The sequence below is a fragment of the Cherax quadricarinatus genome, chromosome 15, assembly GCF_038502225.1.
Source record: "Cherax quadricarinatus isolate ZL_2023a chromosome 15, ASM3850222v1, whole genome shotgun sequence".
Classification (NCBI taxonomy): Eukaryota; Metazoa; Arthropoda; class Malacostraca; order Decapoda; family Parastacidae; genus Cherax; species Cherax quadricarinatus.
In genome coordinates, this window is record NC_091306.1 from 32,622,547 (window position 1) to 32,694,635 (window position 72,089).

At 45.0% G+C, this 72,089-nt stretch overlaps 1 pseudogene; it reads right to left on the reverse strand.

The window, feature by feature from the left end:
• Positions 1-29,160: 29,160 nt before the first annotated feature.
• Positions 29,161-29,811, reverse strand: LOC138852743 (uncharacterized; annotated as a pseudogene).
• Positions 29,812-72,089: the final 42,278 nt, after the last annotated feature.

Genomic DNA, 72,089 nt, shown 5'->3' on the forward strand with positions numbered 1-72,089 from the left:
TGAACCAGTACCTAAACAATCTCACTTACACACGCGTTACTATGTATGACAAGTGCTACCAAGCACACCAAGTGTACACTTTATCACTTAGAATACACTTTTGTTGATGTAAATATAGGTGAGAGTGGTACACCGCTGGTCGTAATAAACACACTGAACTTCTCAAGGTCACACACTAGGCCCAGCTTCTGGAGAGGTACCAGCGTTTTAATGTGTTTATTATGTGTCAGTGCGTGTCTGCAGTCATTAAATTGGTGTATCAGAAGTTAAACACTACAATCCAGTTGATCAAATAGTCTAAAACAATTTACACAATGTATAACTAGAAGTATAATGATTGCAAATTGTTACTATTACAATTTTAACTAGGCGCTAAACCCACTAGATGAGATGGCAAGGAACATAGATGTTAACAGGCTGACTCTTGCTTAACACAGTTTAAAGATAACCGAATTACTCAAGAGAGAAAGTATTCATGAAACTGAACATTATGCAGGAGTAAGCTTGTTCACAGTAAAAATACAAAGCATAAGTTACACCCTCACACCACAGATGAACACTGCAATTTGAAATATTACTGGGAATTTAGCAGTAAAGTTTCAGTCTGAATGAGAAAATGTATTAGAAAACACAACACTGACACTAGGACAAGCAACTTAATTATGTAACCGTATTTAATAGTTCAGTTACACTGAGCAGAGCATGTATTACACTGATTTATCAAATGTAAGGAGTCACTACACTGAAGTACACTCTGAGCCTTTTAAAGTCTTAATACAGGCTTACAAATGACAATTAACTGTTGGGGAAAGCAGCACTTAACACTTCTAGCACACGTATGACAGATGAATGTTCACAGTGTACAAGCCAATCACCACAAACTTACTATGTTTATAAGTGAACCTCTGGCATGTCCCACTCAAAATGTCAGCACTGCAATGCTCGTCAAATTGTTCTCAAGCCACTACAGGAAACACTGGTATGCCAGCAGCACTGCAGAACATAATACACAGACATGCTGGGCCCTAGGACAGCTATAACTGCAGGCTGCCTTAGCTTGTTCTGGCTAGCTTTTAGTGCTGCCCTCAAGCTTGCTTGACTGTGCTCGCCAAGCCCGCGCCAACCACCCGGACACCTGCTTGCAGCAGGCAGGCAGGCACACAGGAGACACTCGCAAGATGAGCGGAGTGCGGCACAGAGGACACGGGCACTCAAGCACCCATGTGGTCTGGCAAAAAAAAAAAAAAAAAAAAAAAACGCCTCAAGACCACAAGCAAATAGAGGCGAACGGCTGAGTTCCAAATCGAGGAAGGAGAAGGGACAAGGAAGGGATATTCACCTCGCTAGACACAGGCAATATGGGTGTAGTGGCCTGCAGGTCGCAGTGCAATTTTCAAGGTCATTCACTGGGCCCACAGTCGTCTCGAGAGTTACCAACCCTGTACTACTTGTTAACTCCAAACCCGCAGCACTTAACACATCTAGCACACGTGTCTTGGAATGACACAAATTTTCACTACATAAGAACTAGTTCTCACAACACCGAAGGTATGGCCAGAACACTGTAGAACGTTCACAAAGGCATTCTGGGATTCAGAACAGATGTAGCCTTGGCCTTCACTGGCTGGCTTGGAGCGCTGTTTGGCCTGGATCAGCTAAACTCGCCCTTATCCCATATGTAGATAATGGCGACAAGTTAAGGGATACCGGTGAATAGGAAAGTCGAGGAAGGGACATTCACCTCACTAGACACACGCAGTATGGGTGTAAGTGGCATGCGGGTCTTAGAGTCCCATTTTCAAGGTCACCCAGCAGGCCAGACATTCCTCACTCATTTTAAGCCTACGTAGGTACTGATGGTAGCACAATGTCCTAAGTCAGCGTAATCCACTCATGCAAATAGTTACAACAAATCTGCAGCACTTGCAGAACTCACATATTCGAGTACCAGCGGGGCAGCAAAATACACCTCTACACTGCACGTCGTTGATAGAGGCGAACGGCTGAGTTTAAAGGCGGACTGTTGTAGATACAGGAGAACAGCAGGGGTAACTGAGCACGCACATTCGCCTTTATTCACATAGTCAATATGGGCGAAAGTCTCAGGCAGATGATGCAGTGCCTTGCTCAAGGTCACAGGCTGAGGCAGACTTCTCAAGAGTTACCAAACACTGCAATATTTGTACAGATTGTTACTCACTCCAACTTGCAAAAATTCTAGCGCACCTGTCTTAGAGTGAAAGACGAATTTTCATTGTGTGGACACCTGGGTTACCAACTCACGTAGGACTGCACACTCGTCGTTATTCCTCAGGTTGGTAAAGCGATGAGTTGTGAGCATTTTGAGAGGCACGAGTAGCAGTGAACTAGCAAAATTCGCCTCTACACTGTATGTTGATAGAGGCGAAAGGCTGAGGTCAAATGAAAGGCAGAGGGGAAGCAGAGGCCTGTGAGGGCCTTTGCAAAAAGGAAGACTATTTCCAGTGTTTCACTAGGTATATCCTTAGTCACAGCTCGCACATAAGAGTTCTCACAACACTGAAGCTGTCTTCCAACAGTAGGAGTTTTAATGATGACTTATCAGTCGGGAGAAATGGGTAGGCCTGCGAATTAGTAGGTCCAGATCCCCAGCACACGTCTACTCCCCTCAACCACTCAGCCGAGACTGCAATGTGTGACAGTAGTCCATCTGGCAAAGTTTACACTTCGTTTGGTCTACATCTGATGGTGGTGATTTAACCTGCCAAAGATACTTGTAACCCAGCCAGAGCCGGGCAGTAGTGACATCCAAGAGTCTGCTTATCTTGTTGGATGCACCATAGACATGTGGCTCCTCCTGCATGATGGAATGATGATAGATGGACTGACTTGTGTCAATCTCTCTAAGTCTTAAGTCAATAAAGTTCATTTGAAGTTCTTTTCGTATTATTGTTCTCAAACTGCTAACTGACAACCCAAGATTGTAATCTACCCCCTCTTTGAAAGCATACAGCTTAGCCAATTTATCAGTTCTATCATGCATCTGAAGACCAATGTGAGATGGAATCCACAGCATGTGCACTCTGACTCCACTGTCCACAATCTTACCATATCTATGTCTGGCTTCTGACACAAGCATGCCACAATTTATACTTAATGAGTTGAGAGCATTTATGGATGACAGAGAATCAGTTACAATTAAAGTGTCAACCTTAGATACATGGACACATTTGAGTGCAAGGAGTATGGCAAACAGTTCTGTTTGAAGGGTAGAGGCACAGTTATTGATGCGTGCTCCAATTTCTTTATGAGAGCCATCACTCTGTGTGACAACAGCAGCACTACCAGCTGCACCAGTGGACTGGTGAACAGAACCATCGACGTAAATAATTTGTGAAAGAGTGTTCTGTGTGACTAAGTTATCAATACAGCTTAAGGCATCATGTTTGGCTTCAAGACGAAGCTTTGGTTGTGATTTAAGAAGAGTTTTGGGGGGAAATGGAGGAATGGTAGTTTGGAATGGGGTAATATCCCATGGAGCAGGGAAATGTCTCTGTTGTCTAACTTGATATAGATCATGTAGCTGGTTCATGCGGTGGTCGGTTCCAGTTTTTTCGATCCATCTGGAAGGATGTTCACCAGTGCTGAGGAAAGTTTGGAGGGCTTCTGTGCAGGGGTTTGAATGGGCTAGCCTAAGCATATTGACCCCAATAAGGATATTTCTTTCAGTAACACGATCTCTAATGCTTGGAATATTAAGTTCTTTCCGCATATTTAAAATTTTGGCAGTACGAGGGCATCCTAGGATGATCCTCATTGCTTCGTTTTGCAGTTTTTCCAGCCCTCTAAGCTTCCAGTCAGACACGAGTGCAAGTAGTGGCGCTGCATAATCAACCAATGATCTAATATAAGCAAGATACATCATTTTCACAATTTTAACATTAGCACCATACCTGGGATGAAAACCTGCCACAACTCTAAGTGCTCTCAGCCTTTCTTTGTATTGGCGACAAAGTCTCGTTACAACAGGTCCAAGTAGTGGAACCTCAAAGCCTAGATACCTGTATCTGCTTACATATTCTAGAAGAGACCCATCATGCAACTGGATCTGACGAACTGTGCCTCTCTGCCGAGGAGGACGCCTGTTGAGTATCTTTGTTTTATCCCCTGAGATTATTAACCCCAGGTCCTGACACGAGGCTAGTACATGATTAAGAATGTTTTGGGTGTTGGAGAATCCGGTAGTGTGAATCATTGTCATCAGCAAAACTAACCATATAATGATGGGGCTGGCTAGGCATGGCATTAAGTAAGGCATTAATCAAAATGTTGAAAAGGGTGGGACTAAGCACACCTCCCTGTGGGGTTCCTAATTCAAAATCTTTAGTTACACTTCTATGTCCCTGGAACAACACAGACGACTTTCTGTTGGACAGGTAACCTTTAATCCAGCGAAGCCATCCTCCAACATCCATTCTGGCAAGTTCACTAATGATTACATGTCTGTTGGCTACATCAAAAGCGGATTTAAGGTCAAGGAACGTAGTGTATGAGCTGTCAGTGTGCAGAGTGAGAAAGGTGGTAATGCAATGATGCACACTCCTTCCATGCATGAAGTCATGCAACCGGGGTGACAAGAATTCCTTAATTCTGTGCATAAGACGATTAAGAATCATCCTTTCGAATGTTTTACACAAGCAGCTAGTAAGGGATATTGGGCGAAATGAGTTTTGTTGATTGGGCTTTGGAATGGGAATTTCCTCAAATTCCCACTGTTTTTTAATGAGCAGTGCAACTCCTCCTCCCCCTCTCCTCCCTCTATCTTTCCAGAGGATTTGATATCTGAGTGAAAAGATTGCATCTGTTATCATTCTGGTGAGTTTTGTTTCTATGAGTGCTATTATATCTGGGGATGTCTCCTTCATTCTTTCATACTACTCCTCAAACTTACTTGTTATTCTGTCTGCACTTGTATACCAAACTTTCAACTTCTTTTCTAAAACTGTGGTGTGGGGGGAAACTGGGGTTGGGGGATCGGGAGGCCTGATGAGGAACTGTGGGTGGTTGCTGGGTAGTTGGAGTTTGTAATGAGATGGGTGGGGGCATTGGGTATGACATGTGTGTTCTGGGTTACAATGTTTGGTTGCATTGGGATTATGTGTGTGTGTGTGTGTATGTACTCATCTAATTGTAGTTGCAGGGGTCGAGACTCAGCTCCTGGCCCCACCTCTTCACTGAACGCTACTAGGTCCTCTCTCTCCCTGCTCCATGAGCTTTATTATTTATATGTGTGTGTGTACTCACTCACCTAATTCACCTAATTGTGGTTGCAGGGGTCGAGACTCAGCTAATGGTCCCGCCTCTTCACTGATCGCTACTAGGTCCTCTCTCTCTCTGCTTTCTGAGCTTTGTCATACCTCTTCTTAAAACTATGTATGGTTCCTGCCTCCACTACTTCACTTGCTAGGCTGTTCCACTTCCTGATGACTCTGTGACTGAAGAAATACTTCCTAACGTCCCTGTGACTCGTCTGAGTCTTCAGCTTCCAGTTGTGACCCCTTGTTTCTGTGTCCCCTCTCTGGAACATCCTATCTCTGTCCACCTTGTCTATTCCCCACACTATCTTGTATGTCGTTATCATGTCTCCCCTGACCCTTCTGTCCTCCAGTGTCGTCAGTCCGATTTCCCTCAACCTTTCCTCGTACGACATTCCCTTGAGCTCTGGGACTAGCCTTGTTGCAAACCTTTGTACTTTCTCTAACTTCTTGACGTGCTTGACCAGGTGTGGGTTCCAGACTGGTACTGCATACTCCAGTATGGGCCTAACATACACAGTGTACAGTGTCTTGAACGATTCCTTATTAAGGTATCGGAACGCTATTCTCAGGTTTGCCAGGCGCCCGTATGCTGAAGCAGTTATTTGGTTGATGTGTGCCTCCGGTGACTTGCTCGGTGTTATGGTCACCCCAATGTCTTTCTCCCTGAGTGAGGTCTGTAGTCTTTGTCCACCTAGCCTATACTCTGTCTGCGGTCTTCTTTGCCCCTCCCCAATCTTCATACTTTGCATTTGGCAGAGTTGAATTCGAGAAGCCAGTTTCTGGGCCACATGTCCAGCCTGTCCAGGTCTCTTTGCAGTCCTGCCTCATCCTCATCCGATTTAATTTTTCTCATCAGCTTCACATCATCTGCGAATAGGGACACTTCAGAGTCTATTCCTTCCATCATGTCGTTTTCATATATCAAAAATAGCACTGGTTCTAGACCTGACCCCTGTGGGACCCCGCTCGTCACAGGCGCCCACTGTGATACCTCTTCACGTACCATGACTCGTTGTTGCCTCCCTGTCAGGTATTCCCTGATCCATTGCAGTGCCCTCCCTGTTATATGCGCCTGATTCTCCAGCTTCTGCACTAATCTCTTGTGAGGAACTGTGTCAAAGGCCTTCCTGCAGTTCAGAAAAATGCAATCAACCCACCCCACTCTCTCGTGTCTTACTTCTGTTACCTTGTCATAAAACTCCAGAAGGTTTGTGACACAGGATTTTCCTTCCATGAACCCATGCTGGTTTTCATTTATAATCTTGTTCCGTTCCAGGTGTTCCACCACTCTCCTCCTGATAATCTTCTCCATGACTTTGCACACAATACATGTCAGAGACACAGGTCTGTAGTTTAGTGCCTCATTTCTGTTTCCTTTCTTAAATATGGGGACTACATTTGCTGTCTTCCATTTCTCAGGTAGTTGCCCAGTTTCAAGGGATGTGTTGAAGATTGTGGTTAGGGGCACACACAGCATCTCTGCTCCTTCTCTAAGGACCCACGGGGAGATGTTGTCCAGTCCCATAGCCTTTGAGGTATCAAGGTCCCTTAGCAGCTTCTGCACCTCCTCCTCGGTTGTTCGTATGTCATCCAACACTTGTTGGTATATTCCCTCTTGATGTTCCCTTCTGTGCTGTCTTCCCAAAGCCCTTCCTGTTTCTACTGTAAAAACTTCCTTAAATCTCCTGTTTAGCTCCTCACATACCTCCTGATCATTTCTTGTGAGTTCTCCACCTTCTGTCCTCAGTCTGATCACCTGGTCTTTGACTGTTGTCTTCCTCCTGATGTGCCTATACAACAGTTTCGGGTCAGTCTTGACTTTCGATGCTGTGTCATTTTCATACTGTCGCTGGGCCTCCCTCCTTACCTGTGCATACTCGTTCCTGGCTCTGCGATTAATCTCCCTATTTTCATGTGTTCTCTACCTTCTGTACTTTTTCCATTCTCTATTGCACTTTGTTTTTGCCTCCTTACACCGTCGGGTAAACCAGGGGCTCGTTCTGGTCTTCCCATTGTTTCTGTTGCCCTTGGGAATAAACCTTTCCACTGCCTACTTGCATTTTGTTGTTACATATTCCATCATTTCATTTACTGGCTTTCCTGCTAGTTCTCTGTCCCACGGAACCTCCTGCAGGAAGTTCCTCAACCCTATGTAGTCCCCTCTTTTATAGTCTGGCTTTTTCCATTAAACTCCTGTTACTCTCTCCACTTGCAACTCTACTATGTATTCAAAGCACAGAACCACGTGGTCACTAGCTCCTAGGGGACTCTCATATGTGATGTCTTCAATGTCTGAACTGCCTAGCGTGAACACAAGGTCCAATCTTACTGGTTCATCCTCCCCTCTAACTCTGGTAGTGTCTTTAACATGTTAGTGCATGAGGTTTTCCAGCACCACATCCAACATCTTGGCTCTCCATGTTTCGGGACCCCCATGTGGCTCCAGGTTTTCCCAGTCAATCTCCCTGTGGTTGAAATCCCCCTTAACCAGCAACTTTGCTCTGCTGGAGTGAGCTCTTCTTGCCACCTCAGCAAGTGTGTCCACCATTGCTCTGTTGCTCTCTTTATATTCCTCTCTTGGCCTCCTGCAGTTCTGTGGTGGATTATACATCACTGCAATGACCTCCTTGTGCTCCTCAGACTGAAGTGTACCTACTATGTAGTCCCTTTCTCCTGTCTCGTCTATGCCTCCCATTTTCTCGAATTTCCATTGTTTTTTTACGAGCAGAGCAACCCCTCCTCCCCCTCTGCCCCTTCTATCTTTCCTCATGATCTGGTATCCTGGTGTGAAGATTGCATCTGTTATTGTCTCCATGAGTTTTGTTTCTGTAACTGCTATGATGTCTGGGGACTTCTCATTGATTCTTTTTTGCCATCTCATTGATTCTTTCTTGCCATTCCTCATATTCGTTAATCCATCTGCATTTGTGTACCAAACCTTCAACTTCTGTTCTAATACTGTAACTGTGGTCCTGGGGGAATACTGGGGTTGGGAGAGCTGGAGCCCTGGTGGGGGCCTGTGGCGGGTTGCAGTGGAGGTGGAGTAAGAGCTCCCTTAGGGGGTTGCTGTAGGGGTAGGATTCGTGTTGCGGGGGGTGGGAACAGAGGAATCGGTGTGTGATGGTTGGTTTGGATTGTTCAGTTGCCTTGGGGGTGTCGTGGCTGGAGTCCTTCTGCAGGTGTTTCTGGGGGGTGTGCTTGTCCTTCCACCTGTTCCTGGGTTATTCTGCTCTCCTTTTTCATTTCCTCCCATTCCTCCTTTCATTTTTGCGCTCTCTCTTTCAGTATAATCCTTTCCTCCTGTGTTCTGTCTCGATCGAGGTACACACTCATGAACTCCTGTTTGCCTCTCAGCCATGCTTTCTCCTGCAGGATCATGGTTCGAGTTGATTCTGCCTTGAAAATTACTTTGAGAGGCCAATTCTTTTTCTTTGTGAACCACCCAATTCTCTGAAAATTTGCCACCTGGGTCATGTCTCCCTCGCCTATCACCTTCATGATACCTTCAATCACTTTTTTCTCCTCCTGCTGTCTTTCATCATAAGTTCCCCCTTCAGCTTCGTCTAGTCCATAGACAAAAACTGATCTCTCCCTTTCCACCTCCCACTGTGACTCCCATTGCATCCTCTGAGGTGTTTTAGTTCCTTCCCGTGGAGTGTTCCTTCCTTCAGTCCCTTCCCTAGCTGTGGCCCCTATGCTCATTTGTTTGTCCTTCCTGCTCACCTGTTCCTGGCCCCCACAAGTGTCTGGTAAGGTCCCTGCACATGTTCTAGTTCCATCAATGTCTTCCAACCTCTCATTCTGTCCTAGTGTGCTCCCTGTGTGTGTGTGTGTGTGTGTGTGTGTGTGTGTGTGTGTGGAGGTGTTTATTGGAGAGAGGGAGAGGGAGATGGGGAGATGGATAGAGAGTGGGAGGGGGAGACAGTGGCAGAAGGGGAGATGAGGGAAAGGATAGGTGTGAAAATTTGTCTGGACTGCCTCCATATGAGTTGTCTACCTTAGCAAGCTCTGTTGACACCGAGCTCTGAGGTCGGTACCACAGCCTCACAAGTGGCTTATAGGACAGATTTCAATAAATGACTGATGTTGCAAGAAAATCTCGCCTGCATTCACGAATAAAGGACTAACTTACTTGGTGTTAGAGAATATATCCCGATCTTCAACCTCCCTAAGCTTTAGCCCCTCTGGACTTTCCCTCAGAACCACGTGCAACAGGGAGCCTTAATTCCTGCAATATTCAGTTGGTATTAGCGACCTGCCTGCACCTCGGAAATTCCTGTTTCCAAGCGGGTGTGTATACCCTAGTATAACTATGCAGAAATAGGCACTAGCTTCTAAGCCTGACGGAGTGATGGCGGTACATACTGGTCATCGGCCGCCCGTCTGCACAAAGGCCCACAGCTCAACTCACTCGCAAATTCCCCCCAGAAACTGGCCAGAAAACTGAGAAGGAAAGGGAGGTCTTGTCTTACTGTGTGGGCCTGACAGAGGAGAACATCTATGGTACGTCGAGGTGCCTCCACCAGATTTCCCCAGGGCCTAGTATGTGTAGACACGTGGGGTACCGCCCTGATGTTAACGGCACTTGTTACTCGGTTGGTGTCTGATCTTAGGAGGCACTGCGGTCTCAAAACCCCATGCCCCAGAATTCAAACTTGGGCTGCCAGTTCTCCCTGGCTAATATAACCTATGGTTTGCCTACATTATCGGCCTATTACTACCTACGTTATGGTCTTAGGTCTACATTATTATTATCTACAGTTGCCTCAATAGTCCTAATATTAGTTCACTAACAGTATAAACTACCTACCTCTTCCTTGAAGGGTAAATCTATCAATTAAGAAGTACCTTCCAACCACCTTCACCAACCCGGGTGTGTGTGTGTGTTTTGGGTGGGTGTAAGGGCCACCCAACCCAGCCGTTCCATCCATGACCTGATTGGATCTTTGTACGACGTATCTGCCCTGTGGAACTTTAGGACCAAATAAATTTCTACAATAGGGGAGAGAGGGTGGAAGGAAGAGAGGGAAAGACAAAGGGGGGACAAAGAAAAAGGGAAAAATAGGGGGAAGGAGGGGGGGAAGGACGAGGAGGAGGAGGAAGAGGAAGAAGAAGAGGAAGAGGGAGAGGGAGATGAGAGAGAGAGAGAGAGAGAGAGAGAGAGAGAGAGAGAGAGAGAGAGAGAGAGAGAGAGAGAGAGAGAGAGAGAGAGAGAGAGAGAGAGAGAGAGAGAGAGAGAGACAGACAGACAGACAGACAGACAGAGGCAGAGACAGAGACAGTGAGATAGTAATAGAGTAGGAGAGTGAGAGTGAGAATGTGTGAGAGAGAATGTGAGAGCGAGTCTGTGTGTGGGTCTGTGCGTGTAATATATGGGTGTTCGTGTGTGTGTGTATGTACGCACCTAGTTGCACTCACCTAATTGTGGTTGCAGAGGTTGAGTCATAGCTCCTGACCCCTCCTCTTCACTGGCTGCTACTGGGTCACTCCCTGCACCATGAGCTGTATCATACCTCTGCTTAAAACTATGAATGGATCCTGCCTCCATTACATCGCTTCCCAAAATATTCCACTTCCTGACTGCTCTGTGGCTGAAGAAATACTTCCTAACATCTCTGTGATTCATCTGAGTCTTCAACTTCCAACTGTGTCCCCTTTTTGCTGTGTCCCATCTCTGGAGCATTCTGTCTCTGTCCACCTTTACAATTCCTCTCAGTATTTTATATGTCGTTATCATGTCCCCCCTATCTCTCCTGTCCTCCAGTGTCGTCAGATTTCCTATCCTCTTAGGACAGACCCCTTAGCTCTGGGAGTAGTCTTGTTGCAAACCTTTGCACTTTCTCTAGTTTCTTTACGTGCTTGGCTAGGTGTGGGTTCCAAATTGGTGCCGCACACTCCAATATGGGCCTAACGTACACAGTGTACAGGGTCTTGAACGATTCCTTATTAAGATGTCGGAATGCTGTTCTTAGGTTTGCTAGGCACCCATATGCTGCAGCAGTTACTTGGTTGATGTGCACCTCAGGAGATGTGCCTGGTGTTATACTTACTCCAAGATCTTTTTCCTTGAGTGAGGTTTGTAGTCTCTGGCCACCCTAGACTGTACTCCGTCTGCGGTCTTCTTTGCCCTTCCCCAATCTTCATGACTTTGCACTTGGTGGGGTTGAACTCCAGGAGCCAATTGATGGACCAGGTCTGCAGCCTGTAAAGATGATACCTTTGTAGTTCTGCCTGATCCTCGTCAAACTGAATTCTTCTCATCAACTTCACATCATCTACAAACAGGGACACCTCGGAGTCCATTCCTTCCGTCATGTCGTTCACAAATACCAGAAACAGCACTGGTCCTAGGACTGACCCTTGTGGAACCCCACTCATCACAGGCGCCCACTCTGACACCTCGCCACGTACCATGACTCGCTGCTGTCTTCCTGACAATTATTCCCTGATCCATTGTAGTGCCTTCCCTGTTATCCCTGCTTGGTCCTCCAGTTTTTACACTAATCTCTTGTGTGGAACTGTGTCAAATGCCTTCTTACAGTCCAAGAAAATACAATCTATCCACCCCTCTCTCTCCTGTCTTACTGCTGTCACCATGTCATAGAACTCCAGTAGGTTTGTGACACAGGATTTCCCATCCCCGAAACTGTGTTGGCTGTTGTTGATGAGCTCATTCCTTTCTAGGTGTTCCACCACTCTTCTGATAATCTTCTCCATGACTTTGTATACTGTATATGTCAGTGACACTGGCCTGTAGTTTAGTGCTTCATGTCTGTCTCTTTTTTTAAAAATTGGGACTACATTTGCTGTATGTGTGTGTGTACTCACCTAGTTGTACTCACCTAATTGTGGTTGCAGGGGTCGAGACTCAGCTCCTGGCCCAGCCTCTTCACCGAGTGCTACTAGGTCCTCTCTCTCCCTGCTCCATGAGCTTTATCATACCTCATCTTAAAGCTATGTATGGTTTCTGCCTCCACTACCTCAATTGCTAGACTCTTCCACTCCCTGGCTACTCTATGACTGAAGAAATACTTCCTAACATCCCTTTGGCTCATCTGGGTCTTCAACTTCCAATTTTGACTCCTTGTTTCTGTGTCCCCTCTTTGAAACATCTTGTCTCTGTTCACCTTGTCTATTCCATGCAATATTTTGTATGTCGTTATCATGTCTTCCCTAACCTTCCTGTTCTCCAGTGTCGTCAGTCCAATTTCCCTTAACCTTTCTTCATAGGACATTCCCCTTAGCTCTGGAACTAACCCTGTGGCAAACTTTTGCACTTTCTCTAATTTCTTGATGTGCTTGATCAACTGTGGGTTCCAAATAGGTGCTGCATGTATGGGCCTAACGTACACGGTGTACAGTGTCTTGAACGATTCCTTACTAAGGTATCGGAATGCTGTTCTCAGGTTTGCCAGGCGCCCATATGCTGCAGCAGTTATCTGGTTGATGTGTTCTTCCGGAGACGTGCTCGGTGTTATACTCAGCCCAAGATCTTTCTCCCTGAGCGAGGTTTGCAGTCTTTGGTCACCTACCCAATACTCCGTCCGCTTTCTTCTGTGCCCTTCCCCGATCTTCATGACTTTGCATTTGGCAGGGTTAAATTCGAGAAGCCAGTTGCTGGACCAGGTATCCAGTCTGTCCAGGTCTCTTTAAAGTCCTGCCTGATCCTCATCTGATTTAATTCACCTCATTAACTTCACATCATCTTCAAACAGGGACACTTCTGAGTCTAACCCTTCCATCATGTCATTCACATATACCAAAAATAGCACTGGTCCTAGGACCGACCCCTGTGGGACCTAGCTCGTCACAAGTGCCCATTGAGATATCTCATCACGTACCAGGACTTGTTGTTGCCTCCCTCTCAGTTATTCTCTGATCTGTTGCAGTGCTCTTCCTGTTATATGTGCCTGATCCACTAGCTTCTGCACTAATCTCTTGTGAGGAACTGTGTCAAAGGCCATCTTGCAATTCAAGAAGATGCAATCAACCCACCCCCCTCTCTCGTGTCTTTCTTCTGTTACTTTATCATGAAACTCCAGAAGGTGTGTGACACAGGATTTGTCTTCCACAAATCCGTGCTGGTTGGCGTTTATACTCTTGTTCCGTTCCAGGTGCTCCACCACTCTCCTCCTGATAATCTCCAAGACTTTGCATACTATACACGTCAGTGACACTGGTCTATAGTTTAGTGCCTCTACTGTCTCTTTTTTTAAAAATGGGAACTACATTTGCCGTCTTCCATACCTCAGGTAGTTGCCCAGTTTCAAGGGATGTGTTGAAGATTATGATTACTGGCACACACAGCATATCCGCTCCCTCTCTAAGGACCCACGGGGAGATGTCCAGTCCCATTGCGTTTGAGGTATCAGTGTCTCTTAGCAGCTCTGTCCTCCCAGAGGCCTTCCTGTCTCCATTGTAAATACTTCCTAAAATCTCATGTTGAGCTCCTCACATACCTCTTGATCGTTTCTTGCGAGTTCTGCATCTTTTTTCCTCGACCTGATCACTTGGTCTTTGACTGTTCTCTTCCTCCTAATGTGGCTATACAGCAGTTTCGGGTCAGACTTGACTTTAGATGCTATGTCGTTTTCGTACTGCTGCTGGGCCCCCCTCCTTACCTGTGCATACTCGTTTCTGGCTCTTCGACTAATCTCCCTATTTTCTTGGGTCCTTTGCCTCCTGTACCTTTTCCATTATCTGGTGCACTTAGTTTTTGCCTCCCTACACCTTCGGGTAAACCAAGTACTCGCTTTGGTCTTCCCATTATTTCTATTGCCCTTGGGAACAACCCTTTCCTCTGCCTCCTTGCATTTTGTTGTTACATATTCCATCAATTCTTTTACTGACTTTCCTACCAGTTCTCTGTCCCACTGAACCTCCTGCAGGAAGTTCATCATACCTTTGTTGTCCTCCCTTTTATAGTTTGGCTTTTCCCATTCAATTCCTGTTACCCTCTCCACTTGTAACTCTACTATATATTCAAAACTCAGAACCACGTGATCGCTAGCTCCAAAGGGCCTCTCGTAAGTGATGTCCTCAATGTCTGAACTGCTCAGGGTGAACACAAGATCCAGTCTTGCTGGTTAATCCTACCCTCTCTCTCTGGTAGTGTCCCTGACATATTGATGCATGAGGTTTTCCAATGCCACATCCATCATCTTGGCTCTCCATGTGGCTCCAGGTTTTCACAGTCGATCTCCCTGTGGTTGAAATCTCCCATAACTAGTAACTTTGCTCTGCTCGAGTGAGCTCTTCTTGCCACCTCAGCCAGTGTGTTCACCATCGCTCTGTTGTTTTCTTCATACTTCTCTCCTGGCCTCCTGTGTGTGTGTGTGTGTGTGTGTGTGTGTGTGTGTGTGTGTGTGTGTGTGTGTGTGTGTGTGTGTGTGTGTGTGTGTGTGTGTACTCACCTAATTGTACTCACCTAATTGTGGTTGCAGGGGTCGAGACTCAGCTCCTGGCCCTGCCTCTTCACTGATCGCTACTAGGTCCTCTCTCTCTCTCTGCTTCCTGAGCTGTATCATACCTCTTCTTAAAACTATGTATGGTTGCTGCCTCCACTACTTCACTTGCTAGGCTATTCCACTTCCTGACAACTCTATGACTGAAGAAATACTTCCTAACGTCCCTGTGACTCGTCTGAGTCTTCAGCTTCCAGTTGTGACCCCTTGTCCCTGTGTCCCCTCTCTGGAACATCCTATCTCTGTCCACCTTGTCTATTCCCCGCAGTATCTTGTATGTCGTTAACATGTCTCCCCTGACCCTTCTGTCCTCCAGTGTCGTCAGTCCGATTTCCCTTAACCTTTCCTCGTACGACATTCCCTTGAGCTCTGGGACTAGCCTTGTTGCAAACCTTTGTACTTTCTCTAACTTCTTGACGTGCTTGACCAGGTGTGGGTTCCAGACTGGTTCTGCATACTCCAGTATGGGCCTAACATACACAGTGTACAGTGTCTTGAACGATTCCTTATTAAGGTATCGGAATGCTATTCTCAGGTTTGCCAGGCGCCCGTATGCTGCAGCAGTTATTTGGTTGATGTGTGCCTCCGGTGATGTGCTCGGTGTTATGGTCACCCCAAGGTCTTTCTCCGTGAGTGAGGTCTGTAGTCTTTGTCCACCTAGCTTATACTCTGTCTGCGGTCTTCTTTGCCCCTCCCCAATCTTCATGACTTTGCATTTGGCTGTGTTGAATTCGAGAAGCCAGTTACTGGACCACATGTTCAGCCTGTCCAGGTCTCTTTGCAGTCCTGCCTCATCCTCGTCCGATTTAATTCTTCTCATCAACTTCACATCATCTGCGAACAGGGACACTTCAGAGTCTATTCCTTCCATCATGTCGTTCACATATATCAAAAATAGCACTGGTCTTAGAACTGACCCCTGTGGGACCCCGCTCGTAACAGGCGCCCACTGTGATACCTCTTCACGTACCATGACTCGTTGCTGCCTCCCTGTCAGGTATTCCCTGATCCATTGCAGTGCCCTCCCTTTAACATGCGCCTGATCCTCCAGCTTCTGCACTAATCTCTTGTGGGGAACTGTGTCAAAGGCCTTCCTGTAGTCTAGGAAAACGCAATCTACCCACCTTTCTCTCTCGTGTCTTACTTCTGTTACCTTGTCATAAAACTCCAGAAGGTTTGTGATACAAGATTTGCCTTCCATAAACCCATGCTGGTTTTCATTTATAATCTTGTTCCTTTCCAGGTGTTCGACCACTCTCCTCCTGATAATCTTCTCCATGACTTTGCACACAATACATGTCAGAGACACAGGTCTGTAGTTTAGCGCCTCATTTCTGTTTCCTTTCTTAAATATGGGGACTACATTAGCTGTCTTCCTTTTCTCAGGTAGTTGCCCAGTTTCAAGGGATGTGTTGAAGATTGTGGTTAGAGGCACTCACAGCATCTCTGCTCCTTCTCTAAGGACCCATGGGGAGATATTGTCCGGTCCCATCGCCTTTGAGGTGTCAAGGTCACTTAGGAGCTTCTTCACCTCTTCCTCAGTTGTTCATATGTCATCCAACTTTTGTTGGTATATTCCCTCTTGATGTTCCCTTCTGTGCTGTCTTCCCACAGCCCTTCCTGTCTCTACTGTAAAAACTTCCTTAAATCTCCTGTTCAGCTCCTCACATACCTCCTGATCATTTCTTGTGAGTTCTCCACCTTCTGTCCTTAATCTGATCACCTGGTCTTTGACTGTTGTCTTCCTCCTGATATGGCTATACAACAGTTTCGGGTCAGTCTTGATTCTCGATGCTATGTCATTTTCATACTGTCGCTGGGCCTCCCTCCTTACCTGTGCATACTCATTCCTGGCTCTGCGACTGATCTCCCTATTTTCGTGTGTTCTCTGCCTTCTGTACTTTTTCCATTCTCTATTGCACTTTGTTTTTGCCTCCTTACACCGTCGGGTAAACCAAGGGCTCGTTCTGGTCTTCCCGTTGTTACTGTTGTCCTTGGGAATAAACCTTTCCACTGCCTCCTTGCATTTTGTTGTTACATATTCCATCATTTCATTTACTGGCTTTCCTGCCAGTTCTCTGTCCCACTGGACCTGCCGCAGGAAGTTCTTCAACCCTATGTAGTTCCCTCTTTTATAGTCAGGCTTTTCCCATTCAACTCCTGTTATTCTCTCCACTTGCAGCTCTACTATGTATTCAAAGCACAGAACCACGTGGTCGCTAGCTCCTAGGGGACTCTCATACTTGATGTCCTCAATGTCTGAGCTGCCCAGGGTGAACACAAGGTCCAATCTTGCTGGTTCATCCTCCCCTCACTCTGGTAGTGTCCTTAACATGTTGGTGCATGAAGTTTTCCAGCACCACGTCCAACATCCTGGCTCTCCATGTTTCGGGACCCCCATGTGGCTCCTGGTTTTCCCAGTCAATCTCCCTGTGGTTGAAATCCCCCATAACCAGCAACTTTGCTCTGCTTGAGTGAGCTCTTCTTGCCACCTCAGCAAGTGTGTCCACCATTGCTCTGTTGCTCTCTTCATATTCCTCTCTTGGCATCCTGCAGTTCTGTGGTGGATTATACATCACTGCAATGACCACTTTGTGTTCCCCAGACTGAAGTGTACCTGCTATGTAGTCTCTTTCTCCTGTCTCATCTATGCCTTCCATTTTCTCGAATTTCCATCTGTTTTTTTACGAGCAGAGCAACCCCACCTCCCCCCCTGCCCCTTCTATCTTTCCTCGTGATCTGGTATCCTGGTGGGAAGATTGCATCTGTTATTGTCTCTGTGAGTTTTGTTTCTGTAACTGCTATGATATCTGGGGACTTCTCATTGATTCTTTCTTGCCATTCCTCATGTTTATTTGTTAATCCATCTGCATTTGTGTACCGAACCTTCATCTTCTGTTCTAATACTGCAACAGAGGGATCGGTGTGTGATGGTTGGTTTGGATTGTTCAGTTGCCTTGGGGGTGTCGTGGCTGGAGTCCTTCTGCAGGTGTTTCTGGGGGTGTGCTTGTCCTTCCATTTGATCCAGGGTTATTCTGCTCTCCTTTTTCATTTCCTCCCATTTGTCCTTTCGTTTTTGAACTCTCTTTCATCGTCTTCCTTTCATACTGTGTTCTGTCTCGGTCGAGGTACACACTCCGGAGCTCCTGCTTGCCTCTCAGCCATGCTTTCTCCTGCAGGATCATGGTTCGGGTTGATTCTGCCTTGAAAATTACTTTGAGAGGCCGATTCCTTTTCTTTGTGAACCACCCAGTTCTCCGAAAATTTGCCACCTGGGTCATGTCCCCCTCGCCTATCACCTTCATGATATCTTCAATTGCTTTTTTCTCCTGCTTTCTTTCATCATAAGTTTCCCCTTTAGCTTCGTCTAGCCCATAGACAAACAGATCTCTCCCTTTCCACCTCCCACTGTGACTCATATTGCATCCTCTGATGTGTTTTAGTTCCTTTCCATGGAGTGTTCCTTCCTTCAGTCCCTTCTCTAGTTATGGCCCCTATGCTTCTTGGTTTGTCCTTCCTGCTCACCTGTCCTAGTTCCTTCAATGTCTTCCAACCTATCATTCTGTCCTAGTGTGCTCCCTGTCTTTGTTTTGGCCCCATGTGGGTTTGACAGGACCTCTGCATACAGTTTAGTTTCCATGCTTCCTTCAGACCTGTTGTCTGTGTCTGATGTAGCCATTGCCGATGCTACTTCTGTAATATCTTTGTCTCTGTGCTGTTTCAGATGTCTCAGATCCTCTTCTAATCTCTCTATCTTGAATTCTGCTGCTGTGGCCTGTTGCTTCCACCTTCTGCATTCTGCTGCTAACCTCTCTTCCATCTTACTTTCCAGCTCATCTAGTCTCCTTCCCCAGTCTTCCTCCCTTTTTTTGAGCTCTACCTCCCATTCCTCCCTCCCAGATTCGTCCTTGGAGCCCCTTGTCCTCATCCTGGTTCTAGGTTCCCCCATTGCTCCACAGAAGGGGGGACAGGTGGTTAGGGGGAGGGGAATAGATGGTTAGGAGGAGAGGGGATGGATGGTTGTGGGGGAGGGGGAGGATGGTTATTGGAGGGGTAGAGATAGTTGGGGGAGGGGGTTAGATGGTTTGGGGGAGGGGTATGTGGCTAGGGTTTGGTGGTTAGGGAAGGGGGAGAGGTGGTTAGGGGAGGGGGAGTACGTGTTTGAGAGAGGGGATGGATGGTTATGGGGGAGGGGGAGGATGGTTATTGGAGGGAGGGAGGTAGTTGGGGGTTAGATGGTTTGGGGAGGGGTTAGGTGGTTTGGGGGAGGGGTAGGTGGCTAAGGTGAGGTGGTTAGGGAAAGGGGATAGATGGTTAGGGGAGGGGGGTACATGTTTGTGTCAAGTGGTGGAGGGTGTGTGTGTGTGTACTCACCTAGTTGTACTCACCTAGTTGAGGTTGTGGGGGTCGAGTCCGAGCTCCTGGCCCCGTCTCTTCACTGATCGCTACTAGGTCACTCTCCCTGAGCCGTGAGCTTTATCATACCTCTGCTTAAAGCTATGTATGGATCCTGCCTCCACTACATCGCTTCCCAAACTATTCCACTTACTGACTACTCTGTGGCTGAAGAAATACTTCCTAACATCCCTGTGATTCATCTGTGTCTTCAGCTTCCAACTGTGTCCCCTTGTTACTGTGTCCAATCTCTGGAACATCCTGTCTTTGTCCACCTTGTCAATTCCTCTCAGTATTTTGTATGTCGTTATCATGTCCCCCTATCTCTCCTGTCCTCCAGTGTCGTCAGGTTGATTTCCCTTAACCTCTCCTCGTAGGACATACCTCTTAGCTCTGGGACTAGTCTTGTTGCAAACCTTTGCACTTTCTCTAGTTTCTTCACGTGCTTGGCTAGGTGTGGGTTCCAAACTGGTGCCGCATACTCCAATATGGGCCTAACGTACACGGTGTACAGGGTCCTGAATGATTCCTTATTAAGATGTCGGTGGCTTGGTGGCTAAAGCTCCCGCTTCACACACGGAGGGCCCGGGTTCGATTCCCGGCGGGTGGAAACATTTCGACACGTTTCCTTACACCTATTGTCCTGTTCACCTAGCAGCAAATAGGTACCTGGGTGTTAGTCGACTGGTGTGGGTCGCATCCTGGGGGACAAGATTAAGGACCCCAATGGAAATAAGTTAGACAGTCCTCGATGACGCACTGACTTTCTTGGGTTATCCTGGGTGGCTAACCCTCCGGGGTTAAAAATCCGAACGAAATCTTATCTTATCTTATCTTATCTACTGCTTCACCGCCTTGAGGGACCCCAAAGCCCAGTTGGTGGGGCTGGAGTAAACTGTCAGCTCTACCTGGAGTTTTCCTGGAGAGGGTTTCGGGGATCAACGCCCCCGCAGCTCGGTCTGAGACCAAGCCTCATGGTGGATCAGGGTCTGATCAACCAGGCTGTTACTGCTGGCCACACAAACTGACATATGAACCACAGCCCGGTTGGTCAGGTACTGACTTTAGGTGCCTGTCCAGTGCCTTCTTGAAGACAGCCAAGAGTTTGTTCGTAATCCCCTATATGTATGCTGGGAGGCAGTTGAACAGTCTTGGGCCCCAGACACTTATTATGTCTCTCAATGTACTCGTGACGCCCCTGCTTTTCATCGGAGGAATGTTACATCTCCTGCCGAGTGTTTTGCTTTTATAGGGAGTGAATTTCGTGTGCAGGTTTGGTACCAATCCCTCCAGGACCTTCCAAGTGTATATTATCATGTATCTCTCTCCTGCATTCCAAGGAATACAGAACAAGGACCTTCAACCGTTCCCAGTAGTTTAGGTGCCTTATCGTACTTATGTGTGCCATGAAAGCTCTTTGTATGCTCTCCAGGTCGGCAATGTCTCCAGTCTTGAAGGGGGCCGTTAGTGTACAGCAGTATTCCAGCCTAGAGAGAACAAGCGACTTGAAGAGGATCATCACGTACCCTTAGGATTTCCCTAAAGTGGGAAGCAAGAGTGTCATTGTACATGTTGCCAATGCGGCTTGCAACTTCGGTGACAGGATAAAATTCTTCGATAAATGCTTGCACCTTTGTAAACATTGAACACATTTCCCTAATCCTTGATGAAGTCATCTTCCTCTGTCTCTCTTCATCCTGCTCTGAAGAACATTCCTGAGATGTGATTTGTTGCTGTTGCTCCTGAAGCTCTTGCAGGTCTGCAGTGGTTAGTTCTTCCTCGTCGTTCTGCACCAACTCTTCCACATCCTCGTCACAAACCTCCAACCCCAAGGACTTCCCCAATGACACAATAGCTTCCACTACTGGTATAGCCTCCTGAGGGTTAGCCCCAAACCCTTCAAAATCCCTCTGTTCTACTCATTCTGGCCACAGTTTCCTCCAAGCAGAGTTCAAGGTCCTCTTAGTCACTCCCTACCAAGCTTTACCTATAAGGTTTACACAACTGAAGTTATTGAAGTGATCTTTCCAAAACTCTCTTAGGGTCAATTGAGTGTCTGAGGTCACTTCACAGCACTTTTAAAACACTGCTTTTGTGTAGAGTTTTTTGAAGTTTGAAATGACCTGCTGGTCCATGGGCTGGAGGAGAGGAGTTGTATTAGGAGGCAAAAACTTCACCTTAACGAAACCAAACTTCCCTGCAATTTCCTCTTGCAAGCCATGAGGATGAGCAGGAGCATTCGCCATTACCAAGAGGCACTTGAGTGGCAATTTCTTTTCCTGGAGGTATTTTGTCACAGTGGGGCCAAACACACCATAAAACCAGTCCATGAAAAATACCCTAGTGACCCATGCCTTACTGTTTGATCTCCACATCACACACAAATTACCCTTGACGATATTGTTTTTCTTGAACACTCTGGGAGTTTCAGAGTGATACACCAATAAAGGCTTCACTTTGCAATCGCCACTAGCATTACTACACAACATTAATGTCAGCCTGTCTTTTATAGGCTTATTTCCTGGAAGTGCCTTTTCCTCTTGAGTAAAGTAGGTCCTGTTTGGCATTTTCTTCCAAAACAGGCCTGTTTCGTGACAATTAAACACTTGTTCAGGTTTTGGGTTTTCAGTCTATGTACTCCTTAAAGTCCTGCACATATTTTTCAGCCGCACTTTTGTCTGAACTGGCTGCCTCACCATGCCTTACCACACTGTGTATGCCACTACAAATCTTAAATCTCTCAAACCAGCCTTTGGTGGCCTTAAATTCTTCAACAGCAACACTATTTTGAGGCATTTTCTTAATGAGATCATCATGCAACTTCCTTGCCTTTTCACAAATTATAGACTGAGAAACACTATCACCTGATAATTGTTTTTCTTTTATCCATACCAATAACAGTCTCTCTACCTCTTCAATTATTTACGGTCTCTGTTTTGAAAACATACTTGAACCTTTCGCAACAACAGCTTCCTTGATTGCCTGTTTGTTCGCCAAGATAGTACTGATGGTTGAATGTGATTTATTGTATTGCCTTTCCAACTCAGCCATACGGACTCAACTCTCGTATTTTTCAATGATCTCCTTCTTCATTTCCATCGTAAATCTCACCCTTTTTTATCACAGGCTTGGCACTAGAAGCTTTCTTGGGACCCATGGTGGCTTATTTAGACGTTACAAGCACTAGAAATAGTGGAATAATCCAAAATATTTGGGAGGCACATATGGAAATCGACTGCAACAGCTTGTAAACAATGGCACACTGACTCTTGGAGTGGCTGGGCCCGCTCAGGCCGCACTCCGGGCACATCGACACTTTCCGGAGAAACGTCGTTGATTAAGATTTTCACGGTTGGTTAAGGCATTTTTTCTACGGCAAAAAGCATGGTAAGACGAAATTGCCGTTACTTAATGCTGCCGTTAGTTGAGGGTCGAATATATATATATATATATATATATATATATATATATATATATATATATATATATATATATATATATATATATATATATATATATATAATATATATATATATATATATATATATATATATATATATATATAATATATATATATATGTATATATATATATTGTCTTATATTAACACACTGGCCGTTTCCCACCAAGGCAGGGTGGCCCGAAAAAGAAAAACTTTCATCATCATTTACTCCATCACTGTCTTGCCAGAGGCTTGCTTACACTACAGTTATTAAACTGCAACACTAACACCTCTCCTTCATCCTTCAGACTGCTGGCACTGCACCTCCCATCTCCAGGAATCAAGTCTGGTCTGCCGGTTTCCCTGAATCCCTTCATAAATGTTACCTTGCTTACACTTCAACAGTTTGTTAAGTCCTAAAAACAATTTGTCTCCATTTGCTCCTAACACGCTCATGCACACTTGCTGGAAGTCCAAGCCCCTCACACACAAAACCCCTTTACCCCCTCCCTGCAACCTTTCCTAGGCCGACCCCTACCCTGCCTTCCCTCCACTACAGATTTATACACTTTTGAAGTTATTCTATTTCATTTCTTCTCTGCATGCCCAAACCATCTCAATAACCCCTCCTCAGCCCTCTGGATAATAGTGTCGGTAATCCTGCACCTCCTCCTAATCTCCAAACTACAGATTCTTTGCATTATATTCACACCACACATTGCCCTCAGACATGACATCTCCACTGCCTCCAGCCCTCTCCTTGTTGCAACATTCATCACCCATGCCTCACACCCATACAAGAGAGTTGGTATAACTATACTCTCATACACTCTCCTTTTGCTTTCATGGATAAAGTTCTGTCTCCACAGGCTCCTCAGTGCACCACTCACCTTTTCCCCTCGTCGATTCTATGATTCGCCTCATCTTTCATAGACCCATCTGCTGACACGTCCTCTCCCAGATATCTGAATGCATTCACCTCCATACTATCTCCCTCCAATCTAATATCCAATCTTCTGTTACTTTAATTTTTGGTTATCCTCATCACCTTACTCTTTCCTACATTCACTTTTAATTTCCTTCTTTTACATGCCTTACCAAACTCATCAACCAACCTCTGCAACTTCTCTCCAAAATCTCCCAAAAGCACAGTGTCATCAGCAAAGAGCAACTGTGACAATTTCCACTTTGTGTTAGATTCTTTATCTTTTAATCTCATACCTCTGGCCAACACCCAAGCATTCACTTCTCTTACAACTCCATCTATAAATATATTGAACAACCACGGTGACATCACACATCCCTGTCTAAGGCCAACTTTTACTGGGAAATAATCTTCCTCTCCACTGCAAACTCTAACATGAGCTTCACTATCCTCGTAAAGACTCTTCACTGCTTTCAATAACTTACCTCCAATTCCATAAGTTTGCAACATCTACCACAATGCACCCCTATCCACGCTATCATACGCCTTCCAATTCCATAAATGCCACAAAAACCTCTTTACCCTTATGTAAATACTGTTCACCTATGTGATCCACTGCAAACACTTGGTCTTCACACCCTCTACCCTTCGTAAAGCCTCCTTGTTCATCTGCTATCCTGCTCTCCGCCTTACTCTTAATTCTTTCAATAACTCTACCATACCAGATATACTCAACAGACTTATTCCCCTATAATTTTTGCACTCTCTTTTGTCCCCTTTGCCTTTATACAAGGGAACTATGTATGCTCTCTGCCAATCCCTAGGTACCTTACCCTCTTCCATACAATTATTAAATAAAAGCACTAACCACTCTAAAACTATATCCCCACCTGCTTTTAACATTTCTGTCTTTATCCCATCAATCCCAGCTGCTTTACCCAGGTTCATTCTACCGCTGCCCCACGCACTTCCCCCACACTCACAACTGGTTCTTCCTCACTCGTATAAGATGTTATTCCCCCTTGCCCTATACACGCAGTCACAGCTTCCCTATCTTCATCAACATTTAACATTTCCTCAAAATATTCCCTCCATCTTCCCGATACCTCTAACTCTCCGTTTAATAACTCTCCTCTCCTATTTTTAACTGACAAACCCATTTGTTCCCTTGGCTTCCTTAACTTATTAATCTCACTCCAAAACTTTTTCTTATTTTCAACAAAATTTGTTGATAACATCTCACCCACTCTCTCATTTGCTCTCTTTTTACATTGCTTCACCACTCTCTTAACCTCTATTTTTCTTTCCTTATACTCCTCCCTCCTAGCAACACTTCTACTTTGTAAAAACCTCTCATATACTAACTTTTTTTTTCTCTTACTACTCTCTTTACATCATCATTCCACCAATCCCTCTTCTTCCCTCCCGCACCCACTTTCCTGTAACCATAAACTTCTGCTGAACACTCTAACACTATATTCTTAAACTAACCCCATACATCTTCTACCCCATTGCCGTTACTCACATTAGCCCGTCTGTCCTCCAACAGTTGTTTATACTCTCTCTTACTTGCTGTTTCCATTCTCCTTGTATCCCATCTACCTTTTTGCTCTCACTGTAGCTACAACTAAAAAGTGATCTGATATATCTGTGGCCTCTCTATAAACATGTACATCCTGAAGTCTAACCAACAGTCTTTTATCCTCCAAATAAGTAGTCCAACAAGCTACTGTCATTCGCCTTATATCATATCTTGTATACTTATTTGTCCTCTTTTTTTAAATGTGTTACCTATAACCAAACCCCTTTTTATACAAAGTTCAATCAAATTATCCCCGTTATCATTTACACCTGGCATCCCAAACTTACCTACCACACCCTCTCTAAACGCTTCACCTACTTTAGCATTTAGGTCCCCTACCACAATTACTCTCTCACTTGGTTCAAAAGTTCCTACACACTTGCTTAGCATCTCCCAAAATCTCTCTCTCTCTCCTCTGTACTCCTGTCTTCTCCAGGTGCATACACACTTATTATGCCCCACTTTTCACATCCGACCCTTATTTTAATCCACATAATCCTTGAATTTATACATTTATTTTCCCTCTTCATAACTGATCCTTGAACATTATTGCTACCCCTTCCTTAGCTCTAACTCTCTCAGATACTCCTGACTTAATCCCATTTATTTTTCGCCGCTGAAACTCCCCTGCCCCCTTCACCTTTGTTTCGCTTAGGGCTAATACATCCAATTTCTTTTCGTTCATAACATTAGCAATCATTTCTTTCTTATCATCTGCACTACATCCATGCACATTCAAACATCCCAATTTTATAAAGTCTTTCTTTTCGTGGCTCCTAAATGGCTGCTCAATCTGCTGTCTAGGGACATTTAAATTACACTGAAAAATACAGCAACTCTAGGGCCAGCATGTACTCATGCAGATGATGAAGCACGAGTGCAGATAATTAACGTTGTATGAGGAACGACACAAAACCTCACCTACACAAAAATATGCATAATATAATAATAGTAATTTATATACAACTTACAATCTACTCTAAAAAACCACCACACTCCAGTTTACATTAGCTTACTAGCACACTGCTACTAATGATTTAAAATATATAAACTGGGAGGCTTTATGACCCCCCCTTCCTTCCTGCCGGCTTAGTCTACAGTTAAAATATTAAATACTCTGCAAAACACAGACCCTCGCACACATTACGACTTTACAAATAAATGAGAGCACCAAAACAAACAAAATAGTATACACTAAAAAAAATATCATACACCACATACCTACACAGCTACATTTTGCTTTCTCTGCTGTGCATAACCTACTGCCTAAACACACCTCATCTGCTCCTGTCCTGGCCACTCTGCCTGTGACAGGAATAAAACGCTTTCAGTCGTCCGCTTTCAGTATACTACACAGAAAATGACATTATATATGGAGAGTTATTTTATATTTTTTTAATACAGTACTCCATAATACTAGCCCATTGCTCCCAGCATTTAGTCACCTCCTACAGCACGCATAGCTTACAGAGGAAGAATTCTGTTCCACTTCCTCATGGAGATAAGCAGAAATAAACAAGAACAAGAACTAGGAAGAAAATAGAAGAAAACCCAGAGGGGTGTGTATATATGTGCTTGTACATGCATGTGTAGTGTGACCTAAGTGTAAGTAGAAGTAGCAAGACATACCTTCAACCTTGCATGTTTGTGAGACAGAAAAAGATACCAGAAATCCTACCATCATGCAAACAATTACAGGTTTGTGTTTCACACACATTTGGTAGGATGGTGGTACCTTCCTGGCATGCAATTTATTAGGCGTATGTACACACTCCCACCGAACCAGATGCTAAGGGTTAAATGAGTTTTTAGGGTCCCCATCATTAAATCAGTACGCTGGTTCATTGTCCAGTCACAGGCGAGCCCACCAAATGCTGAGGCGATGTGGTTTACTCGCGGTCAGCATTTTCCAGACTTGCCTACCAGCTGGTTGAGTATGATGCTCTCTGGCCTCTGCTTTTGCCATTCTGCCACCGTGTGGTACACTGACTATTTCAATCTTTGTACAAATATTCTTCCAGTAATCTTCATCAGTCACCCTACCATAGCCAACAATAGCGATAAAATAGCATTTGATGTGGAGGAGTTTAATATAATCTAAAAAAGTAAATACAGTGGTCTATTAGTGCCCAAAACTTCAGGCTGTAAAAAAGGTGCCACAGGTCACTGGCTGCTCGTTACAGTAGGAACTGCCAGAAGTCACTGGTTTTCTCCAACACCCAAGTTATACTTTTTTGTATCAAACTGAATACATATTACTCTGTTAAATAATATTCCAGTAGTCCTTTCACGAGCTAGTCCAAAATCACCAACTGGATTCATTCAAAATAAGTGATCCTCTGACCAGATTCGTCCAAGTAATAAGTGATCCAATGACCGGACTCAGAAGCTAGATTCGTTGAACAACAAGGTATCTTTTGACTGGATTCACAAGCTGATAACATTTTTAGGCGCCCTTATGAACACCAGTTACTGCTAGCAGTGCAAGGTTGTTTCAAACACATACACATACAAATGCAAATAGGTACAGTTACAAATAGTCAGATCTACACTTTAAGGATGTTATTAGCAAAATATACAGTACAACAACCAAAAAATCACATTGTGACATCCTGTGTAACCTGCAACCAAACAGACAAATGAGCTACTACATGCGTGGCTGTGGGAAATGGGCCCATGCATCGTGCGCAGATATTCAGGAATCATCTACAAGAGATATTAAACCAGGGAAGTGTTTTTTGGTATGCCCAAATGAGATCCTCTTGTGGAAAAAAATCGCATTGGTATTAAAAGATGAAAACATGAAAACAGCCTTCATAGAAAACCTGACAACATTCTATAACAGATGGGAAAATAAAAGGACTGGGCGAGATGGTGCTATCACCCCTGGTACAGCTGCTGTCCTGGAAGACAGTAACTGTAAAAATAGAGAAATGAAAGTTGGTGGCCTGGAGAGAGACAGGAATTCTAGTGAGGAAAAAGGTGTAGACAAGGACATGCAAAAACCAATGTTGCAAACTAGTAATACCACAGGAGTTAGTAAACATGGGGAGGCTATGAGAAATTTTGAAGGTAAAATACCAGAAACAACTGGTGAAGGCACCATTGGCAGTATAAGTGCTGAAGATAGTAATGAGACAGGAAAACACACACCAGTAGGGGTTACAGCCACGAAAAACTAAGGCAAACAGAAACCAGGCTATTGCAAATTCTATGGATTAGGTATCTGCAGGCATGGAATATCTGGAAAATACAGATGGGATGTGCAACTCTGACCACGCCTGGAAATGCTGTGCCCATATGACAACAGGAGAATGCAACCTTCCTGTAAGCTTTTCCACCCCGAAATGTGTCACTCTTCAGTTCAGGAAAGAATGCTATAACCAGTGGTGGGCACAGCTACCTGAAAAGTTTGCTTTGCTAACTGCTAATCTGCTAACTAAAAAATTAGCTCCACTAATGCTAAACGGCAGAAAAAATTAGCGGAAGCTAACGCTAACCGCTAACATTTTCACTTTTAACACTTTTAGAACAGACCTGGAGAGCTTCCTAATAAGATATAGAATGCCAAGGTCATATGATGATTAAGTGCCGCTAGTGCGAAAATAGCAATTGTTTAATTTTGTTATGTAACGCGAGCGACCGACAAGGACGCACTTGTTGCTGTACTGAAGCCCCATAGCAAACAGAACTCATCTTGAATATTTGAGTATAAGTACCAGTGACCAGTGTTGTAAAGTAATGAAGTAAAATTACTTGAGCACTGTACTTAAGTAACTTTTTTAAGAACATAAGCAAGAAGGAAAACTGCAGCAGGCCTACTGGCCTGTGCAAGGCAGGTTCTATTCTCCTACATTACTTGTTACATCATCAGTAATTTCTGAAAAGTAGACGCCGAGAAAAGTTACTCAGGTACAGTAGTATGGCAGCTTTACTTGGTTAATTTACAACACTGGGAAAGGTACTGTACTTCTAAACTGTCATAACTTGCAACACCCATGAAAATTAAGAAAATATAAAAAAAGCTATAGTAGAAGTTTAATAAGTGCTTATAACTCATAAATACCTTATATGATACTCCTCCAGCTGTTTATGGCTGAACAAAATCCTCCTGCCCAGGGTGCGGCAGGACATCGACGTCTTGCTGGGGTTCAGCACCTTGATCAGACTGACAAAGGTGGGGGATTCCACTACATGCAGTGGTAGTATGTTGCAGACGAATAGGTCCACAATCTTTGTGTCCATCACAGACTGACGGACACTAGTGCCAGCAGCAACAAACGCTTCGCCAATGGTGGTCTGGCATGCACTTTTTGCAGGCAGCTGTGATGACTGGCTGCTGCTCCTGCTAGTGGCGCTGCCACAAGAAGATTGCCCGTGTTTTCCACGGTAAGATCCGGCATTGATTCTCTCTTCAGACTTGATGACATGCACTGGGTGTTTCCTCTTAACATGTTACTTCAAGTTGTAGAGGCTCGCCGCGTGTCCCTTGATGATGGTCTCCTTGGGCTGGTACATGACACACAGAAAGTACAAAATATTGGCATTCTTTGTATCCCTTGACTTGAGGACAAAATAGTCATCCAGGTATGGCCATGGGTTCTGCGATTCCTGGCCCTCACCCTGAGCGGCCTCTGCTTCAACGACAGCCATTGCAGACTCCTCAACAACACCCTCAGGCAAAACAAAAACGTCTCCCCTGTTCATAACGATAAGCGACAACGCACCCAGGTGATCACTGACACTGTAAGACTAACAATGCTGCTGCTGCTGCATTGCTTTCCGACTACCAACAACGTATGAATTTTTTTAGCGGACTCGAAGTTAGCAGAACTTTATTTAGAGGAAGCTAATTGGTCCGCTAACGGTTTCCGAAGTTAGCGGAAAAGCTAATCCGCTAAACAAAAAGTTAGTTCCATTATTAGCAATTAGCGGATTAGCAGAACTGTGCCCACCACTGGCTATAACTTACATTGCCAGGCACACCATCTAAAGGGGGACAAGAAGATACAGAACATCCAGACCATGGGAAAACCTGGGTAGCCACAACCACTCCAGAGAGAGAGTTTTTTTAGTGCCAGGAAGGAAAGAAAGCTGGCAGGAAATGACAGAAACCGAACATCATCTCCAGTCATTTCTGGAGTGAGACTCTATGACCGCGGGTTCAATCCCGGCCGGGGGTATGGTTTGTTTGCAATCGTGTCATTACGATTTCTTGAGTCATTTCTGGAGTGGAATCACAGTCGATGGCCTCCACTCCAAAACAATGGATATTAGTGCCAGGAAAAAAAGACTAACCCCCCTACCACCTGTCCGACGACATTCATCTTTGCAAATATACAGGGTCTAAAGCCGGCAATGAACAACAAAATATCTTTCATCCGTTGACTGCTTACAGAGTCAAATGCAATGTTCACAGTTTTCACAGAGACCCACATGAAGGATCACTTTGATAATGAAATATGAATCCCGGGTTACAACTTATACAGATGTGACAGTGAACAGGCAAAAGGGGGGAAGGGGTTAGTCTGAATATCACAAGGTCACTTATATCCTGGGAACTACTAAATGCCTCAAATGATGTAGTTAAAGTTTTGGCACTAAAGATCGAGAAACAAAACCTTGTCATTGTTGTTGTATTCAAGCCTCCGGATGCAACTTCCCAACAATCCCAGAAAAAGCTTGTGAAAATTGATCACTGTCTGGAAAATCTTCCAGCTTCTGCCCTCAACATCTTGCTCCTGGGGGATTTCAGCCTAAGGCACCTAAAATGGAGGAATGTAGCAAATGATGTTGGAGCAAAGATAACACCAGGAGGCATCTCAGATGAAAACTCGCAGACACATGAGCTTTAAAATCTCTGCACCAGAAAATAACAGAGCCTACAAGACTGAAGAATACACTGGACTTCATCTTCACTAACAATTATGATCTGATACAAAATATTACCATATCAAAAACAATATACTCAGATCACAACATAATTTTAAGTTCAGACACGTATGCACTGGGCCCCAAACTGATATAATGTGATCAGTCACGAGGGAGCCTTCACCAAATTCAACTTCAATAACAAAAACATAAGGTGGGACCAAATAAACGAAGTCCTAAATAATATAAATTGGGAAGATAGCCTAAGCACACGGATCCAAACCCATGTCTAGAACAAATTAACTCTGTGGCACTCGAGGTATGCTCAAGGCATATTCCTTTAAGGAAAGGGAGGAGATGTAAACTAGAAAGAGAAAGGTGCTCCCTATACAGGCGAAGGCAAAGAATAACAGAACCGCTAAAAGGAGAATATATCTGTAATACATAGGGAGACACTGGTCAGAGAAATAGCAAATATTGAACTAAAGTTAAAGGAATCTAACAGGAGCCAAGATACTCGGGAAGAACTAAAAGCCATAAATGAAATTAAAAGAAACCCAAAATATTTCTTTCTTATACCAAATCAAAGTTGAGAACGACATCCAATATTGGGCCACTACTTTAACGAGATGGGTCTTACACAGATGACAGCAAGGAAATGAGTGAGCTACTCAAGTTCCAATTTTGACTCGTTTTTTAGCGAGTCGCTAACCAGACTGACAGTCGAAGACCTAAATGAATTTTTTATGAGAGAGAGACAGAATTTGGCAGACTCGAACCTATCTGATATTACCATGATGCCAAATGACTTCGCAAAGGCAATAAATGACAGGTCCACGCACTCTGCCCCAATCCCAGACTCGTGGAACTCCGTGTTCATCAAGAGATGCAAGAAGCCCCTCTCATGTGTTTTTCACATCCTATGGAGAGGGAACATGGACAGCAGGTCGCTCCTGTCTGTCCCAACTACTGGACCACTATGACAAGGTCCTGGATGCTCTAGAAGACAAACAAAATGCGGATGTAATATACACAGATTTTGCAAAAGCCTTTGACAAGAGTGACCATGGTGTAATAGCGCACAAAATGTGTGATAAAGGAATAACAGGAAAAGTTGGTAGGTGGATCTATAATTTCCTAACAAACAGAACACAAAGAGTAGAAGTAAACAGAATAAAGTCTGAGGCGGCTAAGGTGGAAAGCTCTGTTCCACAAAGCACAGTACTCGCTCCCATCATGTTCCTCATCCTCATATTTGACATAGACAGGGATGTAAGTACCAGCACCGTGTCTTCTTCCGCAGATGACACCTGAATTCGCACGACAGTGTCCTCCATTGAAGACACCGCAAGACTCCAGGCGGACATCAACCAAATCTTTAAATGGGCCGCAGAAAACAATGTGGAGCTCAGTGATGAGAAATTTCAATTACTCCGATATGGAAAACGTGAGGAAATTAAAACTATATCGGAGTATAAAACAAATTCCAACCACACAATAGTGCGAAAAACTAATGTAAGAGACCTGAGAGTGATCATGTCAGAGGATCTCACCTTCAAAGACCAAACCATTGTATCAATCTCATCTGCTAGAAAAATGACAGGATGGATAATGAGAACCTTCAAAATTAGGGATGCCAAACCCATGATGACACTCTTCAAGTCACTAGTTCTATCTAGGCTGGAATATTGCTGCACACTAACAGCACCTTTCAAGGCAGGTGAAATTGCTGACCTAGAAAATGTACAGAGAACCTTCATGGCGCGCATAACGGAGATAAAACACCTCAATTACTGGGAGCGCTTGAGGTTCCTGAACCTGTATTCCCTAGAACGCAGGCAGGAGAGATACATGATTATATACACTTATAAAATCCTAGAGGGATTAGTACCAAACTTGCACACGAAAATCACTCTCTATTAAAGCAAAAGACTCGGCAGATGATGCAATATCCCCCTAATGAAAAGCAGGGGTGTGACAACACTAAGTGTCAGAGGCTCAAGACTTCAACTGCCTCCCAGCATACATAAGGGGGATTAACAATAGATCCCTGGCTGTCTACAAGCAGGCACTGGACAGACACCTAAAGTCAGTACCTGACTAGCCGGCCTGTGGTTCGTACATCGAGTTGCGTGTGGCCAACAGTAACAGCCTGGTTGATCAGGCCCTGATCCACCATGAGGCCTGGTCACAGAGCAGGCCATGGGGGCGTTGACCCCCGAAACCCTCTCCAGGTATACATAGTGTACGTAGTAAATAAATGTTTGTATGTATCTGGTGAAGGAAATACAAGTTATAGCCATTCTGCTGAGTTTGTTTTGTTCCAAACCCATTACAACCAGGTCACAGGTCATTACAACCAGGTCACAGGCCATTACAACCAGGTCACAGGTCATTACAACCAGGTCACAGGCCATTACAACCAGGTCACAGGTCATTACAACCAGGTCACAGGCCATTACAACCAGGTCACAGGTCATTACAACCAGGTCACAGGCCATTACAACCAGGTCACAGGTCATTACAACCAGGTCACAGGCCATTACAACCAGGTCACAGGTCATTACTATCATGTGGGAGTTCAACACGTGGATTAGGTAAGAAACACTCACGTAGGCTGTTATTACGTATAATTACAGATATGTGGAGAGAGCCCGCAGCCGTTACCTTGCCTCCTTGCTCACACTCGTAACACTGACTGACCGGCCGCCCACAGTACCCAGTGAGAGGGTCTTTGAATAATGCCAGTTCAGCGCAATATGAATAGACAGTGACTCAGGCAGAGACGGTTGGTCGTTGAGTCAACGGTACACTGGTTACTGGTAACTGGTTACTACTACTGAGAGCTCGGCGACGCTAACGTATGTCGGCCCGACATACAACTAATACAAACTAGAGATGGCAGGTATACGGCTTGGGCTGATTCTATACAATGTCAAAGTACACAACAATTAAACATTATATATACATAAGTAGAACATTGGAATGAAAGCTTACGTAACTGAAACTGTAACGCAATACAAGGTATACTATAGTACAACTTAAAACTCAACAAATGAACAACGAACTCAACGTTGAGATTACAAGTGATAAAAAAAAATTTTGATCGATCGATCTGTATTCGTGTGATCTACGGATTCTGAGGAAGGAATATATACAAAGAAAGAGTGTTTAACAGAAAGGCAGATTCGGTGCACGCAAATCTAGACTGTTAACTCTCAGAATGCGGAGAGAACATGAACACAAAAAAAAAATTCTTGAATACTGATAAGTTGATACTGTAATTATTCATCTATACAGGTTATTTACATTTAACCCCAACTCTGCTAGGGTGTAATTGACATATGCAGAATGGGTGTCATCTCTGGGAGGATCAAACTCTGTAGCATTGGCTAACTCATGCTGTATTTGAGGCAAATCTGAATTGGAAGTTACAAATGATACTTGAGGATTTCTCAATACCTGTCGTGTACGTAGGGAATAACGACATTCAGGTTGATCGTCTGACTGAGTATCAGAGGAAGAGAGTACAGGATCAGGAGGATTGTCAGAGTCTGTCACATTAGTCTGGGTTGGAACGTCATTATCATCACATACTAACTTCATATGATCTAAATGCGATTCTTTATACTGACCAGTACTAATCTCTCTAACCTTATACTTATTACCAGTGATGTGTTCAACTACTCGATAAGGACCAACAAACTTTTGATCAAGCTTTGGCATTGCAGACGTTTTGTTAAAGTTAATCAGCATAACTCTCGAACCTACTTTGATTTTGGATGGCTTTGCTCGAGTGTTTGCGACTCTTGTAAATTCAGCTGTTGATTTATGAAGTGTTTCACGGATTCTTCTAAAAACACTTTGAGCTAAGCTGGTACGAGTTGCTATGAAATCATCAGGGTTGTAATTTGGTTTCGGATTAGAATATAACAACTCATAAGGCAAACGTTTATCTACACCATACAATGCATAATGTGGAGTGTCACCTATAGAAACATTGTAAGCAGAATTTATAGCACACTGCACATCAGGTATAACTTCATCCCAAGTTTCACTGTTGGGATTGATAGTGGCTCTCAAGACATCAAGTACTTTCTTATTGGTTCGTTCCGCTAACCCATTGCTGGCAGGATGATGAGGAACAATGGTGGATTTAGAGATCTTGTACAAGGTACACAAATTTTCAAGAATTTCATTACAGAATTCACCTCCATTATCTGTTACTAGGGACTTAGGGGTGGTATGCCTGCAGATAATGCGTTCTTTAAACGCTTTAGCTACTGTCTCGGCAGTCTTATCTGCAATAGGAACTAACTCGCAATATCTGGTGAAATGGTCTACCATAACACACAGATGTTCGTTACCTTGGAGGGAACATTGGAAATTAGTTAACAAATCTAGCGCAACTCTTTCCCAAGGTTCGCTAGTAGTTGGATATACTTGGATTGGATTAGGACCATTAGCATTGCCTTTATGTTGCATGCAGACACTACATTTCTTAACATACTCAGAAATATCAGTTGCCATTCGAGGCCAAAAGTATTTCAATCTGGCTTGTTTTACTGAACGATCCATACCAGGGTGTGCAACACCTGGTACATCGTGAACTAGCTGTAAGGCTACATTCACTAGTGACTGTGGAATTACTAACTGGTATACTCTTCTGCTAGGAGTACCCAACTCGGCTGTTCGATACAGTAATTCTTGGTTCATGACAAAGTCACTGATGGGTGCTGGTGGCTTCACAGACAGAATAAGATCTTCCTGGAGCAGGAATCGAATCACACCAGACCACATGGGATCTGTTCGTTGAGCATTCTTTACATCTTCAGCACTAAATGGAGGGTCTGCAGTTTTTATACTAACATGTCGCGATAAGGCATCTGCGACTACATTTGACTTGCCAGGTAAATGCTCAAAGGTGGGATTGAACTCTTGGATAGTCAAGGTCCATCTAGCTAACCTTCCAGTAGGTTGTTTGTTCTGGAATAAGGGTATCAGTGGAGCATGGTCTGTCAAGACATGAACAGAGTACTGATAAATAATGTCTCGGAAGTGCTTTAAAGACCATACTATTGCTAAAGCTTCTTGCTCAGTTACTGTATAATTACGTTCAGCCTTCGTAAGGACTCGGCTAGCAAATGCAACTGCGTTGTACTTGCCATCGGTCTTCTGAGCTAGTACGGCACCTATGCCAATTGAACTAGCATCAGTTGTCAGATAGAAGGGCTTAGAAAAATCTGGAAATTTCAAAATTGGAGCAGATGTTAGCTTTTCTTTTAGAGTTTGGAATGCTCTTTCTTGACGGAAGGTCCAAACAAAAGGAGTATCTTTCTTAAGCAACTCAGTTAGAGGAGCAGCTATGGAAGAAAAATTGGCAATGAAGGATCTATAAAAACCTGCTAAGCCCACAAAGGATCTTACGGCATCAGCAGTTTTGGGAGTTGGAAAATTTAGTACTGCAGTTACTTTACTTTGGTCAGTCGTAACCCCTCTAGGAGTGACTACGTGACCAAGAAACTTAATTTCTGATCTGAAAAATTGACATTTTGACAGTTTGATCTTTAAATTGGCTTCTTCAAGCTTACCAAGTACTACATCAAGTCTTTTCAAGTGTGTATCCACGTCTTTAGACATGACGATTACGTCATCTAAGTACACTATAAGTGCATTACCTATGAGACCTCTAAAGATATTAGTCATGAGCCTTGAGAACGTGATAGGGGAAGATCGTAATCCAAATGCCATACGGAGGAAGTGATAATGACCTGTAGGAGTGGAGAATGCAGTTAGCTCTTGGCTGTCCTCGTGAAGAGGGACTTGCCAAAACCCTTGTAACAAATCTAGGGTTGAAAAGACTTTGTTATCTCCGATATTACGTAAAAGATCACCCAGTACAGGGAGTGGAAAGCGATCTGGAATGGTTTTCGCGTTTAACTTCCTAAAGTCAATCACTGGGCGCCAAGTACCATCCTTCTTAGGTACTAGTATCAAGGGTGCATTCCAAGGGGAATTGCTAGGTGCAATAACTCCATCATCAAGCATTTGATTGATCAATTCTTCTGCGACAGCAACTTGTGAATGAGGCATTCTGTACGCAGGTATGTAGATAGGTCTAGTACCAGGTTCAAGTGGAATACGATGGGACAATAAGTTCGTTATACCCATCTTCTCACCTGGTAAAGCAATGGCTTTACGACGTTTGTTCAACAGAGTCAACAAACGCTTGACTTCATCTGGGAAGTCAGTGGGAGCTAAGTCTTTCTCCTCAACTGGTGGAACAGATTGATCCAGTGAAGTGGATGAGGTCTCCCCGGCAGAAATAGCACCGACACACTGGTCAGGTGACAACTCATCCTCTACCTGAACAGGGTAAGGATAGTGAACAAGGTCAACAAGATTGGTATTTGCTCTAAGGCGAACACTGTGACCAGAAGTGTTGGCCAGGTAGAAATGGATCTTACTATCTCGTACAACATGTAAGGATGGTTCAACAAATAGACCTTTTACTTTGCAGGAATCACTGTCGACTAGGACGTTATCACCATCTGGAACACTAGGAACAACTACAGACACTCTAGTGAGAGCACTAGCCGCAACAGAGATGTCTTTCTGCAGACGGCATGTGACATCAACAAGAGATGGCATTACTAGTTGCAAGTAATTGTTTTCCGACAAGGCGTCCCCTGTGGAGAAACTACTACTCGAACTAGCAGGCATTGCAGGGATAGGTTGTGCACTCAAGGCAATCTGAGCGTCCTCGGACACTTGAGGCATCGGACTATCCTGCAAATCTGAAGGTATAGGTGGAACACTGATGGGAGTGACAGAATTACCAGTGCCTGACCGCTTGGGTACGCTACTGGAGAATGCATTAGCTTGTAAGGACTTAATCCGTACATCATACTCTGCAGCAGTATAACAGATTTCTGATCCAAGCTGGTAACCCCAGAATGGAACGATCAAGTCGTCAATTTGTGCATGCCATCGATAAGGGTCGAGTACAATGCGTAAGTCTCGCATGGAAGCAAATCCCAGTAGAAGGTCACCAGGGAAAGTAATCTGGTCGACAACAAGGAAGGAAGCAGTGAAGTCTCTACCTTGGATAGAAAAGGTTAGGGAAGTCCGACCTCGGACACGCAGGTGAGAACCAGATACTCCACTAAGGGAGGACACATGAGTCGGTTCTACGAGAAGGACATGTCGTAACTTCTTATCCTTAAACAAACTAGACCTAATAATATTGACTTGCGCACCAGAGTCCATGAACAAATGAACGGGCGCATTATAAACAGATGCTTGCACTATAGGGCCTATGGTTGCATTGGAAGTTATGTGCAAACAAAAAGGTGGATTGTCATCAGAAAAGACTTGTTCTACTCCATCCCCAAAATCATCTATGTCAGAGACATGTGAAGCAACATCATCAGCAGGATTGTCATTCTCGAGACTGCTTAAGGCTTCAAAGGAGTTGTGAACGGGGATGGTGTACTCATTATCACCTACTGTCACCATGGGACGGTTTGACTGGGGCGCTCGAATTCCCCCGAATTGGAAGAACGAGCCTGGTTCTGGTTAGTTTGAGAATTGAAAGAATGAGCCTGGTTCTGGTTATTTTGAAAACCACGAGATCTGTTTCCTCTACGGGTTCTGCGGTTGGAACGACCACGGAAAGACCTAGAGTACTGAAGATTATAGAGAGCATTACACTCAGATGTGTCATGTCCATGTATTCTATGATAAGTACAGTAGGGAAGATCTGAGTACTCATCATCAGTACGACGTCTCTTAGGGTAACTATCAGGACAATTAATTGCAATATGGCCACGGAAACCACAGTTGTAACAATTCCGCCGACTATGGTTACTGAATGTACTATGAATACTACGAGGTGTATAACGACTCTGTACACTGGTTCTTGGTGATCTCTGAGATGGTTGACGACCACGATTTGTCTCTGTGGCGCAAACAAGAGGTGGTGCAGACAGAGGCATATGTGTGACATTACTTTTAATACAAGGGAAAGTACCCTGGGGGCACAAGGAACGTACATGATTTAAGGCTGTAAGTGGTTCCATCGTTACAGTTGGAGGATGAGCCTCATAAGCACACACAGAAGCAGGCGGCATTAGTTCTTTAATTGCTCCAAAAGCTGCTATTTTAGCAAGTGATTCTGTAAATGGTTTAGCCTCTTCAGGGAGAAAAGATGATGATTGGACAGCATTGATAAATGATGATAAAAGTTTGTCTAATCTAACAGCAAATGCACTCAACGATTCATTACTCATGGGTGTAGCATTCACTAGTTCCCTAAGAACGACATATGGATCAGCTGTTTTTACTGGGACAAGGAAAGAACGAATCAGTTCCTCATATTGTGACCACTTAGTAAGATTCCTGAAGTCTCGCATATCAAGGAGATCAACAACGTGAACAGCAGCAGGAGATCGATAAAGAGCTTCTTTAGCAAGTCTGATAAGACTTTCCTCTGAAGGAGGACCTTCACCTAGAGCACTAGCACGAGAACGAATGGCTGCAAACCATGCTTCAAGACTATGTACATGGCCATTGAATAAAGGTAACGCATCAAGGGAATCACGAGTATAACTATAATATCTCGGTGTCTGGGTCGGTCTGTCAGTCGGTAAGGAACTGTGAGGACTGATGACAGGACCAGCAGTAGCGTGAGAGGTCTGAGTGTCGACATTCACTAAAGTATCACTTGACGGTATGTGAGACATAATGGCAAAGTAACACGAGAACAAATAAGGCAAAAATAATGAACAATAAAAATGATATAAAATTCTAGAATTGAAATAAAAGATATACAACTAATTCTGCAGAAGTAATAAAAAAAAATGTCTAAGATACACTGCAAGAGGAAGGAAAACTCAATTTAAAGGACTATTGGCCAAAATAAAAAATTTACATTGAAATATACAAGTAAAAATATTACTGGAGACTGAATTAAATGCAAAATGAGCTGTCTTTACTCTTGCTAATAAAGAAATTAATTAATTAAATTTTTAAATCAGTGTGAAAGTATAAAATAAAATTATTAAATTGTTAACTGGGAAATTTAAGTATTTTCTAAGAATGCATAGACAAAATTAAAATATAATTCATAAAAATATCAATAAAAGAAAATAATTCACTGCAGAACAAGTGCAACAAAATAAGGTGTAGAAATAATCACTGCAGTAATAAAGTGTCACTGGGAAAACTCAGGTTAAATGATAAAATTAAAATATGAAGAAAAAAAAATAAACTGATTGAACACTTTAACTCTTAATTGTAAATTAGACAAAACAATTTACTCAAGCAGAGTAAAGAAAACACTGTACGTTAAAAGTACTTGAAATTGCATCAAGAGTGAATTTGTTCAAGAAATATAAAAATATGAATAAAATAAAACAAAGGAACAAAACAGGTAATATAACACTTACAGTGGCGGGGCACACAACAGTATTAGTATATTCTTACAACAAATTCCTGCTGTGACTGATACAACAAAATCTTGCTGTGACTGATACGACAAAAATTTGCTGGCAAAAATAATGGTACACAGTCTGCGAAAAAATTAGAGGAATGAGACACTGCTGGCATACGAAAAAAGGACACACATAGAAATAAATGGATAATTTAGTATACTGGGGTGAATATCACTGCATGAAATACAATGACAATTACTGGAGAATACAACGCTGAAAGAATACAATAAAAAAAAATGAATCACTTCACACAGAGTGACTGACTGGTACACTACACAATAATACTTACTACAGACGAGTAGCATAAGAAAAAACACAGAATAAAAAAATATAAGATAAGTGAAAACACTGAAAAATATTGTAAAAAATAATGAGTTAAAGAAACACAATGAGTCTACACTGAAAACACAAGGTTTAGAGTACACAAGAAATTTACTATAAATGTCTCACACACGCAAATGTCTTTAAATGCAAGAAAAATGTCTCAAGAAAATTATCACTGAAGTCTGGAGTAGTAGACGGGCGGTGAGGGGTGATGAGGAGAAGGGTGTAGGTTTTCCTGCGCGGTGAGGGCTGACGTCACCTACACTCACTGCTGTCGAAAGAATGCGCGTTCTTGGGGAACTCTCATAATTGGGTTTTATCGTTGGCGCCAGCTACAATCTCTTGACCAATTATGTGAGCCAAAACAGTACTAGGACCCGGTACAAGGGTACAAACAACCACAGGTAGATGAGGTGTCTAGTGGTGGGTGGCTGGTGGTGGTTGTGGATAGTGGTGGGAGAGAGTGGTGGGTGGACTCTCGCTGGGGCACTGCCGCGCACCCCACTCTACCCACGAAGGTGGCTTGATAACCCACTCTATGCCACAGGAATGGTGAAAACCACTCTTAGCATCCAACAGGGAGCACAAAGCGATATAGACAATACTTCAGAGGAACTTGGCTTACTTCTTACTGCGTGGCTTACTTCTCTCTCTCAGCTGGGTTAGAAGCTGGGTTGGCTGACTGGCTTACCCCACGAGAATGGCTGACTGGAAGACGTGTAACAATGCACAAAGCACAGAGGAGCAGTTGGATGACAGGAGACAGGCTGGATGATAGGCTGACTGGCGTTCACTTCCACAGTCTGGCTTACTGACTGGCTTAATTGCAAAATCCGGGTCAACCCCTCGGAGATTGAAGCAATTAGCACACGAACTAAGCCAGGAAGCTTGAAACGGCTGCAACAGGCTTGCAGGCTGAAGGTTGTGAGGGGAGTAAAACGGCTGGCTGGAGGTGGTGCGTGAGGGTAGTGCTGGTGGGTGACGGTTCACCTTTGACCCTGCCGCTACTCACACAGCCTTCTAACGTCTTGAATTACCCTTAAAAACGTAAATCCACGCTCCACACCGCTGTCACCATTTATCATGTGGGAGTTCGACACGTGGATTAGGTAAGAAATACTCACGTAGGCTGTTATTACGTATAACTACAGATATGTGGAGAGAGCCCGCAGCCGTTACCTTGCCTCCTTGCTCACACTCGTAACACTGACTGACCGGCCGCCCACAGTACCCAGTGAGAGGGTCTTTGAATAATGCCAGTTCAGCGCAATATGAATAGACAGTGACTCAGGCAGAGACGGTTGGTCGTTGAGTCAACGGTACACTGGTTACTGGTAACTGGTTACTACTACTGAGATTACAACCAGGTCACAGGCCATTACAACCAGGTCACAGGCCATTACAACCAGGTCACAGGTCATTACAACCAGGTCACAGGCCATTACAACCAGGTCACAGGCCATTACAACCAGGTTACAGGCCATTACAACCAGGTCACAGGCCATTACAACCAGGTCACAGGCCATTACGACCAGGTCACAGGCCATTACAACCAGGTCACAGGCCATTACAACCAGGTCACAGGCCATTACAACCAGGTCACAGGCCATTACGACCAGGTCACAGGCCATTACAACCAGGTCACAGGCCATTACAACCAGGTCACAGGCCATTACGACCAGGTCACAGGCCATTACAACCAGGTTACAGGCCATTACAACCAGGTCACAGGCCATTACAACCAGGTCACAGGCCATTATGACCAGGTCACAGGCCATTACAACCAGGTCACACGCCATTACAACCAGGTCACAGGCCATTACAACCAGGTCACAGGCCATTACAACCAGGTCACAGGCCATTACAACCAGGTCACAGGCCATTACAACCAGGTCACAGTGTCAGCATAGTTGCTGATCCCTGTGTTGTATAGCATATCAGTATCATCCATGTGCTTTAGATAGGAGATCCCTAGGCCTGTGACTGTTGTGTGACGTCACGGGATGCGCATGTGTACGTTCGTACCTCTGCCTCCGTCTCAGTCGGCGTTAGACATCCAGGCTAGGACAGGCAGAGGCTGGGCTCCATTTCCCATCATCACAGTCTGACAATATATCGTTACCATCCAACAAGTGTGTCTACCTTCAACCCTCGATATCTCCATTTAAGAACCCCTATGATAAATGGTGGCAGCGGTGTGGGCGTAAAATTGATAATTGCGCCGATGTACAGAGATTTCTTTCGACCAGCAAGACGGCCATTTCGTGTCGCCAGTAGACCGACCTAGCCAAGCCAGCTACCTCAAGTCAACTACTCTCTCAAGCTCCTACCAGCTTCTACACAATTCACTGGTCAGTCTCTTTGTATTAGTGTTTATCTGCTTATTTGCATCACTCCCGAGGGGTTGACCCGAGTTTGCAAAATAAGCCAGCTTCCAGTCTGTGGTGAGGAAGCCCAGCCTCTGCCTGTCCTAGCCTGGATGTCTAACGCCGACTGAGACGGAGGCAGAGGTACGAACGTACACATGCACATCCCGTGACGTCACACAAACAGTCACAGGCCTAGGGATCTCCTATCTAAAGCACATGGATGATACTGATATGCTATACAACACAGGGATCAGCAACTATGCTGACAACAGGCCATTACAACCAGGTCACAGGCCATTACAACCAGGTCACAGGCCATTACAACCAGGTCACAGGCCATTACAACCAGGTCACAGGCCATTACGACCAGGTCACAGGCCATTACGACCAGGTCACAGGCCATTACAACCAGGTCACAGGCCATTACAACCAGGTCACAGGCCATTACAACCAGGTCACAGGCCATTACGACCAGATCACAGGCCATTACAACCAGGTCACAGGCCATTACAACCAGGTCACAGGCCATTACAACCAGGTCACAGGCCATTACAACCAGATCACAGGCCATTACGACCAGGTCACAGGCCATTACAACCAAGTCACAGGCCATTACGACCAGATCACAGGCCATTACGACCAGGTCACAGGCCATTATGGCCAGGTCACAGGCCATTACAACCAGGTCACAGGCCATTACAGCCAGGTCACAGGCCATTATGACCAGATCACAGGCCATTACGACCAGGTCACAGACCATTACGACCAGGTTACAGACCATTACGACCAGGTCACAGGCCATTACAACCAGGTCACAGGCCATTACGACCAGATCACAGGCCATTACGACCAGATCACAGGCCATTACGACCAGATTACAGGCCATTATGACCAGATCACAGGCCATTACAACCAGATCACAGGCCATTACGACCAGGTCACAGGCCATTACGACCAGATCACAGGCCATTACGACCAGATTACAGGCCATTACGACCAGATCACAGGCCATTACAACCAGGTCACAGGCCATTACAACCAGGTCACAGGCCATTACAACCAGGTCACAGGCCATTACGACCAGATCACAGGCCATTACGACCAGGTCACAGGCCATTACAACCAAGTCACAGGCCATTACGACCAGATCACAGGCCATTACGACCAGGTCACAGGCCATTATGGCCAGGTCACAGGCCATTACAACCAGGTCACAGGCCATTACAGCCAGGTCACAGGCCATTATGACCAGATCACAGGCCATTACGACCAGGTCACAGACCATTACGACCAGGTTACAGACCATTACGACCAGGTCACAGGCCATTACAACCAGGTCACAGGCCATTACGACCAGATCACAGGCCATTACGACCAGATCACAGGCCATTACGACCAGATTACAGGCCATTATGACCAGATCACAGGCCATTACAACCAGATCACAGGCCATTACGACCAGGTCACAGGCCATTACGACCAGATCACAGGCCATTACGACCAGATTACAGGCCATTACGACCAGGTCACAGGCCATTACGACCAGGTCACAGGCCATTACGACCAGATCACAGGCCATTACGACCAGGTCACAGGCCATTACGACCAGGTCACAGGCCATTACAACCAGGTCACAGGCCATTACAGCCAGGTCACAGGCCATTATGACCAGATCACAGGCCATTACGACCAGGTCACAGACCATTACGACCAGGTTACAGACCATTACGACCAGGTCACAGGCCATTACAACCAGGTCACAGGCCATTACGACCAGATCACAGGCCATTACGACCAGATCACAGGCCATTACGACCAGATTACAGGCCATTATGACCAGATCACAGGCCATTACAACCAGATCACAGGCCATTACGACCAGGTCACAGGCCATTACGACCAGATCACAGGCCATTACGACCAGATCACAGGCCATTACGACCAGGTCACAGGCCATTACGACCAGGTCACAGGCCATTACGACCAGATCACAGGCCATTACGACCAGGTCACAGGCCATTACGACCAGGTCACAGGCCATTACGACCAGATCATAGGCCATTATGACCAGATCACAGGCCATTATGACCAGGTCACAGGCCATTATGACCAGGTCACAGGCCATTATGACCAGGTCACAATCCACTATGACTAGGTCACAGGCCATTACGACCAGGTCACACGCCATTCTTACCTGTGTTCGTAATATGGCAAGCTGTGTCCAGTAGCTGGAGCTAGAGCTGGTCTTGGTATCACTATCACTTTTTGTATTGACTGTCAGTCTTGCTAGTGTGTGTGTATCCCACAAGTCGTACTGTGCTATTGCTGCTTGTTCCGTGCATTGCCAATAGCATGTTACGTTGGGTTAATGCCACCTACACAGGTGAGGCGGTTGGTGTCTGAATATACCCTCCTAAATCTGCCCAAACTATCTCTACAGCATTGCTGGCGAATTGCTCGTTCCATTGCTATAGAATATCAACGAACCCTCACTACTACGCAGCTTCATGACATTATTCGTACCAAATTATGAGTTGAAGCAACTATCGTGCACCAAACTGAGGTATCTCCCGCTACAGGAGCTATTAATCGCCAGTCTCCTCTTAGGTTCCTTCATAATGTGGGAGGGCTAACACCAGAACAACCAGAACAGCAGTCTCGTGAAGTAGGTGGTGCACTGGGTTTGTCTCAGGGTGAGTCAGCTTCATTGGCACTTGAGTTAGCTAAACTCAATCTCGAGACAACCAGAGAGCAGCAAGCATTTACTAGAGAGGAGTTTGACAGAAAGAAGGAAAGAAGGAAATTTAAGCAGACTGTGGGTGATTACTTTAGTGTGAAAAAGTCAATGCCGTTGAGTCTGAGCCTGAACAATTTTTTGAGGCATTTGAAAACCAGGTTCGATCATTGAGGTGGCCTGGGGAGCATTGGGTAGCATTGGTGCATACAGCATAATATGGCAAAGCAAAAGAGTTCACGGCTGTTTTAAATAATGAATAATCTGTTGATTATCGGGTTGTTAAAACAATGGTTCTTGGAACATATCAGTGTATTCCTGCCAAGTACAGTCTCATGTAGACTTTGTAAGGCAGGAATCGAAATCCTATACTAAGTGGTACAAGGCGAGTGGTGTCGCCAACTTCAGCGATTTAGTACAGCTACTTTTGGTGGATAACCTGCTGGAATCTGTTGGACAATAGGTTAGAGTCTTTCATGAAGATCATTCGTTGACCACTGTATTGGAAGCAGCCAGACTGGCTGACACATTTGAGACTAACCGCTTCTTGTCCGAGCGGTATATTCTTTGTTCTCAACAGCCTGGCATGAGTAGAAATCTACAGAGACGAGTTCCTGACTGGAGGACGAAGTGCCAGGACGAAAGTGAACAACGATACCAACCAAGTCATCTGGTGAGCCACGATATCAAACTCATGGCCAGCCTGGTGAGCGACAACTTCAATGGCGACAACAGAATGGTGCCAGCCAAAAAATGAACAGGGAGCCAAAGTAAAAAATGAGGTAACCTGTTTCCGTTGTTTTAAACCAGGCCACGTTAATTCTAACTGCCCAGTTAAGCCCCAACCATTAGGTAAAATAAATATCCTCCCTTTTGAGATGAACCAGAAAGAAGTAGAGTGTGATATGGCCCCATACTACAATACCTGCCACATCTCCGTTCAGGAGAATGAAAAAAAAATTGAAGTAACAACTATGATGGATACCGGAGCTTATTTTTCCCTTATAAGAGAGGGAGTTCTTCCCCTCTCTGAAATGCCATTGTACTCTTCCGTTCTCCTAGAAGCATGTGGAGAAGCGGTATTTTCTGTCCCTTTACGAAAGACATATGTACAGAGTAAATATTATACAGGATATTTGACTGTAGGTGTTTCTGAGGGATCCCCTGTGAAAGATGTCATGTTATTACTGGGTAATGATATTCTTAATTCCACAAAATGTTCAGAACCTATAGTGACTAATTCTTCTCCAATGTTGGCCATAACTTGGGCAAAATCCTAAGGGATGTCTGTTGAGAATGCTGACCCATCCTTGGACGACTCAGATCTAGGGCTAGACAATTTGTTTTATGAGGAAAACTGACCAGAGCCTCGTAAATTTAGTGAAAAATCCCAGACTAAACCTTCCTACTCCAGGGTTGCAGGATTGCAAGATATTTTTCTTTCCATGCCCGAGGGACTATCCTTTCGGGAAGAACAATGAAGAGATCCTTCTTTAAACTTCGCTTTTGAGACAGCCGTCGGTGAATCCCACTCAAGTCATCCAGTCAAATAGAAAATTAAAAATGATCTACTGCTCTGCACAAAAACTGGTAGAGTGACTCACGAAATCATAATGACACGATTGCAAACAAACCAATCCACGATGCTAGCATGTCAGTCTGGAGTTTTATGACTCTCTCATCGCGGGTTCTATCCCCACCCATGGTATGGTTTGACTGGTAAGGAGGTAGTGGGAAGCCCAGAAACAGATAGACTGGTAGTTCCTAAGAAATTTAGGTCACAATATTTGAACATAGCTCACAATTCCTCTTTAGGAGGTCATTTAGGAATTACAAAAACTACAGAATATTGAAAGTTTTACTGGCCAAAAATAAGGAAAGATGTGAAGAATCACATCTGCTCTTGTGGGGAATGTCAGCAAGTAGGTAAACCTGGACACCTCCATTAAACCTGCACCACTTCATCCCATACCTGCAAATGGAAAACCGTTTGCAGAGCTAATCATTGATTGTGCAGGACCATTACCAAAATCCAAGTCAGGAAACCAGTACTCGTTTACTATCATGGACAAAGCTACTAGGTATCCAGAAGCAGTCCCAATACACAGAATCAACACCAAAGCCATTCTTAAAGCCATAACTAAATTTTTTATCTTATTTTGGCATTCCTAAGTCCATCCAGAGTGACCAGGGTACTAACTTTACAGCCAAATCTTTTAGAGAAGCTTTAACTAGGCTGTGTATAATTCATAAATTATCCACTCCCTATCATCCTCACTGCCAAGGCTCCTTGGAAAGATTTCATCAAACGTTAAAAACCATAATAAGAACCTTTTGCATACATTTTCCTACAGACTGGGGTGAATCACTTCCTCTGTTGCTGTTTGCAATGAAACTGTGCAGGAATCTACAGGGTACAATCCATTTGAGCTAATCTTCAGGCACAACGTACGAGGTCCTCTGCGAGTGCTCAAAGAAGAATGGATGAGAGAAGACGCCTGCATAGCACTCTACAACCCTTCTTCAAGGTTGGTTGGCTGAGGCTAACTTAAAAGCTGCTCAAAACACTGAAACAGATGTATGACAGAAATGCAAAGTAGCACTCCTTCAATCCAAGAGACAAGGTGCTGGTGCAGGAACCTATACTTGGCCACACCTTAAAACCTAGATTTATGGGACCCATGCAAATCGTAAGTAAAACTTCTGATGAAAATTATGTGGTAGGTCACTTTGATAAACCCTCAAAAAGTAAAATTTACCACATAAATTAGATTAAAATATTTAATAGTCCTCACCAAGTCCCAGTAATGACTTTGTCCTCTGCCTCTGGAGACGACCCTGATTCCTTGCACACTATTCCTGAAATTCAAGTTAAGCTTCCTAATTCTGTCCTCCTCAGGGACTCTAGCCCTTTAATGATGGGGCTGTCTAAAAATCAAATAATAAGTCTAACTACCCTCTTACAATCTTACCCTGACATTTTTTTGGATGTCTCAAAAAAATGTACTCTGGGATATCATGATGTAGATGTTGGAAATGTAAAGCTTATTAAACAATACCCCTACAGAGCTAATCCTGAAAAATAGAGGCTATTCCATCAGGAGGTAGATTTCTTTTAGAACATGGACTAGTGGAGGAGTCATCCAGTCCATGAGCTTCACCTTGTATCCTTGTTAAGAAGTCTGATGGAGGTTTTTGAATGTGTACAGACTACCGTAAGGTGAAAAAGTTCACTATACCAGATGCTTGCTTTTACAACCCAGGATTCCAAATGGCCTGTTATCCCGGGTGTAATGGGAGCAAAATAAACACAGCAGAAAAAGTTTAGACTTATATTATCCTTCACCAATTTAGAACAGCAATATGTACACTATGTACAGTGATAAGTATAGTGCACTCCACGGTAAGCAAGGCAGAAATAGAAGCCACAAGATAGCAGACCGTGCTTCAACCAGCTCTAGAATGGGAATGACAAGGGCAGACAGGAGAGCGGTACCCACATAACCTCTGCGATTGCCAAAACCATCTTCTCATTGGCTAGAATCTGGTCACTAGTTGAACGACGGGGCCCCATCATCAACTCTTAGCAACCTGGTTCGCTGGTTGGGGGAGATAGCCTGTAAATGAGGGTGTGTACATGCGCCGAATAAAGGTTACGTACTCTTTGCATGCCACACCCCCACCCCGAGAAGGCTCAGGATTAGGCTGCCACCTCCCAGTGGTAACTGTGCCGCCATGGCACAAAATAATGGAACCGCCTTTCCTCTCCACCATCCAACTCTTAGATAGTGCTCAGCTTTTCTCGTGACCAAAAGCCAAACCCTAAACTTAGAGTGAGACAGCAGTCAGACAGGCTAGCCAAGGTCCAAGATACAGGCGGACGGTAGCCCGCATCCCCTCACTAAAAAAAAACCCCACTCCAGGGGATAAAAAAAAAGTGTGAAAAGGGGTTACCACAAATAACATCCTAACCTAAATAAATAAAAATATTAGACTAGATAAAGAGTCTGCCAACATGTTTTCTTTGCCAGCAATATATTTAATGGAAATATTATAGGGCTGCAGCCTTAGCGTCCAGCGCATAAGCCTTGTGTTGTGGTTCTTCATGGCTTGGAGATATACTAGAAGATTGTGATCACTGTAGACTGTGACCACCTGCGATGTCTGGCCCACATAAACATCGAAATGCTCCAAAGCCAGTACCAGCACGAGGGCTTCTTTTTCAATGGTAGAGTAAGCCCTCTGATGTGGCTGGAACCTGGCTGAAAAGTATGCTACAGGCTGCAACTCCTTGTTCCCGATTTGTAATAGTACTGCCCCAACCCCAGACTCACAAGCATCAACCTGTAATGAAAAAGGTTTGGAGAAGTCTGGAGACAAGAGAATGGGTGCAGTACACAATAATCTTTTTGCTTTATTAAAAGCAGTGTTACAGTCTGAGGTCCAATTGAAGGGAACTTTGTGACTGGTAAGAGAGGTAAGAGGGGCTACAATATCTGAGAAATTCTTACAGAATCTTCTGTAAAATCCTATCATGCCTAGGAAACGTTGAAGAGATTTCCTATCATGAGGAACTGGATAATCTTTAATGGCAACAACTTTAGCAAGTTTAGGTGCAACTTTACCACTACCTACTTCATGGCCTAGAAAAGTGATAGTGGCCTGGCCAAAGGAAGATTTAGATAAATTAACTGTTAAATGGGAACTCTTAAAGGTCTCAAAAAGAGCCTTAAGTCTAAGTAGGTGTTGATCCCAAGTATCAGACACCACAACAATATCATCTAGGTACGCTGCCGTGCCTTCAAGTCCTTTAATAGCCTGATGGATAAGTTTCTGGAATGAAGAGGGGGAGTTTTTCATTCGCAAGGGGGTAACTGTGTATTGATAATGACCTCCTGGAATTACGAAGGCAGAGATTTCCTTCGCCTTATCTGTCAAAGGTACCTGATAGTAGCCTTTAAGGAGATCTAACTTGGACACAAAAGTAGCCTTACCCACAAAGTCAATTACGTCATCCAGATGAGGAAAAGGGTAAGCATCTGTAATTGTGACCTCATTCACCTTACGGTAGTCTGTACACCTACGAAACCCTCCATCAGCCTTCTTCACAAGGATGCACGGTGAAGCCCATGGACTAGATGACTCCTCCACTAAACCATGCTTTAACAAAAATTCTACTTCCTGCTGAAGTAGCCTTTGCTTTTCAGGATTAGCTCTGTAGGGGGAGAGTTTAATTGGTTTAGAGTTTCCCACATCTACATCATGATAACCTAACGTACATTTTTTCGGCACATCCGAAAAAATATTAGGATATGACTGTAGAAGCTCTGTTAAATTTGTTGCTTGAGTTTCAGATAATCCCTCCATTAAAGGGCTAGGATCCTTGAGGAGGACAGAATTTGAAAGTTTAATATTAATTTCAGAGATAGAGTGCAAAGAGTCAGAGTCGTCCTCAGAGGTAGAGGACAGAGTCATTACTGGGATTTTATCTGGTGTATGGAAATACTTTAATTGATTAATGTGGTAAGTTTTGGTTTTTGAGGTCTTATCAATGGGAGCTACCACATAATTTACATCAGATAATCTACTTACAATCTGCATAGGTCCCGTAAATCTAGCTTTCAAGGTGTGGCCAGGTATAGGTTCCTGCATCAACACCTTGTCTCCTGGATGGAAGGAGCGGAATTGTGCACTTCTGTCATACCTCTGTTTCATCTTACTTTGAGCTGTCTTTAGGTTAGCCTTGGCTAACTGACGTGCCACCTGCAACCTTGAAGATGGGTTGTTGAGTGTTGAGCTAACGTCTTCTCCCATCCATCCTTCTTTGAGCACCCGAAGAGGACCTCGTACATTGTGCCCAAAGATCAGCTCAAACGGACTATACCCTGTAGACTCTTGCACCGTCTCTCGTACTGAGAATAGCAACAAAGGTAGTGATTCATCCCAGTCTGTAGGAAAGTGCATGCAAAAAGTTCTCATCATGGTTTTTAACGTCTGATGGAATCTTTCCAAGGCGCCTTGGGACTGAGGATGATAGGCAGTGGATAAGTTGTGGATTATCCCTAGCCTAGTTAATACTTCCCTAAATGCTTTGTCAGTGAAGTTAGTACCTTGATCACTTTGAATAGTTTTAGGAATGCCAAAACAAGAAATGAATTTTGTTAACGCTTTGAGAATAGCTTTAGTATTAATACTACGCATGGGAATTGCTTCAGGGTATCTGGTTACTTTATCCATAATCGTAAATAAATATTGATTTCCAGACTTTGACCTAGGTAGTGGACCTACACAATCTATAATTAAATCTGCAAAAGGTTCTCCATCAGCAGGTATAGGTTGGAGAGGTGCAGGTTTAATGGAATGTCCAGGTTTTCCTTTCTGACATTCTCGGCAATCCTGCAACCTGGGAATAGGAAGGCTTGATCGGGGTCTGTTCACTTGATTTACGAGGCTCCGGCCGGTGTGCCTCATAAAACAATGTGGCTATTCCGAGATCGGAGTCGTCCAAGCATAGGTCAACATTCCCTCCAGACAACCCTTGGGATGTTGCCCGAGTTATGGCCAACACCGGAGAAGAATTAATCATTATAGGTTCAGGACACGAACTAACAGTAGTAATGTTATTACCCAGTAATAACATGGCATCTTTCATGGGAAATCCTTTTGAGACACCTACAGTCAAGTACCCAGTGTAATATTTGCACTGTACATAAATTTTATGCAAAGGAACAGAATATATAGCTCCTCCAAATGCTTCCAATAAAACAGAGGAATTCAAGGAAGTATTCTCTGAAAGGGGTAATATTCCCTATCTTACAAGTGAGCAATATGCTCCAGTATCTCTAAAGGTCTTTACTTTAGTTGTTTCTGAGTTTTCCTGAAGGGAAATACGACTTGCAATAATAAGGGGCCATACCTTTTTCTACTTCTCTAGGGGACATGTTACTAGGGATATTAGAGATTTTTCCAATGGGTTGGGGTTTATGGGAGCAGTTGGGACGGATGTGACCTACTTTGTTGCAGAGGAAGCAGACGACAGGCTTGCCCTTTACTCCCTGCTGACGTTGCAAATGGTGTCGTTCTGGCTGGTGTCTCTCTGGATACTGTTGTTGAGATGCCCCATGAGTAGTTTGCCTCTCCGCAGGTGGACCATATGTTGAGAAGCGTGGCTCACCAGGTGACTTGGTTGGCTGACATAGACGTTCTCCCTCCAGCTGGCACTTCATTCTCCAAGGTTGACGATCTCTGCTCATGCCAGGCTGTTGAAAAGAGAGACGGGACTGCTCGGACAAGGAGCGGTTAGTTTCGAAGGTATTAGCCAACCTGGCTGCCTCCAATGCAGTGGTTAAGTCACGATCCTGCAGAAAGACTCGAACCTCTGGTCCCACAGACTCCAGCAGGTTATCAATCAGAACACGCTGCACCAGCTCCTCAAAGGTAGGGACACCACTTGCTTTATACCAGCTGGTAAAAGCTTTGGTTTGCTGTCTCACAAACTCCACTAGGGATTGACCAAGCTGCCGCCTGCCCAGCTTAAAATTTTTTTTATATTTGGCTGGGATACATGTGTATGCTCCTAACACTGTGGTCTTCACTACTTAATCAGAAAATTCAGCGTCATTTAATACTGACGTAAATTCCTGTGCCTTACCCAATAATGTTGTACGAACCAACGATGCCCAATGCTGTTCCGGCCACCTCAAGGCTCGAGCCTGATTTTCGAAGCTTTCGAAAAATTGCTCTGGTTCGGCCTCATTGAAGTGGGGAACAAGCTGTACTGCTTTTTGTAAACTAAAATCATTTACAGAATGCGAAAACTGCCTCCTTTCTCTTTCCCTATCATATTCTTCCCTTGTGAATGCTCTCTGTTCCCTAGTTTGCTCAAGATTGATTTTTGCCAGCTCAAGTGCCAACGATGCTGATTCACCCTGAGACAACCCAGCTGCATTATACTGACCATTTTGCTCCGTAGGTGTATCATCTTCCTCCTGCGAGAACATAGTAGTTTTTGCCCTAGCTCCTGTAGAGGGAGGAGTCTGATGTGCCATCTCTTCTTCTATAAGTTTGTCAGCAATCAGTGAACGCAGTTGCGCAGCTGTGAGAGTGCGTTTGTATTTAATGCCAATGGAACGAGCAATTTGCCAACAATGCTGTAGGGACAATTTAGGTAGGTTATGCAAAGTATATGCCGACACCAGACGTCTGACTCGTCTAGGTGGCATAAGTTATTCGCTATGCACAGTACGATTGCAGAATAACCCAACGTAACACGTTAATTTGCAGAACACGCTTAGCTATGCACAGTACGATTGCAGAATACGCATACAAGCAAAGCCGACTGCAAAATTCTCCACACCGAACAGGCTAGTAACAACTGACACGCAAAATTTGTAAAGCAATGCCAGACAGCTACACTGTTCTAGAAGATTGACCGTAGCGAAGCGAGCACACCGAACAAGCTAGTAGCAAGCTGTTGAACGATCACACAATAGCAAGGCTGACCATAAAGCAACTGACAAAATTTGTAAAGCGTAGGCAAAGCTAATGCAATGCCAGACAGCAAACTTCACAATGTTCCTGCTACGAGCTTCACCCTAAGCTCAACCGTTTCTCTAAATCCAGCTCCAGATCCCGGACAGGCCCCCATATTACAACCCAGGATTCCAAATGGCCTGTTATCCCAGGTGTAATGGGAGCAAATAAACACAGCAGAAAAAGTTTAGACTTATATTATCCTTCACCAATTTAGAACAGCAATATGTACACTATGTACAGTGATAAGTATAGTGCACTCCACGGTAAGCAAGGCAGAAATAGAAGCCACAAGATAGCAGACCGTGCTTCAACCAGCTCTAGAATGGGAATGACAAGGGCAGACAGGAGAGCGGTACCCACATAACCTCTGTGATTACCAAAACCATCTTCTTATTGGCTAGAACCTGGTCACTAGTTGAACGACAGGACCCCATCATCAACTCTTAGCAACCTGGTTCGCTGGTTGGGGGAGATATCCTGTAAATGAGGGTGTGTACATGCGCCGAATAAAGGTTGCGTACTCTTTGCATGCCACACTTGCCCTCAGCCACGTTTGGATGATGTAGTCGACTTTGTGGGTAAGGCTACTTTCATTCTAAGATAGACCTTAAAGGCTACTATCAGGTACCTTTGACAGATAATTCAAAGGAAATCTCTGCCTTCATAATTCCAGGTCACTATCAATATACAGTAACTCCATTTGGAATGCAAAATTCGCCAGCAACATTCCAGAAGGCGATCTATCAGGCAATTGAAGGACTAGAGGGCACAACAGCTTATCTAGATGATATAGTAGTCGTTTCCAATACCTGGGACCAACATGTTTCTAGGCTTAAAGCTCTCTTTGAGAAGTTTAAGAGTTTCCAGTTAACTGTTAATTTGTGTAAGTTATCCTTTGGCCAGTCTGCTATTACATTTTTGGGCCATGAAGTAGGTAGTGGTAAAGTAGCCTCTAAATTGCTAAAATTCTTGCCATTAAGAATTACCCAATACCTCATGAGAGAAAAATCCTCCAATGGTTCATAGGGATGGTAGGTTTCTACAGACGATTCTGTAAAAACTTTGCAGATGTTGTAGCCCCCCTAACCTCACTTACAAGTCAGAAAACAAAAATCTATGGACCCCAGAGTGTGAGCAGTCATTTAACAAAGCCAAACAGCTACTGTGTACTGAACCCATTCTCCTGTCTCCTTATTTTTCAAAACCCTTTACATTACAGGTTGATGCATGTGAGTCTGGGTAGGGGCAGTACTCGTACAAAAATCTGGGGAAGAGTGTTTGCAGCCTGTGGCCGACTTCTCTGCCACGTACCTACCTCACCAATGGGCTTATGCCACCATTGAGAAAGAAGCCTTTGCTCTGATACTAGCATTAGAACATTTTGAGGACTATGTGGGGCAGTCGTCCCAAGTGGTCACAGTCTAAAGCGATCACAATCCACTGGTGTACCTCAGCTCCATGACAAACTACCATACACATCTGATGAGATGGAGTCTCAGGCTGCAACCTTATAACATTAAAATTGCACATATTGCCTTCAAGGAAAATAAGATGGCTGATTCCCTTTCCCGTATTTAATTTAGGTTGGGATGTGATAGGGACCATATGGGTAGCTTAGCTTTTTTTTTTTTCCTTTTTATAAAATGTGTTATTTTTTTTGTGTGTGTGTGCGTGAGGGGACATTCTGCTGCCATCTGCAGGTGTCTTGAACCAACATTAGCCCTACTGTCTGCTGTCTCACTCTAGGATAGAGTTTGACTTTAAGTCTCAAGAAAAGTTGAGCCCTATCTAATGAGTTGGATGGTTGAGAGAAAAGGCAGTTATTTTATTGTTCAGTGCCATGGTGGTATGCTACTCATGGAGGTGGAGGTCTAGTCCTAGCCATTAGAACCTTTTGGGGTGGGGATGTGACAGGCAAAGAGTACATTACAATTTATTCAGTGTATGTACACACTCCCATATAGGCTGCCTCCCAACCAGTGAACTGGGTGCTGAGAGTTAACAATTTCATAGGGTACCAGTCATTAAATCAGTACCTTGGTTCATTGTTCAATGGATCAGGTTCTGATCCACCATGAGGCCTGGTACAGACCGGGCAGTGGGGGGCATTGACCCCTGAAAATCTCTCCAGGTACACTATTATGTATTGTTGAAAATGGTATAAAATACGTATTAGTTGAAGATTAAGACACATGTGCAACAGTTGGGTATCTTTATTAATGAAATGTTTCGCCTGCTCAGTAGGCTTCTTCAGTCAAATACGAAGGGGTAGTAGTAATGATCCATTAGTGGATATCGTCCTCTACAACGTCTTCGAGATCTTTCACCTCACCTTCGACAGTAATTAAGACTCCGTCCTCATGCTACACCTTCTTATCGTTCCAGACCGTCAAGCTGAACTCTTCTCCAGGCTGAGGGACTGACCACCTCATATACTTTTTCTTCAAGGTTGATTACATTATTTTTATTTCATTACTGCTACCTCCTTTGTATTTGACTGAAGAAGCCTACTGTGCAGGCGATACCTTTCATCAATACACATACCCAACTCTTGCATGTGACTTAATCTTTCATTATTATGTATATTTGTTTCTGTTGTTGTTGTTGGTGGTGATGGGGGTTGTGGTGGTGGTGGTAGTTGTGGTGGTGGTTGTGGTGGTGGTAGTTGTGGTGGTGGTGGTTGTGGTGGTGGTAGTTGTAGTGGGGGTTGTTGTGGTAATGGTTGTGGTGCTGATGGTAGTTGCGGTGGTGGTGGTTGTTGTAGTGGTGGTAGTTGTGGTGGTGGTAGTTGTTGTGGTGGTGATTGTGGTGGTGGTGGTTGTGGTAGCAGTTATGGTGGTGGTTGTCGTGGTGGTTGTGGTGGTGGTGGTTGTGGTGGTAGGTGTGGTGGTGGTGGTAGTTGTGGAGGTGGTTGTGGTTGTAGTGGTAGCTTTGGTGGTGGTGGTTGTGGTGGTGGTGGTAGTTGGGGTTGTGGTGGTGGTAATTGTGGTGGTGGTAGTTGTGGTGGTGGTGGTTGTGGTGGTGGTGGTGGTAGTTGTGGAGGTGGTTGTGGCTGCAGTGGTAGCTTTGGTGGTGGTGGTTGTGGTGGTGGTGGTAGTTGGGGTTGTGGTGGTGGTAGTTGTGGTGGGGTTGTGGTGGTGGTGGTTGTGGTGATGGTGGTTGTGGTGGTGGTGGTTGGCTTGGTGGTTGCGGTGGTAGGTGTGGTGGTGGTAGTTGTGGTGGTGGTTGTGGTTTTGGTGGTAATTGTGGTGGTAGGTGTGGTGGTAGGTGTGGTGGTGGTAGTTGTGGTGGTAGTTTTGGTTGTGGTGATTGTTGTTGTGGTGGTGGAAGTTATGGTTGTGGTGGTGGTAGTTATGGTTGTGGTGGTGGTAGTTTTTGTTGTGGTGGTTATGGTAGCTGTTGTGGTGGTGGTGGTTGTGGTGTCGGTGGTTGTGGTGGTGGTTGTGGTGGCGGTGGTTGTGGTGGTGGTGGTTGTGGTGGTGGTGGTGGTGGTGGTGGTGGTTGTGGTGGTGGTTGTGGTGGTTGTTGTAGTGGTGGTGGTTGTGGTGGTGGTTGTCGTTGTGGTGGTGGTTGTTGTGGTGATGGTAGCTGTGGTTGTCGTGGTGATGGTAGCTGTGGTGGTTGTGGTGGTGGTTGTGGTGGTGGTTGTGGTTATCGTGGTGGTGGTGGTAGTTGTGGCGGTGGTGGTGGCAATTGTGGTGGTTGTGGTAGTGGTGGTAGTTGTTGTGGTGGTGGTGGTGGTGGTGGTGGTTGTGGTGGTGGTGGTTGTAGTGGTGGTGGTGGTGGTGGTGGTGGTAGTTGTGGTAGTTTTGGTGGTGGTGGTTGTGGTGGTGGTTGTAGTGGTGGTGGTGGTAGTGGTAGATGCGGTGGTTGTTATGGTGGTGGTGGTAGTTGTGGTGGTGGTGGTAGTTGTGGTGGTGGTGGGGGTAGTTGTGGTGGTGGTTGTGGTGGTGGTGGTTGTCGTTGCAGTGGTGGTTGTGGTGGTGGTTGTGGTTGTCGTGGTGGATGTTGTGGTGGTGGTAGTTTTGGTGGTTGTGGTGGTGGTGCTGGTGGTGGTAGTTGTGGTGGTTGTGGTGGTGGTTTTGGTGGTGGTTGTGGTGGTGGTGATAGTGGTAGTTGTGGTGGTGGTGGTGGTGGTTTTGGTGGTGGTTGTGGTGGTGATAGTGGTAGTTGTGATGGTGGTGGTTGTGGTGGTGGTAGTTGTGGTGGTGGTGGTGGTGGTAGTTGTGGTGGTGGTGGTAATTGTGATGGTGGTGGTAGTTGTGATGGTGGTGGCAGTGGTTGTGGTGGTGGGGGTGGTGGTGGTGGTTGTGGTGGCGGTGGTGGTTGTTGTGGTGGGGGTGGTGGTTGTGGTGCTGGTAGCTGTGGTGGTGGTGGTAGTTGTGGTGGTGGTGGTAGTTGTTGTGGTGGTAGGGGTGGTGGTGGTGGTGGTTGTGGTGGTCCTGGTAGTTGTGGTGGTGGTGGTGGTAGTTGTGGTAGTGGTGGTAGTTGTGGTGGTGGTGGTGGTGGTAGTTGTGGTGGTGATGGTGGTGATAGTTGTGGTGGTGGTGGTGGGGGTGGTAGCTGTGGTGGTGGTAGTTGTGGTGGTGGTGGTGGTAGTTGTGGTGGTGGCGGTAGTGGTAGTTGTGGTGGTGGTGGTGGTGGTGGTGTTAGTTGTGGTGGTGTTGGTGGTGGTAGTTGTGGTGTTGGTGGTTGTGGTGGTGGTAGTTGTGGTGGTGGTGGTAGTTGTGGTGGTGGTGGTAGTTGTGGTGGTGGTGGTAGTTGTGGTGGTGGTGATAGTTGTGGTGGTGGTAGTTATGGTGGTGGTGGTAGTTGTGGTGGTGGTGGTAGTTGTAGTGGTGGTGGTAGTTGTGGTTGTGGTGGTAATTGTGGTGTTGGTGGTAGTTGTGGTGGTGGTGGTAGTTGTGGTGGTAGTTGTGATGGTGGTAGTTGTGGTGGTGGTGGTGGTGGTAGTCGTGGTGGTGGCAGTTGTGGTGGTGGTAGTAGTTGTGGTGGTGGTAGTTGTGGTGGTGGTGGTAGTTATTGTGGTGGTAGTTGTGGTGGTGGTGGTAGTTGTGGTGGTGGGGGTAGTTGTGATGGTGGTGGTGGTAGTGTTGGTGGGGGTAGCTGTGATGGTGGTAGTGGTAGTGTTGGTGGGGGTAGCTGTGATGGTGGTAGTGGTAGTGGTGGTGGGGGTAGTTGTGATGGTGGTGGTAGTTGTGGTGGTGGTAGTTGAGGTGGTGGTAGTTGTGGTGGTGGTAGTTGTGGTGGTGGTGGTAGTTGTGGTGGGGGGGTAGTTGTGATGGTGGTGGTAGTTGTGGTGGTGGTAGTTGAGGTGGTGGTAGTTGTGGTGGTGGGGGTAGTTGTGGTGGTGGTGGTAGTTGTGGTGGTGGTGGTAGTTGTGATGGTGGTGGTAGTTGTGGTGGTGGTGGTAGTTGTGGTGGTGGGGGTAGTTGTGGTGGTGGTGGTAGTTGTGATGGTGGTGGTAGTTGTGGTGGTGGGGGTAGTTGTGGTGGTGGTGGTAGTTGTGGTGGTGGTTTTAGTTGTGGTGGTGGGGGTAGTTGTGGTGGTGGGGGTAGTTGTGGTGGTGGGGGAAGTTATGGTGGTGGTGGTAGTTGTGGTGGTGGGGGTAGTTGTGGTGGTGGGGGTAGTTATGGTGGTGGTGGTAGTTGTGGTGGTGGTGGTAGTTGTGGTGGTGGGGGTAGTTGTGGTGGTGGTGGTAGTTGTGGTGGTGGTGGTAGTTGTGGTGGTGGTGGTAGTTGTGGTGGTGGGGGTAGTTGTGGTGGTGGGGGTGCAACAGAAATAACTTAGGAACCTAACATAACCTTGTTAAGATTAAGGTGAAGTCATAGTTACATGTGATCCAAGCTGACCTCGTCACAGTGTTTCTCTCCAACATGAAGCTCAACTCTGAGAAACACTGTAACAAGCTTACTGTGTGCCCATGGAGGAGGAAGGCAAGAAATAAAAAGCAGAAGAAAATAGAGGGAAATTATATAATGAGGAAGAGGAAGAAGAGAAAAAGGTGAAAGAAGAGAAGAAAAAATAAGAGAATGTGACATACAGTGATGACGGTCAGTAAGGATGTGTTCTAGTTATGACTCATTGTTCATATTATCTGCCTTCATGGTCCCTCCTCTCTTCCCTTCTCTCATCTCTCTTCCCTCCTCTCTCCTCTCTTCCCTCTTCTCTCATTTCTCTTCCCTCCTCTCTCCTCTCTTCCCTCTTCTCTCATCTCTTTTTTTTTCTTACACAGGATTTGATAAGGTTAAGGATCCCTAGCTTTATTGACAGCTATTTACAGGTTAAGGATTCCTAACTTCATTGACAAGCTAACAGCTGTTACCTACATCAGCTCATTTGAAAGCATTTTTATTGTTATGAGACAAACAAGTAGGGAACAGGATGAAGTTGGAGCCATCTGTGGGCCAGCATTTTCATATAATCAACTGATTTGATCTCGTTGATATCATTATGCTGTACGAATGTGTTCCATACTCGAGTCATCCTGGGTATATATGATCTCAGATGGAGTGATGTTCTGGAGAAGGGTACAGCCAGAATGAAGTTGCTGCTTTCTGCCCGTCTTGTGGCATAAAAGCTTGTTTCACGCTGTCCTCGAAGTGGTTCCAAGTGTGGTACTTTGACAATATTGGCGTTGTACACAACAGTAAGGCCACCACATCCCTCCTGTGTTGAAGGCTCTGCTGAAATGACAGATCTATCCAGGATTAGTCCAGGCGAGAGATGAGACGTCTTGCTCTGTTCTCTACTCTGTCAAGCAGTCATAGATGAGAAAGGGGGAGGGCAGGCAAACCAAGAAAGTGGAGCATACTCAAGGTGTGAGCGTACTTGTGCCTCGTACAGAATCTTGCAACCCCTACTGTCAAGCAGATGCGAGATACGGTGATGTGCTGTAAGCTTCGTGGCTGCCTTGTTTGCAAGATTTACAGAGTGGTTCCTCATGGTCAGTTTGGAGTCAAATTTCACCCCAAGGATATCAACTTCTTCTCCAGGTGCCAACACCCTCCCATTCATCCTTACTACTGCACCGGCATTACCATCATGGTACCTAGAGACCATCATTTGTTTTCTCAGGTGCAAACGTTACTTGCCATCTATTTTCCCAAGCTGATATAGCTCTTAGCTGGTAATTGATGTAGCTTAGAGCAGCTGGCATTTCTTCTCTTGGATAAGTGAATGTCAGTGTACAGTCGTCTGTATACGCATGGCATTCTGGGATGAGATGAAGAAGGTCATTGAAGTAGACATTCCATAACAATGGTCCCAGCACATTTCCTTGTGGAACACGTGCCCCGATAGGATGTCTTGCTGATTCCTTTCCATTGAGAAGTACCCTTAGAGATCTACCATGAAGGTAGAGACTGAGGAGACATAGCGTAGAGCCTGCAGTTCCCAGAGCTTGCAGTTTTGCTAAGAGGCCCTTGTACCACACCCGGTCGAAAGCACCAGCTATGTCCAGTTCTACCACACAGTTGACTTTGGATTCATCCAGTGACTGGTGCCACTTAGTGGAGAGGTTTAACAACAGATAAGCAGCAGAGTAACCTTTCCTGAAGCCATATTGACGGTCACAAAGTAGTGAGTGGTAATCAAAAACTTCTGTCATTTGTCTTGAGATTATTGTCTCAAGAATCTTGCCAGGGATTGACAGTAGGGACACTGGTCTGTAGATGCTGATTTCTGCTCTGTTCTTCTTTTTGTGAACAGGGACTACATTTGCCTCTTTCCACAGAGAAGGCCATTTACACTGTACTAGGCAGTGCTGAAAGATGCGAGTTAGAGGTGCTGCTAGCTGGTCTGCACATCTCTGCAATCTTGGGCTCAACTTGTCTGAGCCCACAGCATTTTCTTGGTCAAGGAATTTAAGAAGGAAATGCACCTCCTTCTGCCTTATTGTCACCACTGACAGTTTTGACAGTTCTTGCAGCTAGCCAAGGAGGGTCCCTTGCTGGATCAGGAACTTGCATTTTGGTAGCAAAGTGTTCGGCAAAGAGGTCCGCTTTCTCTTGACTACTAGTAGAGGTGGTCCCATCCTGTCGATTTAGAGGTGGAATGAGCTCATCAGGCAGATAACATTGTCTATCTTTGACCAGGGACCACCAGGTTTTGGAGCCTACCCTACCTGATGCTAGCTTTCGTTTTGTGTCCACCTCCCATTTAGCAATGGCCCACTTTTGAACATCACCCATATGCCTGCAGGCTTGCCTGTGCAAGTTCTTCTTATAGGTGGTACGATGTCTCTTATACCTTCGCCATGCCTTGTGCTTAGCAGCGGCAGCCTCTCTACAACGAAAGCCAAACCAAGGCTGATCTGTAGGCTTCGTCACATATTGCCGGTGAGGGATGTGTTCTTGTTGTAGATTAAGGATGTGTCCAGTGAAGGCTTTCACTTGGTTGTCAACATCCCCTTGAAGAAGAGCATTTCAATCGGTGGTGGCGAGCTCAGAGGAAAGGGCTGGCCAATTACCTCTTTTCCATAGCCAGGTTGTGCGTGTGGACTCCTCCCCTCGTTCTGTTGGGATCTTAAGTGTCGTGAAAACAGACTTGTTGTCAGATGATTCAACGTAGCCGAGGGGTTGACAAGTGACTATACCTTCTGCCAGATCACTCACTACTAGGTCAGGATAGGAGCCAGAGATGTGAGTAGGGAAATCAACAAAGTTTCTCATGTCAAATACTGCAAGAAGGTCATCAAAGTCCCTCTGTATAAGGTGTTGGTTGAGGTCACCAACAATTATGATATGTTGACAGTTATGTTGTAGCAGAAGGGAGTCCACATTTTCCATTAGGAAGTTGATGGGGTCTGCATGTTGCCACTGAGGTTTGTACATTGCACATGCTAATACAGAGGTACTAGTGTTTATGCATAGCTTGAAGAACATTTCAAGATGAGTAGGGATGGCAACATCAATGTGCTGGGCATGTACACTTTTAGAGAAGCACACAGCAACACCACCTCCTTGCCCTTGCCTGTCTCTCCTCATCCATGAGGTGTAGCCAGCAATTCTTGCAAAATTTTCTGGAGTCCTGTCGTCCAAAAATGTTTCAACAGCTATCATGTCGGGACGTCGAGTGTTCACAAAACTGTGTGTGAGTTCTCCAACATTAGTAATGAAACCTCTGATGTTGACCAGCAGGATGCTGATAGACTGGCTCCGCATGATGTGGTCAGCTTGAGGTGGTGGGTGTGTAAGGCATGTAAGGTGCCTGCCCTTGAGATAGGTAGGGTACTGAGGCAGCTGCAGGGATGTAGGTCTGTGGTCTTGTATAAGGCACAATACCACCTGCTGGGCTGAGATAGGAGTAGCTGAGTGGGTAACGTGTGAGTGTGTTTATCAATTCAGAGATCCTGCTGGTTTTTTCCGAGAACAGGACTCTAAACAGATGGTCCTGTCTATCAAGTTTCTTTTTCTTCCGACACTGGTCCTCCTGATGCCCTTTCTTGTGGCAGTAATTGCACCTTGTATCTCGCAGGCAGTTGTTAGTGGTGTGCCCCTTCCGGTGACAGCGAGAGCACAGCCTAGGTGCCTGGGAGGGTGGACTATTATTTGTTGTACTTCCTGTGTTTTGCTGATTTGTCCACGGGTTCTGCCGCTGGGACTGTGTAGGTGAAAGGTGAGACGGCTGTAGATGTCTTCCTCCTCCACATCCTCTTCCACGTCCTCTACCACGCCACTGTGCAGTTCTGATGGATGTGTCCCTGTTGTTCGTACTTTGGCGCAGTAGGTGTTCAGGTGCAGTGATAGTTCCCTGATGACTCAAGAAATCTCTGGTGGAGAAAATCCTGACTCAGTACATGTCGATGAAGCACTGCTGCCAGATGTTGGAACAGTGTCGGCAGGTGTGCTGACAGGTGTAGGATCAGAGTTGGTATGTGCACTGTCTAGTGTACTGGCAGGTGCTGAAGCAGAGATGTCAGGTGTAGGAGAATTAACAGATCCAAGGCTTGCTTCGATGCTGGGAAGAGGATTTCTTCCCTCTGTGGTGGTCAGAGGAATTGTGTTAGAATTCCCTAACGTGGTGTTTTGAACTCTGTTAATCTGTGGGGCCTTAGTGTTGACAGAATTCCACCAGTTATTTACCTCTGAGTTAAGCTCAGTGTGGGACTTCCAGTCTTTGTCAGTAGTGTCACCAATAGTGTCCCTCTTTTCTCCTCTCTTCCCTCCTCTCTCCTCTCTCTTCCCTCCTCTCTCCTCTCTCTTCCCTCCTCTCTCCTCTATCTTCCCTCCTCTCTCCTCTCTTTTCCCTCCTCTCTCCTCTCTCTTCCCTCCTCTCTCTTCCCTTCTCTCTCCTCTCTCTTCCCTCCTCTCTCCTCTCTCTTCCCTTCTCTCTCTTCTCTCTTCCCTTCTCTCTCTTCTCTCTTCCCTCCTCTCTCCTCTCTCTTCCCTCCTCTCTCCTCTCTCTTCCCTCCTCTCTCCTCTCTCTTCCCTCCTCTCTCCTCTATCTTCCCTCCTTTCTCCTCTCTTTCCCCTCCTCTCTTTTCTATCTTCCCTCCTCTCTCCTATCTTCCCTCCTCTCTCCTCTCTCTTCCCTCCTCTCTCCTCTCTCTTCCCTTCTCTCTCCTCTCTCTTCCCTCCTCTCTCCTCTCTCTTCCCTCCTCTATCCTCTCTCTTCCCTCCTCTTTCCTCTCTCTTCCCTCCTCTCTCCTCTCTCTTCCCTCCTGTCTCCTCTCTCTCCTTCTCTCTCCTCTCTCTTCCATCCTCTCTCCTCTCTCTTCCCTCTCCTCTCCTCTCTTCCCTCCTCTCTCCTCTCCCTTCCCTCCTCTCTCCTCTCTTCCCTCTTCTCTCCTCTCTCTTCCTTCTTCTCTCCTCTCTCTTCCTTTTTCTCTCTTCTCTTCCCTCCTCCTCTTTCTTCCCTCCTCTCTCCTCTCTTCCCTTCTCTCCCCTCTCTCTTCCCTCCTGTCTCCTGTCTCCTGTCTTCCCTCCTCTCTCCTTTCTTCTCTCCTCTCTCCTTCCCCAGTGAACCAAGTCTTCCAGTGAGTCACTGAACCAAGTCTTCCAGTGGGTCACTGAACCAAGTCTTCCAGTGAGTCACTGAACCAAGTCTTCCAGTGGGTCACTGGACCAAGTCTTCCAGTGGGTCACTGAACCAAGTCTTCCAGAGGGTCACTGAACCAAGTCTTCCAGTGGGTCACTGAGCCAAGTCTTCCAGTGGGTCACCAAGTCTTCCGGTGGGTCACTGAACCAAGTCTTCCAGTGGGTCATTGAACCAAGTCTTCCAGTGGGTCACTGAACCAAGTCTTCCAGTGGGTCACTGAGCCAAGTCTTCCAGTGGGCTATTGAACCAAGTCTTCCAGTGGGCCACTGACAACAACGTGATGTTGTATGTGGACAAATTCCAGTTACTGCATTAGGATAAAATCAAGAAAATACAAATGCAGTCAGAATACAGGACAAACTCAAATGACCCAACAGAGAGGAAGTCTAATGTGAGCGATCTGATAGTAATATTGTCAGATATCACACTTAAGAAGCACAAAATTATTGTTGTCGCAACGACAAGGAAAATAATAGGTTGAATAACTAGATCGTTCAAGAGATGCAGTCAGTTATGATACTCGTCAGGTCACTCGTCCACTCTCGACTGGAAATGTTGTAGTGTATTAATGGCCCTCATCAAGACAGGCGAAATTCGAGAATGCAACGAGAATCTTCACAGCTCTTATAGACCTTGTCCAGCACTTAAATTACTGGGAGTGTTTGAAGTACCTCCAACTGTACTCCTTAGACCGTGGATGAGAAAGATTGATCCTAAACATGCACACCGGAATCAATCCATATAAAAACCAGAGGCTTGGCAGAAAGTGCAAGACACCTCCTATGAAAAGTATGGAAACCATGAGTACACTGAGAACTTAATAAGTGTAACGGGACCACGAGTCTTCAACGCCCTCCCATCATTCTCTCTTCAAGAAGGAACTCGAAATGTCCAACAAGACAGTTCATCCGAGCTGTAGTGCAAAATTGTGACTGTGGGTGGCCGGCACCAACAGCCTGATCGATCAGGCCAGCAACCAGGCCTAGTCTGGAACTGGAACGCGGGGTAGGCGACCTCTGGAAACAGCTACAGGTAAACTACTCTCTCCTGTCTCACATCTATGACATTGTCATCAACAAAGCCAAACTAAAATGTTAATTGTTCTTTAGCCAGAGATGTGGTAAGTTAGAGAAAGAAGAAAGATAAGTATAGATGGAATGTGGAGAAAGGGTTGGTGGGGGGGGGAGGCGGGAGGGTAATAAAAGTGGCCCAACCACTTTGCCGCATATTAATAAAGGTTGTGTGTGTGTGTGTGTGTGTCGTGTTATATATGATAATCGTAGGATGGGGTATACCACACCACCCGTCAGTGGCACACATGTATACAAGTTGCATACATAAATGGCGGTGAACTGGTAGTAGGTATAGTTTTTGATATTGCCTTTTTTGCGCATAAGGCAGGTTGGTTGGGCTGGTTGCAGGACACTTGATGGTGCTGGTGGTCGGTTGATCTGCTCCTCAGGCGGTGTCCTGCCAAAAGATTTTCCTCAGCCTTCACTGAGGTTTTGCCAGATATGTGGAAAAAGACACTTAAGTGCAGTTCAGGAGAACTGTAAATGGAAACGTTCCGTCGCCACAAGTGTTTCTTCACTCCTGAGGAACTGATTACGACTAATGAAGAAACTCGTGGCGAAACATTTCCGTTCATGTCCTGAACTCTACACATGTGCCTTTTCACACATCTCGTTGGTATCTCTCTACCATTCGTTTTCGACCAGGCGTCTCAGTCAGTCTTATAAACATTCATTGTGGTCTCCACAAGCACTCAGCTAATTATCAAAGCTAGGTAAGTTTATTTAGGCACAGGTACACACAAGTACAATTATACATACCATCAATTACATAGGATAGCTCAAAAGAGACAAAGTGATTTTATTTGCATCGAGGCCCTTGGCTCTGACTCCTCAAGAAGTATATACGTCACCAGTACCAGGGTTGTAATAAAGTTGGTAGAATTACCGACAATATGTAAAGTAAAAGGACACAAGTGCAACTAATGTGATATTTTATTGTGGCAACGTTTCGCTCTCCAGGAGCTTTATCAAGCCATTATGGCTTGATAAAGCTCCTGGAGAGCGAAACGTTGCCACAATAAAATGTCACATTAGTTGCACTTGTGTCCACTTACAGTCCCAGGGTTATATAACCACTACAAGTTTCCTTGGTAAGGTGCCGTTTACATCATGAAGCGCACTTGTCTTAGTCATATTAAATAAAGTACATAAATGCGACGAAAAACAGATGAGGCCATTGTGAGGTAGCTACCCAACTTGGTGTGAGGTAGCTACCCAACTTGGTGTGAGGTAACTACCCAACTTGGAGTGAGGTAGCTACCCAACTTGGTGTGAGGTAGCTACCCAACTTGGTGTGAGGTAGCTACCCAACTTGGTGTGAGGTAGCTACCCAACTTGGTGTGAGGTAACTACCCAACTTGGTGTGAGGTAGCTACCCAACTTGGTGTGAGGTAGCTACCCAACTTGGTGTGAGGTAGCTACCCAACTTGGTGTGAGGTAACTACCCAACTTGGTGTGAGGTAACTACCCAACTTGGTGTGAGGTAACTACCCAACTTGGTGTGAGGTAACTACCCAACTTGGTGTGAGGTAACTACCCAACTTGGTGTGAGGAAACTACCCAACTTGGTGTGAGGTAACTACCCAACTTGGTGTGAGGTAACTACCCAACTTGGTGTGAGGTAACTACCCAACTTGGTGTGAGGTAACTACCCAACTTGGTGTGAGGTAGCTACCCAACTTGGTGTGAGGTAACTACCCAACTTGGTGTGAGGTAACTACCCAACTTGGTGTGAGGTAACTACCCAACTTGGTGTGAGGTAACTACCCAACTTGGTGTGAGGTAGCTACCCAACTTGGTGTGAGGTAACTACCCAACTTGGTGTGAGGTAGCTACCCAACTTGGTGTGAGGTAGCTACCCAACTTGGTGTGAGGTAACTACCCAACTTGGTGTGAGGTAACTACCCAACTTGGTGTGAGGTAACTACCCAACTTGGTGTGAGGTAACTACCCAACTTGGTGTGAGGTAACTACCCAACTTGGTGTGAGGTAGCTACCCAACTTGGTGTGAGGTAACTACCCAACTTGGTGTGAGGTAACTACCCAACTTGGTGTGAGGTAACTACCCAACTTGGTGTGAGGTAACTACACAACTAATATAGACCAGGAGCGTTCAGTCTACACCCTCTTGAAAGCCATAAAATGGAGAGAAAGTTTAACCCAAGTGTACATGTGGTAGACTGGTGTAAGTGTACATGTGGTAGACTAGTGTAAGTGTACATGTGGTAGACTAGTGTAAGTGTACATGTGGTAGACTAGTGTAAGTGTACATGTGGTAGACTGGTGTAAGTGTACATGTGGTAGACTGGTGTAAGTGCACATGTGGTAGACTAGTGTAAGTGTACATGTGGTAGACTAGTGTAAGTGTACATGTGGTAGACTGGTGTAAGTGTACATGTGGTAGACTAGTGTAAGTGTACATGTGGTAGACTGGTGTAAGTGTACATGTGGTAGACTAGTGTAAGTGTACATGTGGTAGACTGGTGTAAGTGTACATGTGGTAGACTAGTGTAAGTGTACATGTGGTAGACTGGTGTAAGTGTACATGTGGTAGACTAGTGTAAGTGTACATGTGGTAGACTAGTGTAAGTGTACATGTGGTAGACTGGTGTAAGTGTACATGTGGTAGACTAGTGTAAGTGTACATGTGGTAGACTGGTGTAAGTGTACATGTGGTAGACTAGTGTAAGTGTACATGTGGTAGACTGGTGTAAGTGTACATGTGGTAGACTAGTGTAAGTGTACATGTGGTAGACTGGTGTAAGTGTACATGTGGTAGACTAGTGTAAGTGTACATGTGGTAGACTGGTGTAAGTGTACATGTGGTAGACTGGTGTAAGTGTACATGTGGTAGACTAGTGTAAGTGTACATGTGGTAGACTAGTGTAAGTGTACATGTGGTAGACTAGTGTAAGTGTACATGTGGTAGACTGGTGTAAGTGTACATGTGGTAGACTAGTGTAAGTGTACATGTGGTAGACTGGTGTAAGTGTACATGTGGTAGACTAGTGTAAGTGTACATGTGGTAGACTGGTGTAAGTGTACATGTGGTAGACTGGTGTAAGTGTACATGTGGTAGACTAGTGTAAGTGTACATGTGGTAGACTAGTGTAAGTGTACATGTGGTAGACTGGTGTAAGTGTACATGTGGTAGACTGGTGTAAGTGTACATGTGGTAGACTGGTGTAAGTGTACATGTGGTAGACTGGTGTAAGTGCACATGTGGTAGACTGGTGTAAGTGTACATGTGGTAGACTAGTGTAAGTGTACATGTGGTAGACTGGTGTAAGTGTACATGTGGTAGACTGGTGTAAGTGCACATATGGTAGACTGGTGTAAGTGTACATGTGGTAGACTGGTGTAAGTGTACATGTGGTAGACAGGTGTAAGTGTACATGTGGTAGACTAGTGTAAGTGTACATGTGGTAGACTGGTGTAAGTGTACATGTGGTAGACTGGTGTAAGTGTACATGTGGTAGACTGGTGTAAGTGTACATGTGGTAGACTGGTGTAAGTGTACATGTGGTAGACTGGTGTAAGTGTACATGTGGTAGACTGGTGTAAGTGTACATGTGGTAGACTAGTGTAAGTGTACATATGGTAGACTGGTGTAAGTGTACATGTGGTAGACTAGTGTAAGTGTACATGTGGTAGACTGGTGTAAGTGTACATGTGGTAGACTGGTGTAAGTGTACATGTGGTAGACTAGTGTAAGTGTACATGTGGTAGACTGGTGTAAGTGTACATGTGGTAGACTGGTGTAAGTGTACATGTGGTAGACTGGTGTAAGTGTACATGTGGTAAACTGGTGTAAGTGTACATGTGGTAGACTGGTGTAAGTGTACATGTGGTAAACTGGTGTAAGTGTACATGTGGTAGACTGGTGTAAGTGTACATGTGGTAGACTGGTGTAAGTGTACATGTGGTAGACTGGTGTAAGTGTACATGTGGTAGACTAGTGTAAGTGTACATGTGGTAGACTGGTGTAAGTGTACATATGGTAGACTGGTGTAAGTGTACATGTGGTAGACTAGTGTAAGTGTACATGTGGTAGACTAGTGTAAGTGTACATGTGGTAGACTGGTGTAAGTGTACATGTGGTAGACTGGTGTAAGTGCACATGTGGTAGACTGGTGTAAGTGTACATGTGGTAGACTAGTGTAAGTGTACATGTGGTAGACTAGTGTAAGTGCACATGTGGTAGACTGGTGTAAGTGTACATGTGGTAGACTGGTGTAAGTGTTCATGTGGTAGACTGCTGTAAGTGTACATGTGGTAGATTGGTGTAAGTGTACATGTGGTAGACTGGTGTAAGTGTACATGTGGTAGACTGGTGTAAGTGTACATGTGGTAGACTGGTGTAAGTGTACATGTGGTAGACTGGTGTAAGTGTACATATGATAGACTGGTGTAAGTGTACATGTGGTAGACTGGTGTAAGTGTACATGTGGTAGACTTGTGTAAGTGTACATGTGGTAGACCGGTGTAAGTGTACATGTGGTAGACTGGTGTAAGTGTACATGTGGTAGACTGGTGTAAGTGTACATGTGGTAGACTGGTGTAAGTGTACATGTGGTAGACTGGTGTAAGTGTACATGTGGTAGACTGGTGTAAGTGTACATGTGGTAGACTGGTGTAAGTGTACATGTGGTAGACTGGTGTAAGTGTACATGTGGTAGACTGGTGTAAGTGTACATGTGGTAGACTAGTGTAAGTGCACATGTGGTAGACTGGTGTAAGTGTACATGTGGTAGACTAGTGTAAGTGTACATGTGGTAGACTGGTGTAAGTGTACATGTGGTAGACTGGTGTAAGTGCACATGTGGTAGACTGGTGTAAGTGTACATGTGGTAGACTGGTGTAAGTGTACATGTGGTAGACTGGTGTATGTGTACATTTGGTAGACTAGTGTAAGTGCACATGTGGTAGACTGGTGTAAGTGTACATGTGGTAGACTGGTGTAAGTGTACATGTGGTAGACTGGTGTAAGTGTACATGTGGTAGACTGGTGTAAGTGTACATGTGGTAGACTGGTGTATGTGTACATTTGGTAGACTAGTGTAAGTGCACATGTGGTAGACTGGTGTAAGTGTACATGTGGTAGACTGGTGTAAGTGTACATGTGGTAGACTGGTGTAAGTGTACATGTGGTAGACTAGTGTAAGTGCACATGTGGTAGACTGGTGTAAGTGTACATGTGGTAGACTGGTGTAAGAGTACATGTGGTAGACTGGTGTAAGTGTACATGTGGTAGACTGGTGTAAGTGCACATGTGGTAGACTGGTGTAAGTGTACATGTGGTAGACTGGTGTAAGTGTACATGTGGTAGACTGGTGTAAGTGTACATGTGGTAGACTAGTGTAAGTGTACATGTGGTAGACTGGTGTAAGTGTATATGTGGTAGACTGGTGTAAGTGCACATGTGGTAGACTGGTGTAAGTGTACATGTGGTAGACTGGTGTAAGTGTATATGTGGTAGACTGGTGTAAGTGTACATGTGGTAGACTAGTGTAAGTGTACATGTGGTAGACTGGTGTAAGTGTAC